The sequence below is a fragment of the Marmota monax genome, unplaced genomic scaffold (genome assembly GCF_021218885.2).
Source record: "Marmota monax isolate L192 unplaced genomic scaffold, Marmota_monax_Labrador192_F-V1.1 WCK01_AAM20220418_F8-fsc00007, whole genome shotgun sequence".
Taxonomy (NCBI): Eukaryota; Metazoa; Chordata; class Mammalia; order Rodentia; family Sciuridae; genus Marmota; species Marmota monax.
In genome coordinates, this window is record NW_026692781.1 from 31,567,249 (window position 1) to 31,639,337 (window position 72,089).

Consider the following 72,089-nt stretch of genomic DNA (forward strand, 5'->3'; position numbering starts at 1 on the left):
TTTTTTATAAATGGAACGGGTACACAAGAATATGCCCTGAAAGGTCAAGACTATGCTACACATAGCAATAGGGAACAAATGTTCTATAATCAGGTCTTCAGAGATGGAAACTTCCCCATAGTAGTTGTTATTACTAGTAGGGCAAGTAGACATCAACAATGCAATCTGGGCAGCACCCTTTGGCTTGACTTAAAAATAAATGTGTATTCTTGAGTAGTGGTAAGGGCGTGCTTCACACTCTGCAGCCAGACTTGGATGTGGAGAGAAAAGTCACAAAGGATGTAGGAAAACTATGGAAAATCTGAGGGACAGAGGGTTTCCAGAGCACTTCAGGAAAAGAAGAGGAGGAGAAGGCACCAGAGAAAGAATTCCGAGAATCCCAGATATGTTGTAGGATCAAGCAAGGAAATTGTTTCTCAGTTTCTAATAATTCAAGCTTTTCTGATTTTTCTCCAGACTTACAGCCTATTTTAAAATCTGTACTCTAGTACATAATAATCCTTTCCTACAACTTTTTAACAGTGCTTTCTAAAAGAATTTATTTTCTGGGTTTGGGGAATGTTGAGAAGTCCAGTGCACTAAGAAATAAATTCAACATGATTACTTAACCAAACTTCCTGCATGGCCAATATATGAATTTATCTCCAATTCAAGAATGAACAGAGCATTGTCTTACCAAATGTCATCATTTCCTGCCTTTGAGAAGGGACTAGAAAGATGAGCTGAACCAATTCATAACATTTTAGTTAGGTCTTCAGTTGAAACTTGGAAATCAAAACAAAGGAGAAAAAAAATAAGTTTATAGAAAAACAAAGTTTGTGAGCTTTGGGAAACAAATAGTTTGGGAGGAAAGCTAATTTCCAAAGGTCCCCATGGCCACTCCTTCTCTTCTAGGACCTTTCCGCCTCTCCTCATTTTAGTTTTGAGTTAGAAATACTGGAACTGATCACTTCTCAGGCTCAATAAGTCCTTGTTAATTATTTTAACATTTCAGGTTCAGGAAACCCAAATCCAGTGTTTGTGAAGTGTTCCTTTCCTTGATTTGTATGCCCTCTTATATTACAAGGGAAGTTGAGTCCATGTGTTTCTGATTCATTTTTACTTAACTCATCAAGACATTGTTTCATAAAGGCCATCTGATGTCCAAAGATTCTGCTGAATCTTTTGTTCGTTAAACCATAAAGCCAGCAGAGTAATATGCAATTTATAGCCCAAGAACAGAATTAGGAGACCCAGGAACTAACTATTCTCACTTCTGTCCCTGACTTGCTCTCATACCATCCTCTGTCACTTTTCCAGATGTAATCTGAACAGAAATAACAATATTTTACCTAAGGTTTACAGAATTTTATAGTAAAATATCAATTTGGAGCGTCTTTCTTAAGAGTAAGGCATGTTACACACTGACACCAAAATAGCCCTTAAGTTGAAAGAATGAGATTTTGTCTGGTTTTGAGGTTGTACAGTGGTTCCCCCAGCCTAGTACCACAACTCAAAATTAAAATTTCAAATGGTGATTATATTAAACAAGTTTCCACCTGAAAGCATAATCCTTGCATGCGTTTATACATAGAAATGCTATATTTTATTCTTGTTTCCTTTCTGATCTAAAAATTATATCATGGTGTTTTTAATAATTTTCAGAAAAATAGTGAGTATATAATCTGAGACAGAAAGACCTTTGTGTTTCTGGCTCAAAGGCAAAGATTCTCATTTTTACTTCATAACACAAATTTGAGAAGTGTCTCTAAATGGAATGACCATAAATTTTCCAGTTCAACAATGAATTTTTTAATTTACTATATTTCAGCTTCCCACTGGGCTCATTAACCTGTTGTCATTTGTTGGACTCTGGCTTTCCAGGAAGAAATCCTGATAGTTTTCCAGGCCTCCAGAAGGCAAAATAGGATGCAAGAATCAGTTTTGACTGATATTAATAGCAAAAATCAAGTGACTTACTCATCAAAACAACATGTTGCAGAAAATAAACTCAGGAAAAATAATATCTGTTTCTCTGATATTTTGCATCAGTAGGGCATCTAAGAACAGTGGCCACTGGGCTGAGGGAAACCTTTGGACATTTGCTTTCTTTAAAATCACTTGTTTCCTAAAGTGTACAAAGTCATGTGTGTGTATGTGTGTGTGTGTGTGTATACACACACATCTCTTGGTCTCTTGAATTCCAAGCATTTGCCTAATAAAAGGCATTGGGTCCAATCAAACACTACACTAGAGCCACCAGGACAGACTGAGATTCACTGGGCAGACTGAGGAGATGTGTAACTCCCTTTCCTCAGTATCCTGGTTGAACTGGGCTTGGCCAGATATACCATGGGTTTTGCAAAAGGTGGGCTGAGACTCCTCTTCTGTTTCATCTTTTTATAACTTTCTTATGAAAGTATCCTGTGCAGAACAGAACAAAACAACCCAAGTTTTGTTACCAGCTATGCAGGGGAAGCACACACCAGTGTTTAGTATACTAGCTATTCGGCACCAGTATCCCCTGGAGACCTTGAAGCAAATTGAGATCAGCCCATGTCTCTCCTACTGAGAATCATAACTTATCCACTGGTTCTTGCCAAGCACCCTAAAGAGATCCATTAAACAGCCCTTTTTGCACCTCCATAAATGGCAAGCTATTAAGACCTGTTAGGAGAGAGTCTATTGCTAGACCAGGGAATGGGGCAAAGAGATTAGGAAAGACATACCATCTTTATTGATCCATGGGAAGAAACCATAAAACCAAGGTCCCATCTTCTATGAGTTCACAGTGTAGCAAATGAGGTCAGAAAACAAATGGTGACCACACAACATGGAAAATTACCTCAGGGAGGCATGAGCACCATTAGTGACATCATAGTGATCAACCCTGGTGGTAAGAGGAAGGGTTCTTGGAACCATCCCAAGCATATGCCCATGATAGGAAGGCAGCCTATGGGGGTACAAGTTGAGAGAAGAGCATTCCAGCAGAGAGATCCACAGAGCGACAGGAGCTCTAATTCAAACAAAACAAAGAAAGTTTGAAAGAACCCCCACCCATTTTAAATGTTGTAAAAGAGTCAAAACATAAGAATCTGAAGTCCAACCAAATGCAACAGTTTCTCAAAATTCAACAAACAGCTAACAAATACCAGATCCTCGTCAAAAGTGAAAATTCCTTTAGAACCCTCTGTAGTCATGAACTGCCCCTCAAATGTCCACTGTCCCATTTTGGCTGAGTGAATTGGTCAATATCTTTATCTAGAATGATCACTGAGTTGAGCAATTATTTCTGTTTCACCTATAGTCCCTAAAAACCTGAGCACATATATTAATTTAGGAATACAGAATTTGTTTCCGGTCAGACCAAACAATACAGCTCCTTTTAAAAAACTCAGGATTCCATAGAAGGAATTTTGTATAATTTCATCTCCCAGATTTATATATCTCTTCCATGTTCTGGGTCACAGAAAAGATGACAGGCTATCTTCCTTAAAGGGTTACATGTTTTTGCCCTAAAAAATATATGAATTTGTACTAGTGATGCCCGTGCACTCAGACCATCTACAGATCAACTTTCATAGCTGCTTGGTACCCCTCTACCTCTCTCTCCCTGGCCAAGCATGTCAGTAGGTCTATAAGGCTCCAAATTCTAAAGCTGATGTTTGTAATTTCCAAACTGGCATGAGAAGTCCCTTGCTTCAGCTAATCAGGGATATATGTAAGAAATATAAATAAAATTAAAGAGCATGTTAATAGATTTATTACATGTAAATTTTAATATTTTGAAAAACATGTTAAACATAGAAAGATGAATCTGACTGATTTTAGGGATGACAATTTATCAAAAGTGTATATCTATTTGCTATATAGCAAATCATCCCAAAATTTAGTGGTATAAAATAACAAGAAGCATCTATTATCTTTCATGTTTCTGTGGTTCAGGAATATGGGAATGACTCAGCAGAGTGTAATGAGGGTATAGGCAGATAGTGGCTGGGTCTCGGTCATTTTGAAGACTTCTTCATTCACTTGCCTGATACACCACCTGGAAAAAATTCAGATGGAGGGTGGCTGGAACAACTGAGGCTCCTCTAGGTGTTCTCTTCACTTGTTTTCTGCATTGTGGCAGCTTTAAGTTATGTGGAATTCTTACATGGCAGTTCAGGCCCCCAAAGGCACATGTCCTAAATCATGAAGTCAGGCAGAAGCTGTATCACTGTACTAACCAGGTCTTAGAAGTATCCTAGGATTGTGTTTCCCTCATTCTAATTTGGTAGAATTTAGTCACTGAGTATTGAGCCCATGTTCAAGGAACAGGTAAGTTGACTCAACCTTTTTATTGCAGGAAGATTCCAGATAGTAGAATGTCAAAGAATTTGCAGATGCATTTCAGACAATGATGAAGGAAGTCAGGTAGAGGCAAATTGAACTGAAAGTGATAAATAACAAAGTATAAAAGCTAATTATAATTTCCACTGACATATCTTTAAAATTTGATGTGAATCAAATTCAGACCTTCAGAATCTTCTCGATGTTATTCTTACCCTTTGTCTAGTTTATAATTAATTATTTGTCACATAATTATATTTTTCTTAATTACATCATTTTTCATTTTTGTTTAATTTATCAATGTTTTTTGCATTTACCCTATACTAGGCATATGCTGAACAATAGATATTCAGAAGCAAATCTATATAATTTGTGTTTTCAAGAAATTCAGTCAAATGTACAGTTACATGTGACAACTACAACCTTAGAATTCGAAACAAGGCATAGACATGGAATAGATGTAAGAAAGAAAATAACCTGATGAAATCATACCATAATCTCCTCCTACTTCACCAACTTGCAAAATGAAACTTTCAATTGTATCTGTTTTAAATATGTCATAAAACATCTTGTTAGTATTAGTTTGGGAAAAATCTTCCTTAATGTATTTCCTCAGGGCTGATGCCAGACAGTGATTTTTCAAGTTAGCTTAGGGGTAAATTATTGAGATATCATTAGTTCACCCTCATGCATCCAGGCAGATTGCAGCCTAGCCAAAATCTATGAAAATCTATCCTGCTATTTTCAACAAAGTGCCCATAGGAACAGCTCTTACATTTTATATGGTGAGAAATGTTTATAATGCTTCAGAATGTCCTGATGTACCATTGGGTATAAAAACCCTAAGAGAAAGGTCATGAAGAAGGAGGGGGACACAGAGTGGCATTTTGGCAAAGGCTGTACCCAGAGGCTGGAGGAAAGAAGGAAACCACTCAGGAGACAAAATAATGGTCATCGGGGAGTTGGGTAAGGGAAAAGGAAGAGTCTAGACAGCACAATGCCATGGCAGCTCAAGAGAGGAGAATTTTATAAGGACAGGGGAAACACCTAGAATTGAGCTAAGTGGGGAAAGAAGAATGAAGACTGCCGTCTGTGCTCCAAAAATCACAATCTAGTACAGACAAGCATTGGTGATCTTCATGTGGCAGCTACGGCAGAGAAGCAGCTCAGCTTGTCCTGAATTATCCAGCACTCTATTACCAGACATGCAGCCCACAGTGCTACCTGGATTGCATCAAACTCTTCAATACAAATCAACAACCATGCATTTAAGTAGGTTCTGTGCTTACGGCCATCTTCAGTGGCTCCACATGTCCCACCAAGTAAATTAAATTCCTTTGCCCAGTATTCATCAATTTCCATATCATTTATCCTGATTTGTCACTATGCCCTCACAGGCACATTTTGTTTTGTCAAAATAAGTTTATGCTAGAAAACCTTTTTTTGACATATCTAAACATATCTAAGTTTTGATTTCTCTCGCAGCCAAGGAAGAGGACCAAAGAGGTTAAATCGTAGACTTATTCTGTAGAGATATGTTATAAGAAATTGTGTAGATAAAAATTTTACGCAGAACTCGGGAAAGATAATGTGTCTGGTTGAAGAACATCAGCGGAGGAGGTGAGGCACTGACTTCCCAGAAGAGATCTTAACTGCATTAAAGTTTATCAGAAAATTGTGCAATCAGGAATGCTGATTTCTTTCCAGAGAAAAGTTGGTTATGAACTGCCTCACACACAAAATGTTTCATCCTAGACCAAATTAAGGGCAATTTTCTTCCCCATCTATTTACCCCTCCTCATGTATGCGTCATATTTTCTCAATATTGGAATGTGCTTTTTGCCTACGTGACCATCCCCACCTGCCAATATCTTCCCCTTCTCATGGGTCAGGCCAAGATCAAATGTTTTCTTCTGGTACTGTTGTTCCCTTTCTATTTTAAACTCCAGTTCCTTTATTGTTCCACTCTTTTGTTTTTTGGTACTGGGAATTAAAGCCAGAGAGGCTTTACCACTGAGCCACATCCTCAGTCCTTTATTTATTTATTTATTTTATTAGCTTCACATGACATTACAATGATCTTGTCAATTCATACATTTGAATTAATTGGGGTATAACTTCTCATTTTTCTGATTGTACAGATTGCAGAATCACAGTGGTCATACAGTCCTTTTTATTTATTTATTTATTTATTTACTTTAAATTTTGAGACAGGGTCTTACTGTGTTACTGAGGCTGGTTTCAAACTTGCCATCCTTTTTCCTTAGCCTCCTGAGTTACTGGCATGTGCCACCACACCTGGCTTCACTCTTACTTTTCGATACCATTGATTGTGTTAATATCTCTTGTTTTAACTATAAGTAATATAATATTTTCTGTGTATGTAGTTATTAGTATTCAATAAAAGTTGGAATAATAAGTATATATAACTAAATCCATAGTATTTGAAGTATTTTATGGTATCATTTTTAACATATTGTACTTCGGGGAAATATTTCACTCAGTTATTGCATTAGACAGATTGATTCAGTGGCAAATAACTGAAAACTCAAAATTAAAATGTTTTCAGTGAGATAAAACCTTCTTTCTTTCTCTCATAAAGATAATCTAGAGCCGAGCAATCCAGGGCTGTCACAGTGACTCCGTGGTCCTTCTGTCTTTGTCTATCGCCCCTAATATGTGGATTTGTCCTTGTGGTTTAAGACACATACTTAATGGATCCTCAGCTACCACATTCCTTATTCCTTCCAGCAGTAAAGAAGAAGGGAAGCAAGGCATGACCTCCTTCCCTTTTTAAGGACACATTTCAGAAGCTGTGCACAACACACTCCATTATAACCTACCAACCATCACTTGGTCACATGCAGCACCCAGCAGTAAGGGAAATGAAGGAGTATGCACAGTTTTAAAAAATCATAGGCTCTGCTAGTGAAGAGGAAAAGAGAAGACATAAAGAGACAGCTAGAACTTTCTCCCAAGGTCTATTCCAATGTTTAACAAACTTTGCAATCCGGCAATTCCTATTTTTTACTAAAAATTTTTTTCATATTTGTTCCTATTGAGTTCTCAGTAAATACTTATAGATTTTACTTTTGATTGTAGCAAAACATTAGTTGTAAGCTCTGGAAGATAATACACACACAGACACACACACACACACACACATATATGTGTGTGTGTGTGTGTGTGTGTGTATATATATATATATATATAAAACAAAATTTTAAAAGCCGGGGCCCACTATTAGATGAATCATCATGGTTTCCCGACATTTTTTGGTTATGCTCCACAATCAAAACATTTTAATCCCACAGTATATTTACATTTATTTATTAATATATTCTATAAATGTAATATTGTATTATACCTTATAAAACATGCATAAAATTTAAATTGATGAGATAAGCAAAGAATACAAGTCAAAGTTCTAATATTTTCTCCCTTTACACCAGTGAACTTTCTTAGACAAACACCAATCTAACAGATGTTAAATATCCTGACGAGTGTTCTGCAGTTATCACATGTATCATTATTTCAATTGAGAATCCAACCAAAACCTAACAAAGAAGACTAGAACAAAATGCTAATGATATCATAAGTTGTTATATTGTTATGTCTCACATGGGAAAAAAAATAACAATTGTTGATACTCCCACATTTGGGGTCTGACAAACAAATTAAGTGTCTCGACAAAATGTCTGCATTGAAAAACCCATTTGGGCTTTCTTCACAACATAGCTGAATTTGCTAAAGAGTTCAATATCTTCTTGTTTATGAAGTTTTAATTTTACCACGATTGGGTTACACAGATGGAATAAACAAGGAACACCGCTTTTCTGCTCATTGTGGTCATGAATTACAGGGCCCTGGAGAAGCGTGTTGAGGTACTTTGGAGTCTCGATTTCAACGTGTTATGAGTATACTATGCTTCAATATAAAAATGTGTATGTAGATTTTCAAGCTTTTCAAGTGAAGCTATAGATGAAGTTGCTGGGCCAGTCATATTGCATTTCCCTAAGGGCCAAGTCCAAAATTGACAGCTCTCACTTTGTGTTACCAAATAAAATCAAGCAATCAGGAACCAGCAGACCCCTGCCACATAACTATTCACTGATATCAATTACTTAGGCTAATTATCCTGACAAAGTGTACTATTCATTTAGGTTTTCATTTTCTGGGACAGTAAATGCAACAGGAAGCATAGGAAAAAGTGACCATGCCATCTTGGAATTGCCAATACATAAGATGTGGACATTTGATCACAGTCAGGCATATACCCAAGGCCTTAAGAATAAAAAGTTTTGAAAAGCAGTTTAGAGAAAGTTCAAATATAGCTTTATGAAGAGAAAACCTGAAAGAATATGACTTTTGGGAGATAATGGGCTTTAAAAATGAAATTCCATCCACATTATGATGAATAAATGTGGAGATAAAGATGTTAGTAAGGCTGCCCAGAAATTCTCTGATGAGTTCAGGTTTTAAAACAGTACTTATATATTGGCAAGGAAGGTCATCTATCCAAGGACACAAATTGCACAATGTATAAGAAAATTGTCAATATCATAATACACTGTTAAGCCAAAGCTTACAAAAGTGACAAAGGCAATAAAATCTATCATTTCACCTCTGTTCAGACCACTGATGTGAACAAGAGAGCAAAATGTACAACACTGGAGATGACGATATAATGCCGGTAGATTTGAGAGGTATTTCAATCACAGAAAATTATCTTCAAAACTTAAAAGTCAAGCATGGGCTGAAAGGAGACACACAAATCTCCAGGAAACAATGGGCTAGTAAAAGGAATCCCACGCTCCATTTGCAGTGGACTTCATCCTGGGATTCTACAGGAATTTGTACGCATGATTGTGAGGTCACCATTGAATCAAGGGAAACCAGAGAGATGTTAGGAGACTGAACAAAACAGACTTGTTAGGATTCGCAGAACATGGGAAATTAGGGGGTTTGGGAGCAGATTCTAGAAATAGTAAATAAGCAGATAGGATGTTGACCTGCAAAATGTTGGAGGGGACTGTTAAACAGGTGGTTTGTAAATTTTACAAAGCAAAATCCTGGTTGGTAGAATCTAATGTATCTATATAAAGAAAGCCCATTCCAATGGGCTCTTCCTACATTAGGCAAACAAATGAGCAAGTAATATGTATAGGCCATAACCTTGGCTCAGAGGAATGCTTACAAGCAGTCTCTTTGTGAACTTGAGATGAAACTTTTAGAGGTATGCATTTCAACCAGGAACTTCTTTTTCTTTTTAAAAAATATCTTTTCAATTATATAAGCAACATATTTTTAAACATATGAATACAGCAACTCCTTGAATCGAAGATAAAATTCATTGTGAGATAACATCAATTTGAAATTAGTTTTTTGGGTTGAGGAAAAAATTTTATATTCCTAATTTCAGAAGCTCTAAAATATGAAAAAAACTACCTTAAAATTAAGAACACACACACACACATATACACACATGCACAGACTTACAGAATTAAAATCATATCTTTTGCATGCACTTAATTTTAGTCTTTGACCTCCATGTCTTTAAAAATACAAACATCATTTCTAATGACTCAGTAACAGTGTAATTCACATAGTTATTTCCTTATTGTTCTAAACTTTTAAATCATTTTTATAAACTTTTTTTATTTGCAATTTATTGCCCGGAAATATTTATCTGCATTTTTATTATTTCCTTGGGGTACATTTCTATAAAAGGAATTATCCAATAAAAAGATATATGTGTTTTTAAAAATCCTTGATACATAGTCCCAGACTACTTCTCAGAAAGCTTGTACTAATTCACATTACAGCCAGCAGCTATTTGGGAGAGGATCCATCTTTCCACCATTCAAAATGATCTTTCCTTTTCAGACTCATTGTTGATGTGATAGGAAAAAACTTTAATTTTTTTCAGTCTGGTTTGAATTTCATTAACTCCAAAGATAATGAATATTTTTCCTGGTGAATATTACTATTTGTGTTTCTTTGTGAATTTTATATTCTTGTATTTTATTCATTTTTCTAATGGAAATTTATTATTTTTCTTGTCAATTGCTATGTCATCTTTACATGTCAAAGATCCTACACATTTTTGGCCTATTTGTTGCAAATTTGGGGGGTACTAAACATTTGTATTATTTTGCTTTACATATGTTCTTGATCTTTCTTAGAAAAGCTTATCCCAAAGAATATGTGCCTTTTTATTGGAAAGTTTACAAGATTTACTTCAATAGTTATATCTGATATTTGACCTTGCCGCTAGCATTTTGTTTAATCCTTTTGTTTTGGGGTAAAGTTTTGCTGTTTATTTTGTGTGTGCCTGTGTTTTGCTCTATGATTGGTGTTTTGATTGCTTTTATCTTACCTAGTGATTTGAAATATAGACATCCTTTTTTTTTTTTAAATTTTGCTGGTGGTTGCTGCTAAGTTCTCAAATCATATGTGGACCTACATTTCATAAGGTATCAAATTCATGAATGAGATAAAGCCTTTGATTTTCATTATATGAGATTAGAAATTTGGTATATTTTTACTCCCATACATCTTTTCCCAAATTCACTGTCTGATCTTTAAATTTAGATCTAAATCATTACTACTAAATTATTACTTTTCCATTCTAAAACTTTTAGGATAATTTTATGTTCACTTCAAAGAAATTACATATCTTATATTTGCCTTCAACTTTGTATGAATATAATAATAGCTATTTTTGTTTAAATGTGTTTATCTGGTTTCATTGCTCATACTCACTAGCAGTCCTTTTACATTAGAGATTTCTGTTTCTGGTTCTTGCAAGTTTATGTGAGTCTCAGGCAGAGAGATTTGGAAAGACCAGAACAATAGATTGAGCAGATGAAATTTCCTGTAATAGAAGTACCAGGTCTGGTGAAGTGGAAGGAAAATGGAAATACTCTTAAAACTTGCTGGCTCAGTCTTTAGCGTCACTTTACATGGAGAATACAAGGAAAGTAAGAATAATTTATACTCACATTTAAAGGGTTGCTTAAAAGTTAAAAGGATGGGATGGTGGGGAAAAGAGAGAGAAAACCCAGGCTTTCTCTCTGGGTGTTCACAGGGGGTGGAAGAGTCTGCATGATATGGAAGAACAGAAGAGATGGAAAAAGGAACATGAACATGCTCAGAACTGAGCCCATCTTCAGTCCTTATTAAATAATATTCCTTGCCTACACTGGTTTGGGACAAAGGTGTCATAGGAAAAACAAAAGAGGATTAGGAGAACCTAGAAGAGTTTCTGGATCCCATTTATCCAAACAAAAATTCATAAGACTCTTAGTGATGAGGAACTAGAACTTTAAAAATCAGACACCTTCTCCCCCTTTAAATATCATGCTTACAGCTAGTGGTATTCATGTAGTGTCATCATTCTAAAGTATTCACTCACTTCCCATTAACCATTCTCTACTTTCATTAAGTCTAACTATGAGCTCTTTTGGGGTGTGTGTGTGTGTGAGTGTGTGTGTATGTGCATGTGTGCACATGCTTGCATAAGTATGTGTGTGTGTGCATGCATGCATGCGCATGTGTGCACATGCTTGTGTGTGTGTATGTGTGTATTTTACTTCCCTATTCCAATCAAAATACCGTTTCCCAAAGAGGGCAAAAATGGGAAAGTAATACCCCTTCCAAATGCTCTGTTTTGGGTTGTTGTTGGGTGTTGTGATGGTTAATTTTATGTGTCAACTTGGTTGGGCCACAGTGCCCAGACATGTGGACAAACATTCTGGATGTTTCTGTGAGGGAATTTTTGGATGAGAATGACATTTAAATCAGTGGAATTTGAGTAAAGTAAATTGCCCTCCATAATGTGGGTGGGCATCATTCAATCAGTTAAAGGCCTGAATACAACAACAAATTTTCCTCCCGCAGTGGGAAGGAATTTTACCAGCAGATGACCTTTGCACTTGAACTACAACATTTTTTCCCTGGTCTCCAGCCTTCTGGTCCACCCTACAGATTTTGGACTTGCCAACTTCCATAATCATGTGAGCCAATTCCTTAAAATAAACTCTCTCCATATATATACTCACACTCACTCTTGGTTCTGTTCCTCCGGAGAACCCTGAGTAATACATGTGCTATATATTGTGGGTATAAAAAGACACTCTGCATTTGAAAGAAAATCACACTACACGAACCCAAAACTCTGGCCCTACTCTAAGATTTTAACTGCTTCTTCCAGTCTTCAGATTCTATATGGAATTATCCTGTATTGTTTACCACAAATAGTTTTCAAATGTGCAGGGGTTGTAACTCACCAAAACTTTCAAAATATCTTAATTTGAGTGGTTCTCATCAAGGCATATATATTGTATTATGCCTATTAGCAAAAAATGTGTGTAAATGAATGAGTTACTGGGTAAAAGAAAAAAATCATACAATAGATTTCTCATTGTCCTATGCAAACCTTTCACTAAGAGAACTCCAACCTAAGATACACTATTCATCATAAAATGACCAAAAATTTCATTGTAGGAAGTGTTTGTAGGTTCTGTCGGGAAGGAATTCATATTCAAGACCAATTATTTAATGAGTGGTATCATTTGAGTAGCCTATTCTACAGTTTTAAAAAGGACATGGATTTTCTTTTTCTTTTTTTTTACCATATGATTTATTTTTATTTTTTTTAGTCATACATGACAGCAGAATGTATTTTGACATATAATACATACATGGAATGTACATACACCAATCATATTGTCTATTCTATTCTGCTGCCCTTCCTATCCCCCCTACTCCTCCCCTCCTCTCCCATCCTTTCTCTCTATCCAATCTAATGTGACACACTTTTTTTTCTTTTTCTCATCACAACGTCATATATGTATTCTGTATAACAATGAGGTTCTCTTTCTATATTCCGTGCAACTCCCCTTCTCCTTCTTTTTCCCTCCCACCTCTCTTCACTATTTAGTGGTAGTCTTCTTCTCATGCTCTTCCTCCCTATCCCATTTTTGAGAAGGACATGGTTTTTCAAAGCCTGAAGTCCATTTCATCTCTTCTTCCACAACACAATTTCATTTATGTCTTAAGTTCTGTACCTAGAACTGTATGAAATTTAAAGCCTTGGAGTTGATTCATCATCTTTTCATCATCATCTTTTCCAAGATGAATAATCTTCCATTTCTTTCAAGTTAAATCAGTAATAGAGGATGATTCCATATGACACGTGGCATTTGACATTATATCTATATTGGAGTTAATATATTAAAATGCAGTTTATATTTGGATGAAATTGCCAAAATAAAGAGTAGAGAGGACAAATCACTATGATGAGCCACAAAGCATGTGAAGGAGCTAGGTTTACTTCTTACACTTGCTAAAATAAATGTTGGAGTTCTTTTTTTTTTTTTTGTTACTCAGATATTCATCTTTCCAAGCAAATCCGATCTCATACCCAGGATATCACTTAGAGACACATTAAAATTTACATTCCCTGCAGATTAAATAAGCTTATTTTTAACACCGCCAGTGATAATCCCAGCTCACTGGGATTTCCCTCTAGGTAAAGAGTTGGCTAAGTGACCTGTAAGACCTCTGCCAAATCTGATTTTCTCAAGCTTTCTTCTAGGTGTCCACAGTTGGCAGGTGTAAAGATGCAGCAGCCCATTCACATTCCAGTCCATTTCCTTTGATTCTAAATGTATTCACAAACCCATTAGGTGGTACCTAGATGAGACATTAAAATTTTCATTTCCTGTAGAAATCATAATCCTATATCTTCTGTCCTAGAGCTCACATTATTTACAGCAGTTTGCTTGGGGACATGTAGTATTCAGCAAAGTCATGATATTTGAAAACCAGGACTAAGAGATGCTCGGTTTGTACATTCCATAATCTGTTAAATATTCTCTCTCATAGGCACCCAAAGGCCTATATGACCACTTAAATTCCTATAAAATCTATAATATTGTCAATAATTTATGGGTGCTTAATAAATACTATCAGGTAATTAGAGTGGTGATAGGTAACTTCCTCCAACGTTGTTACCACTTGTCAAAGAATTAAACACATTTACACTTTCAATTATTACAACCAGGCCAGACTGTTCCCATGTGAACCTAAACATTATGATTTATACCATAGCAGCAATTACTTAATTATTCTACTCTGAGCAAAGCCCAGTTTTCACAAATCATACAGAACTTCAGTCCACCATAGGTAATATTACCCAAATGAGCTGAGGGTTTGGTAGGGAGAGCAGGTAGGATTCAGAAATTTTTACTGAGGACAGATGGCACTATGGCTACCCAACTGTTCAGAGCAATGGCCTTTAAAAGTTCAACTTCTTTTAAATAAAGTAGTTATACTGCTAAGTCACCTCAAATACATAATGTTAAATAAGTTATACACATGAATGTATTACATTTAATAGTACTTTGGACCAAATTCTGTGCAGTTTCAAAGAAAAGAGCTAATGGATCAATTGGATAAGGCACGAGCCATCATGGACTCAGGCACTTGGGTGAACCAGGACTCTTCTTCTCCCTTTCCAGTTAATACTTGGAAATTCCAAAACCCCTGGACCAATCACCATGTTGAATAAAGATTTTTTACTTGTATTTCAGACTAGGTGTCAATTTTATTAGCAGGGGAGGGAGGATGTGGGTGGGGCCGTTTTCATAGTGTATCAAAGTCACTCATCATTTATGAGGCACATTTTACTTTTAAGCATGAGAATACATACAGTTTCTTTCTAGAAACTATTAATTCAGTAAAGAATTTCTCAACTTTTGAGAAAGCAAATGTACCTGTTGAATTGTGGCAGGAAGAATGTGGTGTACCTAGGAATAGATTTCAGCTGTACAGCATATCTGTAACATAAACTTTGCAAAAATTTCTGTGGTTGTCCTCTTTCCGCCAAGTCTATAATCTTTTCTGATAATCATTTCATTAAAATTCACGACATGCTCACTTGCATGTCCTCTGTGGATGGACTTCCTCCATGTTAATGGTACTTTTCATTTTTCTAGACAGATCTTGGATTGAAATAATGTAGAGTTGACATAATAGCCCCAAACTGTAAAATATTTACCTCCAGAATATGATACACTAAGCTGGAAGATACTACCATGGAACCAGCAAGTAATATAAGAAGAAACACCAAACTAAAGACCTGCTGGCAAAGGAAATATCGAGTCTACATGGACCACCACTCTTGTGCCTTTGGCACGAATGTGACTCAAGCGACAGGTTTTGGAATGAAGCCTAACACTGGATAACAATGCCTTTATCCAGACATTAATCCTACCTAAGATCCTCCCCTTTATACACATCACCTTTTTATCTTTACTTCAAGCCATCTATCTACTTAAAAAGTTCACAGCCCAGCACAGGTTCTTCTGGGTCAGAGTCTTTCAGAATTCATAGGGAGCCCCACTCTCACTGATTAGGGTTAGAACCTTGCTATAACTACAGTGTATTTACACATGCATATATAAGGGGAAAAGTGAAGGAATTCTCTAAGTTAGCCAGGTGAGTTGCAACCAATTCAAATGATTCAGTTAATATTTTTAAAAATACTAAGTCCCTTATTCAGTGTTGCAGAAATATAACCCCATGAGCCTGAAACAAACCACGTGCAAAAAAACAACTGCACAAATACAACTGTGACAACAAAGCAATTTACATGAGAATATGACATGCTAGAAGTCCATAGAAAGGTCTAGCACATCAAAGACCAAACCACTTTAGGCAATCTAGACTCTCTTGGACCTGAAAGTAAGGATTTCTATTCACTTCACATTTGAGAAAGATCTGATTGAAGTTTTAGTTTGCAGCATGAATAGTCACGGAACATAAATTTTACATTTTACTGTTGGGAAATGGGTAGGTCCATTGGGAAAATTTCAGCTAAAAACTGGGAACTGATCTAGGGCATGCCAGCAAAGCTGGGAAGTAGCCCAGACTTACTTCAAACCCCAGAATGAAGCTGGTGGGCTATCTCCACTGTTCATCAGGAGTGTGAACAGAGATGTGATCATGGTGGTAAAAACCAATTGGTTTTCTAAAAGGAAACCTCTGGTAGTCAAATTTATTTTTCTTTGTCATGCACTATGAATAAAATGATACTCACACTACTGCATAGTTTAAATTATTTCCTGGAGTGCTGTTGGGCTGTGGAACTCAGTGATCCCAATTTTAAACTAACTCTTGGGGTGGGAAGGAGTTGGCACCACACAGTAAAGCATTTCATCACCTAAGCTCCCTTACTCAAAAAAACTCTTTTTATTTTAGATACAAAAATTCCATTACTTTAGCCTGAGATCAAGTTTCATCATTCCATAGGTTCAGTTAACATACTCCAAATGAAAGAATTCAAACAGACATTTGATAAGCTATCTACCATGTATCAAGTTCATGCCAGTTGATTAGCAGAATATATTCAGAAATGACTGACAGTTCTTTGACAATAACAATTTATTACCTGTCAAGCTTCAAGGTATGTTTTTGATATAGAGAAGTGAAATAATATTGAAATAAATCTAACACTAAGTTAAAACAGGAGTTTTACTATTCCAAATAGATCCCAGATGACTATGAAAAACATATTTGTCTGGGTAATAACAATTAGTTAAGTGATACATGGTTATTACATACATGAAGAACTTCAATGCAATAAACTATATAAGGGCTCCTATCCTATTAAACTAAAAACAATATCAAACAGTAATTCAAATACAGTAGCAATGTGAAATTCTAAATTTGGAGGGCCAATAAACAGCAAACGTTTGGTAATTAGTATTAAGGATCTGACATTCCCTATAAGTCAGTGGGTTTACCTCAGAGTCTCAGACCCATACATTAGAGGAAATGTGTTATAATTGGTTCACTTTGGGTTGACTGTTGATATTTTTAACATCTGAAACCTGTTATTTTGTAGCTGAGGTTTATCCTGTTTTCCTATAGCTTCACAAACTTTCCATTTAAATTACAGAACTTCCATACTAATTATAAACTTTTATCTTTAAAAGTGGTGCTGCCTTTTAATCATTTGCTGTAGTTGTATTTTAGAAGATGGCACTGTTCTTAATTTTGACCAAGGAAGATTTCACTAATCTAGTAGAAGCTCAAGGTCTTATTAATACTCTGGGAATCCTTGGTCAGGGCAGATTCAATGCAAAGTGCTTAAACCTGAGAATTTACACTTACAATATGCAAGTACGTTTTATGGTCAGCAAAAGAAAAAGAATTCTCAGTTTTTTTTATTACCTATGGACTATATTAAATGCTATTCTGTCTGTATCAAAATTAGCCACAGCAGGTTTGGCTTAGGCACTGAGTAAAGCTGTGGTCGGCTCCTGAGTGAACCAGTTAGTATTATGCTTTTTCTCCATGGTCATTGGTTCTGTTCTCAACTTGACAATCTGTGCCTCTGGAGATCAAGATGGAGCTGTAAGTGCAAAGGTATCACTGGAAGGGACAAAACTGCTAAATAACCCTGCATAATATGCACAGAATTGGGCCCAATCATGGGAAACTACATTAACTCTGGTCAATAAAGTACAAGTAAAAATAATAACAACAACAACTGTTGCATATCTAGACATTTCTTCCCTCTTCAAATATAAGTGTTTTTATCTACATGTCACAGATGAGAAAACTGTGCCCAGAGAGTTTATCTTGTTTGCCTAATGTTGCATAGTAAGTAGGATGAAACCATAATTTGAAGCAGGCGTGTTTCATCCCAACCAAAGCCCCTGCTTGTGATCCAGAGGCTTTCAAACCTTGACCTGTAAACCACCAACACTAGAATTGCCTAAGAACATTTTCATGAGCATAGATAACCTGGCCCAGGAACCAGTGTATTTTTTCCATTGTGTGTGTGTGTGTGTGTGTGTGCACTGAGGATAAAACCTTGTGTGTGCTAGGTAAGTGATCTACTACTAAGCTGCACTCTCAGTCCTTTTCTCCTTTCTTTTTAAACAGCTGCCAAGTGATCATGACCCTAGGCTTAGAAATCACTCTTTGACATGCTGTTTCCCAACCTCATTCACATCAAGTCATATCAATAAAGATGCCATCTGTGCAGTTCAGTTGGGGAAGTGGACATTGCTGTTCCCAGGCAGCAATGACAGTCATGGAGATTTTGGCCACCCCTAGTCATCCCTAGGCCTGAGGAGTTAAGGTCCCAACACACAGATAAGACAGTCCATTGAATACCAGTTAAGATGCTCTAGTCAATACCCTAAGCTAGATTGTGAAAGCCCTGTGCCATTATATAGAGAAACATAAAAAAACAAAAGGCCAAACTTCTAAAGTAGCTTCACAGTCTCTAAGTCCCCAACCTATTGCCAGTATAGGCTCTGGCTCTGAGGGTCATCTTACTAATTAGTTCCAAACTTGGCTAAGAAGCAAATTGCCTTCCAGGTGGAACCTTAGGGGCTCAGGCTTAGGAATTTAGAAAGGAAAAGGGAGGAGATTTTTCATAACTTAGTCCATGAAGGACATTTTTCCAATCTTGGTCACAAAAAGAATTAGCCCATAGGTTAGCGAATTCTCAGCAGATGAAGAGGTTTCTTCGAAATTTTCTATAAGATCTGAGCAGGATGGGGCAAGGGTCTACCTACAGGCTCTCTCATGCAACTTTGCTTGCAAGTTTTTAACACGGATTTAAATTTTGATTCATCACTCACTTGGTCTTATGATCTTGAACAAAAGGTTTAGCATCTCTAAGACTCTAAGCATCTCCTATGGGGATTAAATGAGAAAATGTGGGACGTCACCTTCCCTGTTTTCGACTGACCGCAGCTCATTCAGCCATAGAACAGGTAATTTCAGGCTGCAATTCGCCTGCGGCTTGCAGACAGATTGCTAGGGTTCAGTGCCTGGGTGCTTCTTAGAATCTGATCTTATCGGAGCGAACACCGAGCGCGGGGCGGCCGAGTTCCGGCTCCCGGAACCGTCCCGGAACCGCCCTGGCCCAGGGCTGCGGAGCCTGCGGAGGCTGCTTCTTGGACCCTGCTCCTATCAGAGCATACACCAAGCACTAAGCAGCCGAATTCTGGCTCCCGGAACTGAGCCCGCGGGAACTGCTTCTTGGAGCTTACACTTATAGGAGCTTACACCGAGCACGGAAAGGCCGAGTTCCGGCTCCCGGAACTTCCCTGGACCGGGGCTAGGAGCCCGCGGAAACTGCGTCTCGGTCCGGGTCCTGCTGAGGGCCGGTCAGGACTCACCCGTTGCTTTGGTTGCCAGGCAAGGGGAACGAAATGCTGCCATTCGCATAGGATACCAACATGGCAGAGATCTGATGTCAGCAGAAAGCGGCGGAGGAGAGAACTTCATCAATACCAGCGGTGACATAAGCAGTTGGTCTCCTGGTAGGGGGGGTGAGGCACAGTCACCCGAGTCTCCTCAATTTGTCCTCGAGCCAGAGGGGAGGAGCCGGGCCGCTGCCAGTGCCCGGAGCAGGCCCAGCGGTTCGCCAGCGTGGTGACCGCGTGACCCCAATTGGAGAGGGGGCGGAGTGGAGCCGCCACCCGCACCCGCAAGGTGGGCAGACCCGCGACCCAGTGGTACATGGGCGTGGTAGGAGGGGCAGGGCAGAGCCGCCGTTCGCGCTTGCAAGGTAAACAGACCTGTGACAGCCTGGCGGGTCAGGCCCAGTGGCCTGCCATTGTGGTACACACGTCACCCCAACTGGAGTAGGGGCAGAGCAGATCCTTCTCCCACGCCCGGATCAGGCCCTGCCGGTGTGGTGGTCACGTGACCCCAATTGGAGTGGGGGCGGAGCGGAACCGCCACCCGTGCCCGCAGGGTGAGCAGACCTGTGACCAACCTGCAGATCAGGCCCAGGGGTCCGCAGGCGTGGTAGGAGGGGCAGGGCAGATCCGCCGCCCATGCCTCCAAGGTAGGCAGACCTACAACAGACCGGCAGATCAGGCCCAGGAGCCTGCCGGCGAGGTACAAACACAACCCTAATTGGAGTAGTGGCAGAGCAGAGTCGCCGCCCGTGCCAGGAACAGGCCCAGCGTCCTGCAGGCGGGGTAGTCACGACACCCCAATTGGAGTAGGGGCAGAGCAGAGCCTCCACCCGTGCCACAAAGGTGGGCAGATCTGCGACCGACCAGCGGGACAGGCCCAGTGGCCTGCCGGTAAGACAGACACGTCACCCCATTTGGAGTAGGGGCAGAGTAGAGCCGCCGCCCGTGCCTGCAGGGTAGGCAAACCTGCAACCGACCGGCGGATCAGGCCCGGTGGCCTGCCGGTGTGGTACACTCGTCACCCCAATTGGAGTAGGGGCAGAACAGAGCCGCCGCCAGATCCCAGAACAGGCCCAGTGACCTGCCAGCGTGGTAGCCACGACACCCCAATTGGAATAAGGAGAGAGCAGAGCTGCCGCCCGCACCTGCAGGAAAGATACGCAAGCAGTATGAAAAGACAAGGAAAGAAAGGACCACAAGCAATGCAGGTCAACGCAACTTTAGAAGAGGTAACAGCTGCAGCAGATGGAATGTCAGATAAAGAATTCAGGATATACATGCTTCAGATGATCTGGAGTATCAAGGAAGACATTAAACAGCAAAATCAGACAATGAAAGATCACTTCGACAACGAATTACGCAAACAAATCCAGGAAGCAAAGGATCAACTATACAGGGAGATAGAGGTTATAAAAAACAAGCAATCAGAAATCCTAGAAATGCAGGAAGCAATAAACCAACTTAAAAACTCAATGGAGAATACTACCAGCAGAGTAGAACACTTAGAAGATAGAACATCAGACAATGAAGACAAAGTATTTCAACTGGAAAAGAACATAGACAGCTCAGCAAGACTGTTAAGAAACCATGAGCAGAACATCCAAGAAATATGGGATAACATTAAGAGACCAAACTTAAGAGTCATTGGGATACAGGAAGGTACAGAGCTCCAAACCAAAGGAATGAGCAGTCTATTCAATGAAATAATACGAGAAAACTTCCCAGACTTGAAGAATGAGACAGAATCCCAAATCCTAGAAGCCTACAGGACGCCGAATGTGCAAAATCATAAGAGATCCACACCTAGACACATTATAATGAAGATGCCCAACATACAGAATAAGGAGAGAATTTTAAAAGCTACAAGAGAAAGGAAGCAGATTACATTTAGGGGTAAGCCAATCAGGATACAGCTGATCTTTCAACACAGACTCTGAAAGCTAGAAGATCCTGGAATAACATATTTCAAACACTGAAAGAAAATGGGTTCCAACCAAGAATTGTGTATCCAGCGAAATTAAGCTTCAGGATGGAGGATGAAATTAAAACCTTCCACGATAAACAAAAGTTTAAAGAATTCGCAGCTAGAAAACCATCTCTTCAAAACATCCTCGCCAAAGCATTACAGGAAGAGGAAATGGAAAATAACAATGAAAACCAACAGTGGGAGGTAGGACAGTAAAGGGGGGGAAATAATCAAAGAGGAAAACAAACCATGTTTAGTAACAGAAATAAACAAATATGGCTGGAAGAACAACCCATATCTCAATAATAACCCTAAATGTTAATGGCTTAAACTCACCAATTAAGAGACACAGGCTAGTAGAATGGATCACAAAACAAGACCCAACAATATGCTGCCTACAGGAGACGCATTTGATAGGAAAAGACATACATAGGCTGAAGGTGAAAGGTTGGGAAAAATCATATCACTCATATGGACTTCGGAAACAAGCAGGAGTGTCCATACTCATATCAAATAAAATAGATTTCAAGCCAAAGTTAATCAAAAGAGATAAAGAGGGACACTACATACTGCTTAAGGGAACCATACACCAACAAGACATAACAATCATAAATATTTATGCCCCAAACAATGGTGCAGCTATGTTCGTCAAACAAACTCTTCTCAAGTTCAAGAGTCTAATAGACCACCATACCATAATCATGGGAGACTTCAACACACCTCTCTCGCCACTGGACAGATCTTCCAAACAAAAGTTGAATAAGGAAACTATAGAACTCAATAACACTATTAATAACCTAGACCTAATTGACATATATAGAGTATACCACCCAACATCAAGCAGTTACACTTTTTTCTCAGCAGCACATGGATCCTTCTCAAAAATAGATCATATATTATGTCACAGGGCAACTCTTAGACAATATAAAGGAGTAGAGATAATACCATGCATCTTATCTGATCATAATGGAATGAAACTGAAAATCAACGATAAAAGAAGGAAGGAAAAAGCATACATCACTTGGAGAATGAACAATAGGTTACTGAATGATCAATGGGTTATAGAAGACATCAAGGAGGAAATTAAAAAATTCTTAGAGATAAATGAAAACACAGACACAACATATCGGAATCTATGGGACACATTGAAAGCAGTTCTAAGAGGAAAATTCATTGCTTGGAGTTCATTCCTTAAAAAAAGAAAAAACCAACAAATAAATGATCTCATACTTCATCTCAAAATCCTTGAAAAAGAAGAGCAAAACAACAGCAAAAGAAGTAGAAGGCAAGAAATAATTAAAATCAGAGCTGAAATTAATGAAATCGAAACAAAAGAAACAATTGAAAAAATTGACAAAACTAAAAGTTGGTTCTTTGAAAAAATAAACAAAATCGACAGACCCTTAGCCATACTAGCGAAGAGAAGAAGAGAGAGAACTCAAATTACTAGCATACGGGATGAAAAAGGCAATATCACAACAGACACTTCAGAAATACAGAAGATAATCAAAAACTATTTTGAATCCTTATACTCCAATAAATTAGAAGATAGTGAAGGCATAGATAAATTTCTTAAGTCCTATGATCTGCCCAGATTGAGTCAGGAGGATATAGAAAACCTAAACAGACCAATATCAATTGAGGAAATAGAAGAAACCATCAAAAGACTACCAACTAAGAAAAGCCCAGGACCGGATGGGTATACAGCAGAATTTTACAAAACCTTTAAAGAAGAACTAATACCAATACTTTTCAAGCTACTTCAGGAAATAGAAAAGGAGGGAGAACTTCCAAATTCATTCTATGAGGCCAACATCACCCTGATACCTAAACCAGACAAAGACACTTCAAAGAAAGAAAACTACAGACCAATATCTCTAATGAACCTAAATGCAAAAATCCTCAATAAAATTCTGGCGAATCGGATACAAAAACATATCAAAAAAATTGTACACCATGATCAAGTAGGATTCATCCCTGGGATGCAAGGCTGGTTCAATATACGGAAATCAATAAATGTTATTCACCACATCAATAGACTTAAAAATAAGAACCATATGATCATCTCGATACATGCGGAAAAAGCATTCGACAAAGTACAGCATCCCTTTATGTTCAAAACTCTAGAAAAACTAGGGATAACAGGAACATACCTCAGTATTGTAAAAGCAATCTATGCTAAGCCTCAGGCTAGCATCATTCTGAATGGAGAAAAACTGAAGGCATTCCCTCTAAAATCTGGAACAAGACAGGGATGCCCTCTCTCTCCACTTCTGTTCAACATAGTTCTCGAAACACTGGCCAGAGCAATTAGACAGACGAAAGAAATTAAAGGCATCAAAATAGGAAAAGAAGAACTTAAATTATCACTATTTGCAGATGATATGATTCTATACCTAGCAGACCCAAAAGGCTCTACAAAGAAACTATTAGAGCTAATAAATGAATTCAGCAAAGTGGCAGGATATAAAATCAACACGCATAAATCAAAGGCATTCCTGTATATCAGCGACAAATCCTCTGAAATGGAAATGACGACAACCACTCCATTCAAAATATCTTCAAAAAAAATAAAATACTTGGGAATCAACCTAACAAAAGAGGTGAAAGACTTATACAATGAAAACTACAGAACCCTAAAGAGAGAAATAGAAGAAGATCTTAGAAGATGGAAAAATATACCCTGTTCATGGATAGGCAGAACTAACATCATCAAAATGGCGATATTACCAAAAGTTCTCTATAGATTTAATGCAATGCCAATCAAAATCCCAACGGCATTTCTTGTAGAAATAGAGAAAGCAATCATGAAATTCATATGGAAAAATAAAAGACCCAGAATAGCAAAAACAATGCTAAGCAAGAAGTGTGAACCAGGCGGTATAGCGATACCAGACTTCAAACTATACTACAGAGCAATAGTAACAAAAACAGCATGGTACTGGTACCAAAACAGGCGGGTGGACCAATGGTACAGAATAGAGGACACAGAAACCAATCCACAAAACTACAACTATCTTATATTTGATAAAGGGGCTAAAAGCATGCAATGGAGGAAGGATAGCATCTTCAACAAATGGTGCTGGGAAAACTGGAAATCCATATGCAACAAAATGAAACTGAATCCCTTTCTCTCGCCATGCACAAAAGTGAATTCAAAATGGATCAAGGAGCTTGATATCAAATCAGAGACGCGCCGTCTGATAGAAGAAAAAGTTGGCTATGATCTACAGTCGGTGGGGTCGGGCTCCAAATTCCTCAATAGGACACCCATAGCACAAAAGTTAATAACTAGAATCAACAAATGGGACTTACTCAAACTAAAAGTTTTTTCTCAGCAAAAGAAACAATAAGAGAGGTAAATAGGGAGCCTACACCCTGGGAACAAATCTTTACTCCTCACACTTCAGATAGAGCCCTAATATCCAGAGTATACAAAGAACTCAAAAAAATTAGACAAGGGAGAACAAACAACCCAATCAACAAATGGGCCAAGGACCTGAACAGACACTTCTCAGAGGAGGACATACAGTCAATCAACAAGTACATGAAAAAATGCTCAACATCTCTAGCTGTCAGAGAAATGCAAATCCAAACCACCCTAAGATACCATCTCACTCCAGTAAGATTGGCAGCCATTAGGAAGTCAAACAACAACAAGTGCTGGCGAGGATGTGGGGAAAAGGGTACACTTGTACATTGCTGGTGGGACTGCAGATTGGTGCAGCCAATTTGGAAAGCAGTATGGAGATTTCTTGGAAAGCTGGGAATGGAGCCACCATTTGACCCAGCTGTTCCCCTTCTCGGTCTATTCCCTAAAGACCTAAAAAGAGCATGCTACAGGGACACTGCTACATCGATGTTCATAGCAGCACAGTTCACAATAGCAAGACTGTGGAACCAACCTAGATGCCCTTCAATAGACGAATGGATAAAAAAAATGTGGCATTTATACACAATGGAGTATTACTCTGCATTAAAAAATGACAAAATCATAGATTTTACAGGGAAATGGATGGCATTAGAGCAGATTATGCTAAGTGAAGCTAGCCAATCCCTAAAAAACAAATGCCAAATGTCTTCTTTGATATAAGGAGAGTAACTAAGAACAGAGTAGGGACGAAGAGCAGGAGAAGAAGATTAACATTTAACAGGGATGAGAGGTGGGAGGGAAAGGGAGAGAGAAGGGAAATTGCATGGAAATGGAAGGAGACCCTCAGGGTTATACAGTGGAGGGGGTAGAGAGAGAGGAGGGGAGGGGAGGGGAGAGGTGGGGAGGGGGGGAGGGTGGATGATGGGAAAGGCAGCGGAGCACAACAGACACTAGTATGGCAATTTGTAAATCAATGGATGTGTAACTGATGTGATTCTGCAATCTGTGTATGGGGTGAAGGTGGGAGTTCATAACCCACTTGAATCAAAGTGTGGAATATGATATGTCAAGAAATTTGTAATGTTTTGAACAACCCACAATAAAAAATTTAAAAAAAAAGTAAATGAGAAAATGTGTTGCATAGCAAGCATCCTTCAAATGCTAGCTGTTATTATCCCAGCCACATTTATTGAAAATGCTTACACAATGACACAGGCATGAGCTTTCCCCCAAATTCCTCTGTTGCTAGGATCCTGCCTTGAGCAAGGTCTGTGGCTGGCCGCTGCTATTCCGACAAAGGAGGGGCCACGCTGGTGCTGGCAGACACCCTAAGTATACGATCATTCAAGGGTGTCCCTGCTGGAAATCTGGAAGTCATCAGGACCCCTGCCCAGCCATGCTGGAAGTCTTTCAGTTCTAATAACACTTCTTTGTTCTCTCTCTCCATGTTCCTTCAGTCTAGAACACTCTCTAGTTTCCACGTACATCTTTTATTCTGGCTAACTTTCTCCCAGTGTTCAATTCTCCACAAAAGATATTGCTTCCTTCTTAAAGACTTCCCTGCAGCCCAAGTCTGCCTGCAGCTTTCATGGCACCCATTCCCCTGTGTCATAATTGGTTGTTTCTTTCCTACAGGAAACTTCTGGTACTGTAAGCACTGGGAAGCAGAAACCTTTTCTTTATATTTGTTATTTCCCAACTCAGAGGACAGTTCTTGGTACATGGTAGTGATCAATAATGATTTGTTGAATGAATGATTAAACTTCAGCATCCTTCCCTTTCTGAAACAAGAAATGCTGTATGTAATTAGAACTCCATTCTTTCTGCAATGAAGCTTATGGTTCTCTAAAGTCCTCACCGTTTTCTCCATAAGAAAGAGGTACTGTCTTTAAATTGTTGGTTCCCCATTCGAAGCTGCTCAGGATGGAACAGGCAGGGTGATGGAAGGGAAAGGATGAGGTGAGAGTCACAAGATCCGAGTTCTACTCACCTAAAGCACCATGCAAGACTTAGTTTTTCACTTCTAAGATAGGAACATTTATAAAACGGGTTTTCATGTATACTCTTTTAGCTCTGAAATTGTATTGAATATTAAAAGAAATCACATGCCAGGCTTGGAAACATCATTACAGTTACGCTTCCTTTAGGGCCATTGTGATCAATTGTATGCCCTTGGCCTTTCTGAGTCCATGTTCTCATTTTTCTTGCCCTCATGTTACACTCCATGTAAAGAGCTCCACATAAAGAAACTACTCTATACTATTCTCAGTTGAATAAGGCAGGGTCACTTTACTAATATTAATGGAAAGGCATTTTTCTTTTTTTTTTTTAATTTTTTATTGTGGGTTGTTCAAAACATTACAAATTTCTTGACATATCGTATTCCACACTTTGATTCAAGTGGGTTATGAACTCCCACCTTCACCCCATACACAGATTGCAGAATCACATCAGTTACACATCCATTGATTTACATATTGCCATACTAGTGTCTGTTGTGCTCCGCTGCCTTTCCCATCCTCCACCCTCCCCCCCTCCCCACCTCTCCCCTCCCCTCCCCTCCTCTCTCTCTACTCCCTCCACTGTATAACCCTGAGGGTCTCCTTCCATTTCCATGCAATTTCCCTTCTCTCTCCCTTTCCCTCCCACCTCTCATCCCTGTTAAATGTTAATCTTCTTCTCCTGCTCTTCGTCCCTACTCTGATCTTAGTTACTCTCCTTATATCAAAGAAGACATTTGGCATTTGTTTTTTAGGGATTGGCTAGCTTCACTTAGCATAATCTGCTCTAATGCCATCCATTTCCCTGCAAATTCTATGATTTTGTCATTTTTTAATGCAGAGTAATACTCCATTGTGTATAAATGCCACATTTTTTTTATCCATTCGTCTATTGAAGGGCATCTAGGTTGGTTCCACAGTCTTGCTATTGTGAATTGTGCTGCTATGAACATCGATGTAGCAGTGTCCCTGTAGCATGCTCTTTTTAGGTCTTTAGGGAATAGACCAAGAAGGGGAATAGCTGGGTCAAATGGTGGCTCCATTCCCAGCTTTCCAAGAAATCTCCATACTACTTTCCAAATTGGCTGCACCAATCTGCAGTCCCACCAGCAATGTACAAGCGTACCCTTTTCCCCACATCCTCGCCAGCACTTGTTGTTGTTTGACTTCCTAATGGCTGCCAATCTTACTGGAGTGAGATGGTATCTTAGGGTGGTTTGGATTTGCATTTCTCTGACAGCTAGAGATGTTGAGCATTTTTTCATGTACTTGTTGATTGACTGTATGTCCTCCTCTGAGAAGTGTCTGTTCAGGTCCTTGGCCCATTTGTTGATTGGGTTGTTTGTTCTCTTATTGTCTAATTTTTTGAGTTCTTTGTATACTCTGGATATTAGGGCTCTATCTGAAGTGTGAGGAATAAAGATTTGCTCCCAGGGTGTAGGCTCCCTATTTACCTCTCTTATTGTTTCTTTTGCTGAGAAAAAACTTTTTAGTTTGAGTAAGTCCCATTTGTTGATTCTAGTTATTAACTTTTGTGCTATGGGTGTCCTATTGAGGAATTTGGAGCCCGACCCCACCGACTGTAGATCATAGCCAACTTTTTCTTCTATCAGACGGCGTGTCTCTGATTTGATATCAAGCTCCTTGATCCATTTTGAATTCACTTTTGTGCATGGCGAGAGAAAGGGATTCCGTTTCATTTTGTTGCATATGGATTTCCAGTTTTCCCAGCACCATTTGTTGAAGATGCTATCCTTCCTCCATTGCATGCTTTTAGCCCCTTTATCAAATATAAGATAGTTGTAGTTTTGTGGATTGGTGTCTGTGTCCTCTATTCTGTACTTTTGGTCCACCCGGGAAAGGCATTTTTCTAATGGTTTGAGTCTAGGCATTTGGATCAAAGAATCTAAAAAGTTAGTGACATGAAGGGTAGGGAATGCAGTAGAATACTCATTCCTACGTAAACTTACAGTATATAATGAGGCATTTGAAAGGCCTCAAGTTATTCCTCCCATACATTCTTTCTTGGGTATATTCATGGGCCCCATCACCCATGACATGGAACTGGGTACCATCTCTGATGCTTTCTGTATTTAGTTCTACTACATTCAATGAGTTGCTGATCATTCTCACTTGATCTACAAAAATGGCTTCCTAGTGTCCTCTGGCCCATAATGTCACCCCTCTCCAGTACAATTCTCATATTTTCTGAAAGAAAATTGAGCAATATATGATAGTAATTGTAATTGTTCCTACTCCTTCAATAGCAATTAAACTTCTAGGATATACCTTAAGAACCTAATTAGTTGCGGGCACAGAGATTTAAATACAATATATTTCATGGAGCATTATTTATAATAGCAAAACATGGAAAAAATACAAATATCCAATAATTATTTCTTAACTGGCTCACTTCTACATAATGGAATATTAAAGTCATTAAAATAATTTTGTAGAAGAAAATTGCTAAGAGAAAATGTTTGAAACACACTGTGAAAAAGTAGTTTGTAGCAAGCACAACATTAAACTACTTCGAAGTACATATCCATATGCATATAGCTATATATAATTCACATGTAGATTGTACACCAAACAAGGTTTTTTGTTTTTGGCAGGGAACAGTGGGGATTAAACCCAGGGGTACTTTACACTGAGCTACACCCACAGTCCTTTTTATTTTTCCTTTATTTTGAGACAGGGTCTCACTAAGTTGCTGAGAATTGTGCTAGGTTGCCCAAGCTGGCCTTGAACTTGTCATCCTTTTGCCTCAGCGTCCCATGTTGCTGGGATTACAGGTGTGTGCCACTGCGCCTAGCATACACCAAAATGTTAACAGCCATTATCTTGAGTAGTTGGAAGTATAAGAATTTTAAGGTTTCCATTGTATTTAGAGTATTGGCAGTGCGGGGGTGAGGGGTAATAGAAAATACAGTCACATAATCAGTGCTTCCTTTGAGTTACTTTCAATTATCTCTTTATTTGTATGCACCCCACTTCACTATATGTTTATGCTGACTTTTCTAACTTTACTATACTTCTCTGAGAAATGGTGTACTGGTAAAACTGAGAGTAGGTTTTCCTTTTGCCTAAATCAGACCCTGAAGCAGGAACATTGTAGAGGTTCAAAAAATATGTGTCATATTAAAACAAATGTTAGGAATCTAAAGGAAAAATTTTGGCTTCCTGTACATTTTCAATAGTTACATTTCAGATTCATAATGTGAACATTTTGTCCATATTAATTTACTCCAAGAACTTTAGGACACAGTGAAATTTGTATGTCCAACTGTATCAACTTAAACATCTTTTAAACTAGCTCGTTTCCATTAGATAAGCTTATTAGAATAGTAAATGAACCACATATGCAAATATAGGCTAAAAGTCGAGAAAAATTTTAAATGAACAGTTTTATTGCTATGAGTACATTGGTTTTAAGGTCTAACAAAAAGAAGGAAAGTATAGAATGTGCCTTTGCTTTTGTTTAAAGGTTTTTATAAGAAATAAATCTGGCCAATTTTATCAACACTAAATAATTACAGTGTGATAAAAGCCACACATTTTAGGATTATATTTTTCTGGGTAAATACTTTCCTCCTAAATAATTAAAAATTGCTTTAACCATTCCAATAATACAGTGGTAAACCAGGTCCAAGAATATCATAAAACTAAGGAAGAAAATTTGTTTTCAGTTTGCTCCTTTTACCAGAATGTCTCAAATCAGAGTTGAAATATCATTAGCAATTAGAAAACTTATTTTACGTTGTGCTTTTGTCACATCATTATAAAAAGAGTGGCTCTTCCTGGAATTTGAGCCATATTTACAGTCATTCATGACCATTTTACCAAATATCACTGTTCCACGTGTGCTCATCTCTCTTCCTCTACAAAACGCATGTGCAGGACTTTATGAGATTGATACTGAATGGGCCTTTTCTTTGCTCTTCTTTAAAAGAGCAAATTATTAACCAATAAACCACAGATCAAGAGACACAAGTTGGTTTTACTAAACAGGATTCACAGAAATGGCATACTGGGCTGCCTCTCAAAAATTTCTTAACTCATGCATCTGTGTCCTTGAAATAGCTTATATTAAAATGTAGCAACACTTATAAGGTACATTCTCTGCTGTTACCTTAATGGTAGAGAAAACCAAAGAAGGCAGCAGAAGAGAATATGTGAGACTAAGAATGGTTAAAAAAAATGAAATTATCCAGACTTTTTAAAAAATGTACCATAGGTCAGGCTGGCTTCATTCTTCTAAGGCCTCAATGATACTCTGAGACCAGGCATTAATTCAAAGCCTCAAGCCACCTTGAGTCATTCAATAGAAACAAAAATCTAAGCAGGGGGCAGAGAAGACTAGCAATATTTTTTTAAAAAGAAATATAACTGGAGAAAATAAGATGTGTTTTGTTCCACCAGAAATATGATTCTTCACTTTCCCACTCTAACCAAGCCTTGCTCTTGTAATATGAATAATATGACTATAACTCATCAGAATTGTCTACATTTTAATTTGAAAAAATAGTTACTATGTTAATCTTTAATAGCCTGTCTTCTGGACCAACAGAAAGAGTTACAAAAGAAGTCGTTTTCAGTGGCATAATTAAAGCCTGGGAGAAGCGCATTTAGTAATGTGGTGCTGTTCTTTTTATCCAATGGCTTGCTGGTATATAGATCCACCATTTGATCAGTGCATCTGGCCCCAGGGGCTTCATGGTCTGCAAGCCACAACCTACTAATAAGCACCCTCCAGCTTGTTTGCTAAACAGATCAGTCCTGGCAGGCACCCAAAAACTCCAGTCCTTGAAACTTGGAGCTCTTTAACTTGCATGGCCTATTGTGTGGCAAGCAAGAGAATAAACTATGTACCTCATAAATGCAGAGCAATTACAGATCAGTTAGTAATACAGCTGTGGCTCAAAGGATTGCTTACCTAAACCAAATCGAGGCCTAATTTATTTTTGTATTGTCTTTGTTAAAAACCAAACAAACGGCTCTGAGAGCTTGTATACATAGTAAAGAAAATGGCTGTTTCCCTTATAAACAATATGGCAACTCTTGGCCCAAAGAAATCGTCCTCAGTAGCTGAAGGGTTTTGTTTTTATGGTCTGAATCAAGCCATTGCTTGTTGTAGCTTTGTTAGGTTGTAGAAGAAAACATGGTGCTATGCTTTCTCTGAAAGTAGTTCGCAGTATCAGGGGTTGCAAGGGTCTGTACAGTTCTGTTTTGTGTTATACATACCAAGAAAGATACTGTTGATTTCAAGCATAAGAATGTGAAGATGAAGTAGCCTTCATTTACAAAGAAATGGTCAAGTATCTTGGGTTTAGGTGCGTTAATCTACCAATGATTATGATAAATGGAGTTGAACTTCTTCTAGAAAGCACTTTTATATTCAGATTAATATTTGTCAATTTATGAATCCTTGCTCATACCAACACATATTAGGTTTATGGAGATATTAAGTATTAACTTATCTAGATATGGCTTAAGGAAGCAACAGCCTACAATTTTTACTAATGTTTTTTATACTATTTGAGTATCTATACTGTGATAAGTGCATTAAGTAATAAATCTTACACCCCTGAGAAAATGTTGTGAGAAGAGTTGGCGATCTTAATTTTAGGAAACCTAGAATAATTTTGAAAACATCTACACAGAAAATATCTGATAAAAACCATAATTCTGGTGTGAAGAAAGTTGTATCTAGACCAGTTTCTATTATTTATTAACCATATAACCTTAAGCAGATAACATACCTTCCTAAACCTCAGTTTCCTTATCTGTAAAGTGGAGTAGCCTATTCTGTCTGAGGATCTTGGGCAGGAGAAATAAGTTGATAAGAGATAAATATTTATAAATGTGCAGAAACCTACAAACATACACTCTTGTTGCTAAATAGAAACAAACTTGGAAAACTATTAGGTACGTATTTACATGGTTGTAAACCACTGGGCAGAGTTCTTTGGGATCCACTTTTAATTATACTAATCAGCTTGATTTGGGGATTTGGAGTGTTGGTTTGGAATGCACACAGAATTTTCTACAGTTCCCTCTTAACTTTTGGTTTGGTCACTGACCCCAACAACTGGTGCTTTGTAGAGTGACCTGGTAACAGGGAAACAAAAAGGTAGACAATAAAGATAAGGAGTTCAATGCCAAGATTTGTGAAAACTTCCGGGGCTACAGTCAGAAGCAAAGAAATGTAAGGGGGAAGGTTTAAAACTCAACTAAGAATAGAAGTTACCTTTATTCCCAAGAAGTCCTAGGAAATCTCAGCCTGGGACCCTGAACTGACAGGGAAGGTAATGCTCCTGCCTTGGCCTGTGCAGAGCAGCTTTTCCAATTGTGGTCAGGCCCACCCCAGATTTTGTTGTTGTGTTTTGTTTTGTTTTTCCAGGACTTGATTTTCCCCTTACAGGTGCAGATATCTGCAATAAAAAATGCTCTAGTTATTAGCCCTAATTTTTGAGGGTACTGATTTGATGTGCACCAGTAGGTATCAAGTAGACATTCTAGGACTTTTCCTTGAATGCTCCTTCCTGCTTCTACTTTAGGTAGTGCATTAGTCAGCTATTGCTGCAATAATACTACACAACACACCACTACCAAAAATTAGCTGACTTAATACAATAAGCATTGACTTCTCACTCATAGTCTAGAGGCTTGGCTGCCCCTTGGCCAGGCTAGACTGAGTTCCCTGCTCTGAAAACTGGGCTGCAGGCTGTGTGGAGGTTTGTTCCAGATTATCTTTTATCTTCTTGGGTCAGGATTACCCAGGGAATGTTCTTTTATTATTGAATGGCAGAGACTTAGGTATTGGCCCAGAATGCACACACAGACATTTCCATCCATGTTCCATTAGCCAAAGCAAGTCAAATGACCCATCCCCACATCAGTGGGGCAGGGAAGAACTTTACAATCAGAAGACAAAGGAACTTGTTGAGTTATTTGAATACAGGGAAGGAATGACAAATTGGAAAAATGGTTTATTCTACTAGAAATATGTTACAAAAAGGAACTTATATTTAAAAAAAACATATTTTAAATATAATTAATACCTTCTACTTGCATTCTTAAATCACCTATAAAAACCCATGTGTCTATTAAGCACTTGTAATATGATTAATTTGAGATATATTGTAAGTATAAAATTCATACCAGATTTTGATAATACTATAAAATAATGTAAAATACCTCTTAATAATCTTTGCATATAAAAATATTACCACTAACCTCTTAAACCAGAGTCTGAGCCCTGACATGCTCATGTGGGTAAAGAAAATACTCTCTCTCCTCCCTACAAAACTCCTGCTTCCTTCAAAGGAATAATATGACTTTATTTTATACCAGCTCTTAAGAATAAAAAATATCAGAATGGAAATTCTCATCATACTCAATAAACATTTTCCTAAATGTTTATATAAATTTTTGGTAAATTCATGTTTGTGAATCAAAAGAACTCTAATCTAAAAATATGATTCATTTCTTCCATTCAATAAATATTTATTGAGCTCCTTCTATGTGTTATATATTATTTTAGGTTTCAGGGATATAGGGATAATTAAGACAGATAAAAATCTGTGCCCTTGTGGAGGTCATAATAAATAAATGCATAAATAAATACATAACAAAATGATGAGTAGGGTAAAGGAAGACAAAACAGGGAATAGAAGGAAGTCAGGAAAGGCCTTTCTAAGGTGATATTGAAAGAGAAAGTGACATAAAGTGAGCATGGGATCCCTGGAAAAGCATCCATGGTGGAAGAGACAGCAGATATAAAGGCCCTGAGGTGAGAACAAGCAGGAAATCCATTGTGGCTCTGGCAGAATGTTTGAGTGGGAGAGAGAAAGGAGGCAGATCATATAAGACCTTCAAAGCCTTGTAGGACTTTGGATTTTATTCTACAGGGAAAGAGAAGGTGTCAGAACTGTACTGTCCAATAGGGTAGCCACCAACCCATGTAGCTACTGAGAACTTGGAAAATGGCTAAACCAAACTGAGATGTGCTGTAGATATGAAATTTCAATGGTTTAGTATGAGATTTTAATGGTTTAGTGTGAGAAAAAATGAATGGTAAATACCTCAGTAATATTTTTCTTTTATTAACATTGAAATTAATATTGTAGACATATTGGTCAAAATAAAACATTGAAAAACTTAATTTCACCTATTTTCATTTCTAAATATGACTAGTAGGAAATTTTAAATCACATATGTGGCTCACATTATATTTGTATTAGGGAGTATTGCATTTGGAGAGGTTTGAGCAAGAAAGGTAATGAAATTCTAAAAACTGCTCTTGGGAAGGGCCAGCAACAACAACAAAAAGTATGTATTTTATGAGTCTGTTGATGTAAAATACAAAAGCAGCCAGAACTAAGCAATAATATTAGTACTCTGTGATAGAGTTGACACTTGTGGAGAGACTGGAAGGGACTCTCAGAGGGGATTTCTGGGTTCTGGTAAGGTCTCATGTATGACCCAGGATCTGGTTAGTGTTTGAACACCCCATGAATTATACATTTATCATATGTGCACTTTTAATATGTATGTTATACTTAAGTTTTTAAAAGTTAAAGTGATATCCATACATATATAAACCAAATATTTAAAAGGAAAAAAATATACTTGAGTATTTAAATTGACACAGTTCAGATAATGCAACTTACTTGAGTGGGGATGGTGGGTGCTAAATGGCTTATCATCTTCAACAAAGGCTTTTCACCATCTACCCACTTAATATCCATATTCAATTGCTGTAAAGAGAAACTATAGACATGAGTTTCTGGTTTGCAGCAATGGGTAGATGAATAATATATAACACCTTTATGCATGTCAACATTTTCTGAAATGGATATATTAGATTCATACAATGGGATTGTTGAAGAAAATAAGCTGCCTTTAGAAAAAAAATGTGCTTAAATCATTTTAAAATTCTAATACTTTGCAGATTGCTTACTTTTGCAAATTCTAATGAAAATGACTTACTTAAATAAAGGAATTTTTTAAAAAAAATTCTTTGAGTAGATGTGGGTTATTAAACTACTTGTTTATTTTTGCATGCAGTTAAATTTTTCTACAACATAAAGCTAAATTTTCCTTTAGTATAAAACTTAAAAACATGAGAATGGACTAACATGTTAAGGACAACCTCTTTCTCCCTCACCAGCTTTTCAACAATGGGAAAAGATATACAGAGTCGCAATCACCTTCCCCTTTCCTAAGAGTGCTCCAGCCTGGATTCTGAAATGGTCCCGAATCAGTCCTGATTTCAGAGAACTGTTCTTCTGATAACTCATGAATCCTGCCTATGGGATACAGCTTCTTTATTATGTACAGTGTTGCTCAAATCCTAAAAGGTCAGGAACTAAGGAATTCTACAACAGAAGTAATTAATTACTATGTCAATTTTTGTCTACCAAAAATAATCCTCAAAAAAATCAGAATAAAATAAAGATAGCAATAATAACGAAAGCTATATAAAAACATGTACTCAGCATGAATAAAAGAGAACATGCAAACTTAAAATTCATATAAGTAAAAATAGAAATAAACAAACCTGGAATACCAGCAAGCTACCCTGTGCCCTGCTGCCCCAAGCACTATCTGAGGAAGACTGCATAAAGAGAGAAGAAAGGCAAAGGCCATAAATTGATCAAAAACTATAAAAGAGAAAGTCTGCTCCACATGCAAAAATACTGAAAAAGCAGTTTCATTGATCAGAGCAGAACATGCAAGAGATGTGAAAGTGTGTGTGGTCCTCAAGGTGACCGCTTTGGAAGGGAACACTTGTAGGAGGAGCTGAGTAATTGGAGGGGAGGTGCACCTTCGGGAAATTGCTCAGCAAAGGGGGAGAACAAGAGCAGAAAAGTGAGGATCCTTAAAGAAAAAGAATATCAAAAAGTCAAAGGCACAACTGTTCTTAACAATGTCCCCCATAGCCCACTACCCCCAGCGGTAAAGAAATTATCCACACCTTGCTACACTAACAGTAGAGGGAGCTCTTGAACTAGGAATCTTATAAACCACCTGGAATTACCATCCCTACCCACAGACATACAGAAATGCAGGCAATCTTAGTTTGGGAAAAAAAAATATATATATATATATATATATCATAAAATGAGAATTAAAATTTTCATTCTGATGACAAAAGTTACCCCCATGGCCCAGTCAGAATTGAGGTCCCCTGGAAGACTTCATTCAGGGGTCAGGGCTGTTCTGCTAAATCGCATTGCTAGAATAAATGTTTGCCCATGAGGTCATGGGCACAGAAACAGCAAATGAAAGCAAAGAGGCCAGTTAGAAGGCCAAGACAGGGAGATGGCTGTGGATTGCCCTAGTAGAAGTGGTGAAAATAGTCAAGGCACATTTTAAAGGTGCACTAAATTTATTGATGGACTGAATATATGTGGAGAATATGTCCTAGGGCTTTGATCTGGACAGCTAAAAGAATGTTAAATACTATGCAGTGAGATAGTACTGTGAGTATAGATGAGAATCAAGAATTTGGTAATGTTAAGTTTCAGGTGGCTTCCTTCAAATTGTGTGGATTTTTTAATGCTATCATAAGAGTATAAGATTATATTGTTCTTTTTAATATCGATTTCCAATTTTCTAGTCCTGGTATTTAGAATTATACTTTTTAAAAATATTAAGCTGGTGTACTGTTAACTTACTAAACTTACTTATTAGGCCTAGTACAATTTTGATAGATTCCTGAGAATTTTCTACCTAATTTTCTATGAGTAAAAAGCAGTTTTATTTGCCATGTCTAATCTGTATGACTTTTCTTTTTCTTGTCTTATTTCACTGGCTAGGACCTTCAATATAATATTGAACTAGAGTCCTAGAGGGTGTGTATGCATGCCTTGTTTCCCACCTTAAAGGGAAAACATTCACTACAATACTACCTGTAGATTTTGTGTAGATGTCCTTTATCGGGTTGCGCAAGTTTTCTTCTGTGTTAGTTTGGCTTCTCAAAGAAGCAGGTATGAAGTTGGGATTGAATATACAAGATGTACGGGGCAAATACCTGTGAAGGATAAAAGAGGGAGGAAGTGGAATGTTCAGAAGACATTTTACACCTGCTGCAGGTCTGATGGCTATGAAGGAGAGTAGGAAGTCATGGGTGGCTAACCTGCTGGTATAAACCAGACTTCACATGTCCACCTGCCAATTAGGATCCAAAGAATGATTTTTCTTGCTTGCTTGCTATTCTCTGGGCAACACAAGTCTAGAGTGCCCTAGGGACACTGTACATCTTAAATCAATGTGGCTTGGGCTGCATCCTTTGGTAAGAATATGCCATTTTTGCATTTTGCATGTAGGGATGGGAATCACAAAACCACAGTGGGGAAGTAGAGTTAGAAATTCAAAGGTGAGAGTAGGTATATTGGCTGTGGGAACAAGAGTTCATGCTGGTAAGAACATGCATGGCCTCTATCTCTGACACCATGATCATTCTGCTACTGTTTGAATCATGCAAGTTCAGGGGAGACCAATATTGAAGTTGATGTCAGTTAGTCAAGGCATTTTATCTACAAACTGAGGCTTTTAAAAATTAATGCTTCAGGTGTACTTTATTTCTTCAATATGCCATATTTAATAGATATATAGTGCTTTTAGTTGGCACCAGTTATGAGTTGGTTTTGAAATTCACTATTACATCAGCTGGCATGATGATTAATCTTTCCATTCCTTTGGGGTGATTCTGCCAACAGGTGACAGGTTCCATTCTTTTCCAATTTGTGTTGCTTTATATGTCCATACAGTAATATAGAAAGTGGCTCCACTAGTTAATACAGCATTACCATAGTTGTCATGGAAATCAGGTGCATGTTTCTCGTGTCTCTGCCTTGCCATTTTTTGCTGAATGCTTCAAACTTGGAGACAACTTAGTGCATTTTTGACAAGGGAAATATTGTGGAACTGAAAAGAGAGCTGCTGGTTTGGTACAAATTCAGTCCAGATACCTTTTGAACTGAGACTTTTTAACCAATCTATGATACAAAAATCTTCACCCTTCATGCGTATTCTCGTATGTTCATCCATATGTCTTTTTCCTAGATCTCTTATCTTCCAGCCTTTCCCTTACAGATCTCTGATCAAAAGGTCAGGCCATTGCCTGCTGGCCAGGGATATGGCTATTTTCTCATCTTGAGCCATGTCTCCATCCACAATGTGAATGGCCAGGAGCACCACTCAACAGCTCTGTCCACTTCTACTTCAGCTGATTAGGTGATCACCTGTTCCACATGACTATAATTGCAAGTTGAAAATGAGGAGCTCTATGTCAGTGTCTGGGTTATCTTCTCATGGCCAGCCTATTTATACCTTCTGGTCACACTTGAGTTTTATTCCAGATGCATCATTTCTATCTTATGATGGATTACTGTTGGAAATGTTGGACTTCATCACTTGGTATGTTCAATATAATACAGATGATAATAGATACTTGGTAACTTGATACTCCATGGAAAAGTGATTCTGCCATGTTGCCAGACCCTAGTATAGACAAAAATTTGACTATAAGGCATAAAGTTGGAATGTTCTCCCTCCTCCTTTGTTTCCTAGAAGAATTTATGTGGTCTTGGTAATTCTTCCTTTAGTGTCAATAGAATTCATCAGTGAAGACAACTAGACACAGCATTTCATTGTTAAAAAGTTTTCATTGTGAACTCAATGTTTTTAATATATATAAGATAGTTCATATTTTCTATTTCTTCTTGTAAGTTTTCATAATTAAGGTCTTTCAAGGAACTTGTCCACTTCTAAATCATTGGAGTTGCTGACAGAAAGTTGAGCATAATGTTTCCTTGTTTGCTTTCTAATGTCTGTAGGATCTATAGTGATGTTCTTTCTTTCAGTCTTGATATGGATAAGTTGGGTTTTCTCTTTTCTCTTTTACACATACTCACACATACATTGTGAGTGTGTGTGTGTGTGTGTGTGTGTGTGTGTGTTCATTTCTTCTGGTAAAGTTTTCTTTTGGCTTAATATATCCTATAGAGCAGGTGTATTGGTAAAATATCATCTCATCTTGATTGAAAATCTTCATTTCAAACAAATTTTCCAAAACAAGCATAGAATTCTATTTTCTTTTTGCACTTTAAAGATATCATCCTATTGTCTTTTGACTCACATAACTTGTGAAAAGTAGTCTTCAGTATTTTTTTATTCTTTCCTCTAAACACATTACAATTGCCCCTCAATGCTTTAAAAATTTTCTCTCTTTGTATTTTAGAAGTTTGATTATAATATGTTTTATCTGCTTTTCTTTGTGTTTATTCTTCTTGGAGTTAGTTGAATATCTTGGAACTATAGATTTATAGTTCTTTATCAAATTTCAAAATGTTTGAGCATTATTTTTTATTAAACAATCTTTTTATTTTTAGTAGTTTCTAGAAGCATTAAGCAAATAATTTATTGAACAGTCCATAACAAAAAATGTTTTTAAAAAGTGAAAATATTCCAAACATTTTGTCTGGGAATGATTTTTTGCATGTGATACGGGGGATAGAATTCAGGGGTGCTCTACCTCAGAGCTGCATCCTCAGCCCTTTTTATTTTTTGAGAGAGACAAGAATCTCAATAATTTGCTTAGACTGGACTCTAACTTGTGATCTTCCTGCCTCTGCCTACCTAGTCACTGGGATTACAGGGGTGTGCCACCATGCTTGGACCCCTGGTCACTTTAGTTTTTTTTTTTTAGTTCTTGGGCATTATTTATTTTTATTTTTAGTTATACATGACAGTATATTTTCAATATTTGTACGATCATGAAGTGTGTCTTATTCTAATTGGATCCAAGGGAGTTAAAATCAGCATATTACCATGACACAGCCACATCAATATTTATAGCAGTACAATTTACAAAAGCTAAGCTAGGTCTCCTTCAACAGATGAATGGATAAAGAAAAATGTGGTATGTATACACAATGGAATATTGCTCAGACATAAAAATGACTTTATGACATTTGCCAATGGATGGATCTGGAAACAATCATGCTAAGTGAAATAAGCCAATCTCAAAGAACCAAAGGTCAAATGTTCTCTCTGATATGTGCGTGCTAACACACAACAAGGGGTGCAGATGGAAAACAGAAGCTCAGTGTGTGTGTGTGTGTGTGTGTGTGTGTGTGTGTGTATTTAAACCTGAAGAACAAGTTATATTGAAAATCAAGTGAGAGAGATATTTCAAGAGGACCGAGGTGATCTCCTTCCCTTAAAGGCAGAAAGACCACTAACCCTGCGCGTAAGCAGAGTGGAAATAATTAGTAATCCAGAAAGCATATTTCCAATGAAATGTGAGGAAGTGGGGAGAAGTCATCAATTTTTGCCATGAAGCAGGAAAGATACCCAAAAAAGAATATAGCAAGTAGAATGAGTTTTTTAGACAGGTGTAAATTTTCCCATAGATTTTTGGACTTCATTTTCCAAAGACATTTGATCATCACTTTTCTTGAGTTCCATAATTGCAAATTTGCCCACAGTTTTCCCTCTATTCTTATCTTTCTGTTGACATCTATGTGAAATTCCTAAATCAATACTCATGACACTTTTGCAGAGACAAAAAAAAAAAAAAAAACAACTGAGTGACCTAATGCATACATTCCAAGCTGAGGTGAACAAGCAATGCTTTGCCTTCTTGTTTCAGTTCTGAGACTGTAAACTAATGTCTTTTTCATGGTCTATTTAGTGTCATGTTTCTCACATTTCTGTGCCTTTGTTGGTGATTTCACTGTTTCAAATGTCCCTCAAGTGTGGTGCTGAAGTGCTGTGTAGTTTTTCTAAAGATAAAAAGGCTGTGATGAATCTTATGGAGAAAATATGTTAGAGAAGCTTCATTCAGGTATGAGTTATAGTGCTGTGGGACACAGATTCGATGTTAATAAACCAATAATATATATTAAATAAAACGTCTTTAAACAGAAACACACAAAAAACAAAGTTACGTTTTGACTAGTTGACAAAAATATTGTGACCAGAGTGCTTGCAGGACCCTAAACCTGCATTCCCCACAGGAGAAATGGTTCAATTATTCATAACTCATTGTGCAAAACTTTATAGAACACAACTATTGCAAATCAACTGTATAAACATTTTATTTAAAAGAACGCATGATATAGTAGAAAAAACACTGGGCCAAAAATTTTGAAACCTTAGTTCTAGTTCTAATTCTTTTAGTAATTAGCCTTCTATCTTCCAGCAGGTATTCTGGCCTCACATGGTTTCTTCATCTATGAGTGTAGCTCTTTAAATCAGATTATTGCTAAGGCTCTTGAAGCCCTAGCATCCTATGACCTTGAATCATCAGTAATGGAAATTCCCAGTAATAGTTTCTTCCTAAGAAAGTCTCCTCTTTGCTTTATAGACAACCGCCCTGCTCCATCTGAGATTAAGCACCATGTTCTATAGAGTGCTACAAAGATGAAATAACATACACTGATTTAAATAAAAAAAACTGGGAAGTTTTCCCAGGAAAGAGTTGCTTACAACTTTGGAAGTCATATCAAAATAACCCCCACAAGTTAACAGTACATGTCACATTAAGAAATAGATATTAATGAGAGATTTTAAAAGAAAACAGCCACAGTAGGTTTAAACAGGGTGCAGTCTTCTGATGACAGCTTTGAATACAGAGTGCCAAAATGCAGCCAGACTGAGCGAGGTATGGGCGCATTACTAAAAATACAAGGAATAAAGAGAGTACGGTCAGGTGGCAACCTGAATTCACACTCAGGGTTTTTAATATCAGAAGCAAGAAAGTCATTTACAACTCTTAGCTAAAGGATGAGGCTCTCTGAAGTGTTAAGAATACAGGCCCATATGTGTAATGACAGAAGGTGACTATCTTATGTAGAGTGTGAGGGGGCAGGGAGGGGATTGAAACATGAAATGAATTCTCTGTATAATTTGGTTTTTTCTTTATTAGAAAAACATTTATTAATAGTAACTTGAAAATTGGGAGTAGAATTTTTTTTGGGGGAAAAAATCATTTTTCCCTCAGCAGTCTTTGGTATGGACTTTTAATATTGGGTTGTTGGGGGTCTACATTCCATCATGGTCTTTGTACAGGATAATGCTGTTTTGTAACTCTGAAAATGAGGGTTGCCAACTGGTTTGTATTAGTCATAGTCCTGACAGGAAATAGATGGCAAAAATAAAATTAAAATTATCCCCAGAGGGATATTAAAGGGACTTATGAAAATAGGGTATGGGAAATGACAAGGGATAGTGTGGTTCCCTGGGACTAGTAACAGTGGTGCTTTCACCACCCATGGATAGAAGGGACCTGAAAAGGGTTGGGTTTCCAGATTGTGGGTTTCTAGATCCCAGAATTAGAGTCACAATGATAAGGTGACCTTGAGAGGAGCAGTGATACTCGGTCTGAAGGAAGAGAACTAAATTAACCAATACCTCAATCATCTGATGGCTTGTCTGCATTCCTCATTGAACAACCAGAAGCTAGAGAGTAAGAGATCAGATAATGTAGCTCAATAGGAGGATCCAAAAAGATTCCAGGAAGAATCATCCTATTATATTCAGAGAAGAGGTATTACTGTATCCCCAGTAGATGCCTGAAACTGCAGATAGTCCCAAACCCTAGACAGACTGTTTTTCCTTTATGCCCTGGAGCACTGTTACCAAGTACTAGAGCTACTCTGTCCTTCCATTTTTTTTAAAAATACAATTATTTATTTATTATGTGGTGCTGAAGATGGAACCCAGTGCCTCACACATGCTAGGCAAGCACTCTACCATTGAGCCAAAGCCCCAGCCCCTATCCTTCCATGTTTTATGCTCTGGTGCCACCTTTGTATTACTACTCTTGCATTTTGGAGCCATTATTAAGAAAATAAGGATTACTTGAACCCAAGAACTACAGTACTAAGACAGTTAATCTGATAATTGAGATTGCTACTAAATGAATAATGAGCAGGTAGTGTAGGAAGTGTTGATTTGCTGGACCCAGAGACAATTCACATCCCAGGCAGGACAGTGAGACAGTACCCAGAATCCTCATAGTACTCAGATGGCATATCATTTAAAACTTGTGAATTGTGTATTTCTGAGATGTTCCATCTAAGATTTGCAGACCATGGTCGACCACAGGTGTTTTAGTCGACTTTTTTTTTTCTTTTTTTCCCACTGTGATCAAAAGACCTGACAAGAGGGAAAGTTTATTTGGGGCTCATGGTTTCAGAGTCTCAGTCCATAGACAGCCATTGTTTGTGGCCTGAGGTGAGGCAGAAAATTATGGCAGAAAGGTGTGGCGGAGGAAAGCAGCTTAGGAAATAGCAATCAGGAATCAGAGAGAGACTGTGCTCTTCAGGGACAAAATATATACCTCAAAGGCACGCCCCCTGAGACCAATGTCCTCCAGTCACACCCTATCTGCCTACAGTTAACCACCCACCCAGTTAATCCATTCAAGTGGATTAATGCACTAATTAGGCGAAGGCTCTCATAACCCAATCATTTCACCTCTTGCACTGTTCCACATATGAGCTTTCGGGGACACCTCATATCTAACCCTAACAATAGACAACTGAAAGAGTGGGAAGTAAAACCACAGGTAAGAAGGACTGTGTGTAGGTCAAAAAACAAATGGTCAAAGATAGAAATCAATATCTAGCCAAAGTTAAAAATTATTATCACAGAATAACTGTTTTAAAAAAGAAAAAATAAATCTGAAATTTTATTCCAAACTGCTTAATTTCTAATTAGTCAGATTTTAATGGGGTAAAATAAATAATTTTTTCAGAACTGTCAACTACTAACTTGTTCCTGCTGTCACTGCACCATTTGGGATATTAGACATCCACTTTAACTGGCACTTTTAATATATCACTAATCAGTTTATATGCAAAATAGAAATTCAGAAGAATATTTTTAGTGGCATGTCCTCTAGAAGAAACCTGAAACCTAGAACATACTGTTCTCTCTCAGCTTCAAAAACTGAAAATGGTTAACAGACTGTAGTCATCATTTCAATAATATTAAAAAATAGTCACTCTATTAGCTTCTCAGGGCTAATGCAACAAAGAACTATAAACTAGGTGACTTAAAACAATATAAATTTATTAACTCATATTTCTGGAGGCTAAAATCTGAAATCAAGGTGTTGGCAAAGCCACGTTCTAGTTAGCCTCTCCCTTGTTTCTTCCAAGCTTCTGGTGGTTGCTCTCCACCTTGGCATTACTTGGTTCACAGCCTCATTAGTCCAATCTCTGCCTCTATATTCATATGGCATTCTCCCTTTGTGTGTCTCTTAGAAGGACACCAAGTCAGATTAAATCATGAGTCTGCCCTACCTCAGTGTGGCCTCATCTAATCACATCTGCAAGGACATAGTTTTTCCAAACAAGGTCACATTCTGAAGCACTGGGAATTAAGATGTCAAAATCTTTTTTGGGTGGGGGAATACAATTCAACCTCTAAAAGTCTTCATAGACACAAAATAGCAGGCATTAATTGAAGCATTCTTTAATGTAGTTTTGTAGTCTAATGAGAATAGATGTGTTTGGAGTTCCTCATTTTTCCTCCTATTTGCCACATTCTTTAAATTCTGTGTTATGTCTGGGATCTTGAAGTTAACGTATCATGAGTGCTATTCTACATGATTTAAGAGATTTTCCTTCTTGTAAAAATTTAAGTTTACAATACTGTCACCTCTGGTCAAGACAGAATAACAGACACCATATTTACACTTCTGTTTGAAACACTTAGAACACCAAACAAAACATACAAAACACTGTTCATGCATCGGGCCTCAAAAAACAAAAGATCATTATCCTTAGAAGGTGGAACGCAAACCAGGCCAAGTCCTAACTGGCCCAGTTTACAACCTGGAGAGTTTCTAAGACATGGCAAGGAAAAAAGCAGCCAGACAAATCAAAGATATGCCTGAGGTGAGGAGAGAGAACTGAGAGTCATGTAGCTGAAACACACCCTCCCAATAGCCATACCAACTCTCCATCTATTTTTCTATTTATAATTATTTAAAAGTTCTTAATAATTGTTATTAATCTATAAAATTGATATTCTTATGATCTTCATTAATCATTAGTGTGCCATTTCAGTCTTTCATTTATACCTCAAGGTGTACATTTAAACCTCGACAGAATTTCAAAATGTAAGGAAATGTCTTTTCTCACTAAATGTTATACTTAAAATGCTTACCTATATTTGAAAGTAAGGATCTGGATATAAACAATAATCGGAATGACATGTCTTGTTTATAAGACCACTATGGGACTGATTTTATGTTAAAGAAACTTACTCAAGCACATGATTATTGATCATGAGCAAGTTCAGGGATGCCAGAAATGACATTGAAGTCTCACCTATTTTGACTTCCAATGGCTGAAATCAAAACTTATTAGGAAGACTTGGGCCAAATACCAAGATTCAAGCCAAACTTCTCATCTTTCAAAGCTGGAAACAAAAAAAAAATAGATATGGCTAAAATTGAAAAGGAAAGAAAAATATACACATTTCTTTTAGAATTATGACAGTAACAAGCAAAAAACTGAGAAAGAATTTTTTTTTAAAGTTACTTCCACAAGAGTTGAACTATGGGTTGGAGACACATTTGTTTTTCATTTTATATATTTCAGTGTCTGAATTTTCATGTCCATGAAAAGCAAATTAAATTGGAGACTTAGTCTGAAGGATTCCTGAGTAGACAAAGCCAACTAGGTCTCAGAAGTTATCTTAACCTTGCTTGATATGAAACCATAAGCAGAATTTCACTTGGGGCTATTTCTTACATGTGTCTACATTAAAGAAAAACAAAAACTTAAGCTCAAACCAATCAGAGGCCACCAACTAACTTCCTAGCAACTTTTTCACAGGATAGATCAAGTAAGGAAACTCTAATTGTAACCAACCAAATATTTTCCTTGCTTTACCTTTGAGTTTGTTCTGTAGTCTTCCCCTGATGTTCCTGCAAAGGTACCCAAACCACATCTGTCTTGAAGTTGCCTAATTCATGAGTCACTGTTTGCTCAAGTAAAGTTAAAAAAAAAATCTTATTGTGCTTCAGTTTACCTTTTAACATTATATTTTCCTTTTATCATACTTTTCAAAGCAGGAATTTTTAAAACATCTTCATGAGAAAGATGCATAAGATAGATGTCAGACTGTATGTAATATCAAGCTTATCAAAACAAAATATGAACTTTTTTTTGCTTTTCTTTAATACTCATTTACAGTGATATTACATTATGTTTATAATCAGAAGGAAAAACACTATCTTGAAAATATGTTCTTTTCTCTGATTAGAGCACGTAATTTATAGAACCTGGTTCCCTATGCTGAGGAGAGCTCCTCATCTTCCTCTTTTCCTCAAAGCATCTACCATCTGTCTATGTGCCACACTGCCACAACCAGGCAGGCTTTGAAAACTCAGCTCATCCCTCAGTGGTACCTGGGACCAAACCGTAACATGATTCAGTAACTTCATCAGCAAAAAAATTCCTGAATCATTTTCACCTAAGATAATCTGTCTTGAGATGATAAGCAATCTCAAGTAGGCATTTAACTATTAAATTATTTCTTATTCCCAGACCTCACATTTCCTACATGGAAAATATGAACAGCACCTTCTAAAAATGCATGCTAACAATGTAGATTATGGAAAAGATTTTGAAAATCACCTGAATCTCCATTTTTGTGCCCCTCATTTGAACTTCAATTTTTAAAATATTTGACACTGATTGTCTAAAATAGAGATCCTTTATAAAAATGTACAAGCAAACTTTGCTAAGCAGTTTGACTGTCACTTATAGACAGCCTTTATATCATAGCACTGAGGGGGTAAGAATGATTCTCTTTTCTTTTTTTTTTTTTTTTAATTTTTTATTGTGGGTTGTTCAAAACATTACAAATTTCTTGACATATCGTATTCCACACTTTGATTCAAGTGGGTTATGAACTCCCACCTTCACCCCATACACAGATTGCAGAATCACATCAGTTACACATCCATTGATTTACATATTGCCATACTAGTGTCTGTTGTGCTCCGCTGCCTTTCCCATCCTCCACCCTCCCCCCTCCCCACCTCTCCCCTCCCCTCCCCTCCTCTCTCTCTACCCCCTCCACTGTATAACCCTGAGGGTCTCCTTCCATTTCCATGCAATTTCCCTTCTCTCTCCCTTTCCCTCCCACCTCTCATCCCTGTTAAATGTTAATCTTCTTCTCCTGCTCTTCGTCCCTACTCTGATCTTAGTTACTCTCCTTATATCAAAGAAGACATTTGGCATTTGTTTTTTAGGGATTGGCTAGCTTCACTTAGCATAATCTGCTCTAATGCCATCCATTTCCCTGTAAAATCTACGATTTTGTCATTTTTTAATGCAGAGTAATACTCCATTGTGTATAAATGCCACATTTTTTTTTATCCATTCGTCTATTGAAGGGCATCTAGGTTGGTTCCACAGTCTTGTTATTGTGAACTGTGCTGCTATGAACATCGATGTAGCAGTGTCCCTGTAGCATGCTCTTTTTAGGTCTTTAGGGAATAGACCAAGAAGGGCAATAGCTGGGTCAAATGGTGGCTCCATTCCCAGCTTTCCAAGAAATCTCCATACTGCTTTCCAAATTGGCTGCACCAATCTGCAGTCCCACCAGCAATGTACAAGTGTACCCTTTTCCCCACATCCTCGCCAGCACTTGCTGTTGTTTGACTTCATAATGGCTGCCAATCTTACTGGAGTGAGATGGTGTCTTAGGGTGGTTTTGATTTGCATTTCTCTGACAGCTAGAGATGTTGAGCATTTTTTCATGTACTTGTTGATTGACTGTATGTCCTCCTCTGAGAAGTGTCTGTTCAGGTCCTTGGCCCATTTGTTGATTGGGTTGTTTGTTCTCTTATTGTCTAATTTTTTGAGTTCTTTGTATACTCTGGATATTAGGGCTCTATCTGAAGTGTGAGGAGTAAAGATTTGTTCCCAGGGTGTAGGCTCCCTATTTACCTCTCTTATTGTTTCTTTTGCTGAGAAAAAACTTTTTAGTTTGAGTAAGTCCCATTTGTTGATTCTAGTTATTAACTTTTGTGCTATGGGTGTCCTATTGAGGAATTTGGAGCCCGACCCCACCGACTGTAGATCATAGCCAACTTTTTCTTCTATCAGACGGCGCGTCTCTGATTTGATATCAAGCTCCTTGATCCATTTTGAATTCACTTTTGTGCATGGCGAGAGAAAGGGATTCAGTTTCATTTTGTTGCATATGGATTTCCAGTTTTCCCAGCACCATTTGTTGAAGATGCTATCCTTCCTCCATTGCATGCTTTTAGCCCCTTTATCAAATATAAGATAGTTGTAGTTTTGTGGATTGGTTTCTGTGTCCTCTATTCTGTACCATTGGTCCACCCGCCTGTTTTGGTACCAGTACCATGCTGTTTTTGTTACTATTGCTCTGTAGTATAGTTTGAAGTCTGGTATTGCTATACCGCCTGATTCACACTTCCTGCTTAGCATTGTTTTTGCTATTCTGGGTCTTTTATTTTTCCATATGAATTTCATGATTGCTTTCTCTATTTCTACAAGAAATGCCGTTGGGATTTTGATTGGCATTGCATTAAACCTATAGAGAACTTTTGGTAATATCGCCATTTTGATGATGTTAGTTCTGCCTATCCATGAACAGGGTATATTTTTCCATCTTCTAAGATCTTCTTCTATTTCTCTCTTTAGGGTTCTGTAGTTTTCATTGTATAAGTCTTTCACCTCTTTTGTTAGGTTGATTCCCAAGTATTTTATTTTTTTTGAAGATATTTTGAATGGAGTGGTTGTCCTCATTTCCATTTCAGAGGATTTGTCGCTGATATACAGGAATGCCTTTGATTTATGCGTGTTGATTTTATATCCTGCCACTTTGCTGAATTCATTTATTAGCTCTAATAGTTTCTTTGTAGAGCCTTTTGGGTCTGCTAGGTATAGAATCATGTCATCTGCAAATAGTGATAATTTAAGTTCTTCTTTTCCTATTTCGATGCCTTTAATTTCTTTCGTCTGTCTAATTGCTCTGGCCAGTGTTTCGAGAACTATGTTGAACAGAAGTGGAGAGAGAGGGCATCCCTGTCTTGTTCCAGATTTTAGAGGGAATGCCTTCAGTTTTTCTCCATTCAGAATGATGCTAGCCTGAGGCTTAGCATAGATTGCTTTTACAATATTGAGGTATGTTCCTGTTATCCCTAGTTTTTCTAGAGTTTTGAACATAAAGGGATGCTGTACTTTGTCGAATGCTTTTTCCTCATGTATCGAGATGATCATATGGTTCTTATTTTTAAGTCTATTGATGTGGTGAATAACATTTATTGATTTCCGTATATTGAACCAGCCTTGCATCCCAGGGATGAATCCTACTTGATCATGGTGTACAATTTTTTTGATATGTTTTTGTATCCGATTCGCCAGAATTTTATATGGATTTTTGCATCTAGGTTCATTAGAGATATTGGTCTGTAGTTTTCTTTCTTTGAAGTGTCTTTGTCTGGTTTAGGTATCAGGGTGATGTTGGCCTCATAGAATGAATTTGGAAGTTCTCCCTCCTTTTCTATTTCCTGAAGTAGCTTGAAAAGTATTGGTATTAGTTCTTCTTTAAAGGTTTTGTAAAATTCTGCTGTATACCCATCCGGTCCTGGGCTTTTCTTAGTTGGTAGTCTTTTGATGGTTTCTTCTATTTCCTCAATTGATATTGGTCTGTTTAGGTTTTCTATATCCTCCTGACTCAATCTGGGCAGATCATAGGACTTAAGAAATTTATCTATGCCTTCACTATCTTCTAATTTATTGGAGTATAAGGATTCAAAATAGTTTTTGATTATCTTCTGTATTTCTGAAGTGTCTGTTGTGATATTGCCTTTTTCATCCCGTATGCTAGTAATTTGAGTTCTCTCTCTTCTTCTCTTCGCTAGTATGGCTAAGGGTCTGTCGATTTTGTTTATTTTTTCAAAGAACCAACTTTTAGTTTTGTCAATTTTTTCAATTGTTTCTTTTGTTTCGATTTCATTAATTTCAGCTCTGATTTTCATTATTTCTTGCCTTCTACTTCTTTTGCTGTTGTTTTGCTCTTCTTTTTCAAGGATTTTGAGATGAAGTATGAGATCATTTATTTGTTGGTTTTTTCTTTTTTTAAGGAATGAACTCCAAGCAATGAATTTTCCTCTTAGAACTGCTTTCAATGTGTCCCATAGATTCCGATATGTTGTGTCTGTGTTTTCATTTATCTCTAAGAATTTTTTAATTTCCTCCTTGATGTCTTCTATAACCCATTGATCATTCAGTAACCTATTGTTCATTCTCCAAGTGATGTATGCTTTTTCCTTCCTTCTTTTATCGTTGATTTTCAGTTTCATTCCATTATGATCAGATAAGATGCATGGTATTATCTCTACTCCTTTATATTGTCTAAGAGTTGCCCTGTGACATAATATATGATCTATTTTTGAGAAGGATCCATGTGCTGCTGAGAAAAAAGTGTAACTGCTTGATGTTGGGTGGTATACTCTATATATGTCAATTAGGTCTAGGTTATTAATAGTGTTATTGAGTTCTATAGTTTCCTTATTCAACTTTTGTTTGGAAGATCTGTCCAGTGGCGAGAGAGGTGTGTTGAAGTCTCCCATGATTATGGTATGGTGGTCTATTAGACTCTTGAACTTGAGAAGAGTTTGTTTGACGAACATAGCTGCACCATTGTTTGGGGCATAAATATTTATGATTGTTATGTCTTGTTGGTGTATGGTTCCCTTAAGCAGTATGTAGTGTCCCTCTTTATCTCTTTTGATTAACTTTGGCTTGAAATCTATTTTATTTGATATGAGTATGGACACTCCTGCTTGTTTCCGAAGTCCATATGAGTGATATGATTTTTCCCAACCTTTCACCTTCAGCCTATGTATGTCTTTTCCTATCAAATGCGTCTCCTGTAGGCAGCATATTGTTGGGTCTTGTTTTGTGATCCATTCTACTAGCCTGTGTCTCTTAATTGGTGAGTTTAAGCCATTAACATTTAGGGTTATTATTGAGATATGGGTTGTTCTTCCAGCCATATTTGTTTATTTCTGTTACTAAACATAGTTTGTTTTCCTCTTTGATTATTTCCCCCCCTTTACTGTCCTACCTCCCACTGTTGGTTTTCATTGTTATTTTCCATTTCCTCTTCCTGTAATGCTTTGGCGAGGATGTTTTGAAGAGATGGTTTTCTAGCTGCGAATTCTTTAAACTTTTGTTTATCGTGGAAGGTTTTAATTTCATCCTCCATCCTGAAGCTTAATTTCGCTGGATACACAATTCTTGGTTGGAACCCATTTTCTTTCAGTGTTTGAAATATGTTATTCCAGGATCTTCTAGCTTTCAGAGTCTGTGTTGAAAGATCAGCTGTTATCCTGATTGGCTTACCCCTAAATGTAATCTGCTTCCTTTCTCTTGTAGCTTTTAAAATTCTCTCCTTATTCTGTATGTTGGGCATCTTCATTATAATGTGTCTAGGTGTGGATCTCTTATGATTTTGCACATTCGGCGTCCTGTAGGCTTCTAGGATTTGGGATTCTGTCTCATTCTTCAAGTCTGGGAAGTTTTCTCGTATTATTTCATTGAATAGACTGCTCATTCCTTTGGTTTGGAGCTCTGTACCTTCCTGTATCCCAATGACTCTTAAGTTTGGTCTCTTAATGTTATCCCATATTTCTTGGATGTTCTGCTCATGGTTTCTTAACAGTCTTGCTGAGCTGTCTATGTTCTTTTCCAGTTGAAATACTTTGTCTTCATTGTCTGATGTTCTATCTTCTAAGTGTTCTACTCTGCTGGTAGTATTCTCCATTGAGTTTTTAAGTTGGTTTATTGCTTCCTGCATTTCTAGGATTTGTGTTTGTTTGTTTTTTATAACCTCTATCTCCCTGTATAGTTGATCCTTTGCTTCCTGGATTTGTTTGCGTAATTCATTGTCGAAGTGATCTTTCATTGTCTGATTTTGCTGTTTAATGTCTTCCTTGATACTCCAGATCATCTGAAGCATGTATATCCTGAATTCTTTATCTGACATTCCATCTGCTGCAGCTGTTACCTCTTCTAAAGTTGCGTTGACCTGCATTGCTTGTGGTCCTTTCTTTCCTTGTCTTTTCATACTGCTTGCGTATCTTTCCTGCAGGTGTGGGCGGCGGCTCTGCTCTCTCCTTATTCCAATTGGGGTGTCGTGGCTACCACGCTGGCAGGTCACTGGGCCTGTTCTGGGCGCTGGCGGTGGCTCTGTTCTGCCCCTACTCCAATTGGGGTGACGAGTGTACCACGCCGGCAGGCCACCGGGCCTGATCCGCCGGTCGGTTGCAGGTTTGCCTACCCTGCAGGCACGGGCGGCGGCTCTACTCTGCCCCTACTCCAAATGGGGTGACGTGTCTGTCTTACCGGCAGGCCACTGGGCCTGTCCTTTGGTCGGTCGCAGATCTGCCCACCTTTCGGGCACGGGTGGAGGCTCTGCTCTGCCCCTACTCCAATTGGGGTGTCGTGACTACCCCGCCTGCAGGTCGCTGGGCCTGTTCCTGGCATGGGCGGCGACTCTGCTCTGCCCCTACTCCAATTAGGGTGGTGTGTGTACCACGCCGGCAGGCTCCTGGGCCTGATCCGCCGGTCTGTTGCAGGTCTGCCTACCTTGGAGGCGCGGGCGGCAGATCTGCCCTGCCCCTCCTACCACGCCTGCGGACCCCTGGGCCTGATCTGCAGGTTGGTCACAGGTCTGCTCACCCTGCGGGCACGGGTGGCGGTTCCGCTCCGTCCCCACTCCAATTTGGGTCATGTGACCACCACACCGGCAGGGCCTGATCCGGGCATGGGAGAAGGATCTGCTCTGCCCCTACTGCAGTTGGGGTGACGTGTGTACCACACTGGCAGGCCACTGGGCCTGACCCGCCAGGCCGTCACAGGTCTGTTTACCTTGCAAGCGCGAACAGCGGCTCTGCCCTGCCCCTCCTACCACGCCCATGTACCGCTGGGTCGCGGGTCTGCCCACCTTGCGGGTGTGGGTGACGGCTCCGCTCCGCCCCCTCTCCAATTGGGGTCACGCGGTCACCACGCTGGCGAGCCGCTGGGCCTGCTCCCGGCGCTGGCGGCGGCCCGGCTCCCCCCCTCTGGCTCGATGACAAATTGAGGAGACTCGGGTGTCTGTGCCTCACCCTCCCTACCAGGAGACCAACTGTTTATGTCGCTGCTGGTATTGATCAATGATTCTCTTTTCTAAGACACTCACTGTTGACTCTCAAATCTTACTGATGCAGCAATATTCTTGAGAACTGAGCAGTGAAAATGTGAATCCATTGTTTATCAATCACCAATACCTAAGTGTAAATCACATTCTATTTCTTTCCAAATGCACTCTCCAAAGTTGACAATGGAAAGAAATTCTAAATGTGAAAGAAAGCTTAGCTGAGGAATGCTGGGTCCCACTTGACACAGGAATACCAGAGGCCTGCAGAGGATATGACCACCCAGGCAAAGGCCATAGATGTCAAGATGTATAGGCTTTGCTTGCATAGGGACAGCAGAGCAGAAACACAGACACCCATCATACCAGCCTGGATGCCTGCCTTTAAACTTTGAAAAATCTTGCTGAATGTGGTGGCACACACCTGTGATCCCAGCAGCTCAGGAGGCTATGACAGGAAGATTGTGAGTTCAAAGCCAACCTCAGCAACTTAGCAAGGCCCTAAGCAACTTAGTGAGACCCTGTCTCTAAATAAAAGATAAAAAAGGCTGGGGATGTGGCTCAATGGTTAAGCACCCCTGTGTTCGATCCCTGGTAACCAAAAAACAAAACAAAACAAGAAATACATAGCTACCTTGCTTGAGCCACTGTTATTTCATTTTGTATCACATATGCAGGCAAACTAATCCTATATGATAATAAGTTATCTCATTTAATCACCTCTATAAAGGTCAGCCATCATATGAGGTAGAGTATGGTTACCTTTAGAGATGCAGAAATTGAGGCACAGAGAAGTTATTTGCCCAAGACAACATTGCTGTAAGAGAGAGAGCCAATGGGACAAGGATAATGGAAAAAAGTCAAGAAGGGCTGGCATGTTATGTGGTGAGGGCACAGGAATGGGCCCCTAAAGCAGCAGAAAATCCTCTCACGAAATGTTCTGTCTTCACTTCACATTTTGTCCAATAGGAATATTGATCCTGAATTAAATAAAGTCTATAGAAACTTATCCCATATTTAAAATTCAGGATCCTAAACCATACAACTTGTACTTTTTATTTTTTGAAAGGCAGTAAATAAAAATTAGAAACCAAAAAAAAGCCAATAGGAAATTTTAGATCAGAGAAGCACTGGTTCTAGTATATGCTGGAAATTGACAATTCTCTTTAATTCAAGATTGAGCAAAAAAAAAAAAAAATGTTCTGTGGTTTTTCTTACTTTTTGAAAATTGACGAATTTTCCTAATATAATGAAGATGGTGGAAGTTTTATTTAACAAAGGATGATCTAGAAATTGCTCCAAGACATTACACTGGATTAAAGAGTCAACTTGGGAATTGAGAAGCTGTATTCTAGGTCCAGCTTGGCCACCGATGAGCCTGAGATGTCAGACATTGCAATTTACACCCTGGCTCCCTGTTTCCTCAATTATTAAGAAACAACTGGATAACATATTCTAGGGCCCTCGTTGTCAATGATTCTGATTCTGGTTACATTATGTATGAGTGAAGAAACTATAGACGATATATCCTGAAACTTCACTCCCTGGGTGAGGTTGTTTAATTGATTCTGACTCCCACCCACTTCCAGTGGAGAATAGTAAAAATGCTGCAGATGAATACAGGCTCCTGATTATTTAAGAGCTGCTTAAAAGGTCTTTACTGTAATACTATTTACCATGAGGCCTGAGAAAATTGGAGGGATTAGAGTTATAGTCCTAATAATTTGCCTTTATAGATTTAACCTGAAATAACAGGCACAAAGGACAAATAAAATTAGCAGTTTCCTGGATAATTCCTGGATAAATGCAAGTATTAAATCCAGTTGAAAAAAAAGCAACAAGTTGGTAGCTATGGTTCTAAAGAGACATAGAGGGAAATGGCTAAGGTTACCCTGACCCTAATTAAAGACTTGGCAAAGTTCTGATTCCCGTAGTTGGCCTTGCCTCTGAGCCGTTCTGCTTCGTTTCTCGGAGTGTTAGGTGTCAGAGTGACTAATGTCTTTCTTTGTGGGCAATCTCCCCCATTTGGAACTTTGCCAGGAATCCAGAAATAAGCAAAATGGAAATTTTTTCTTCTTTTTTTCTCTCAGGAGCCCAAAGAGCAACAGAGAATGGGAACCTAGCTTGTGTCCTTAACACAATCTGATTCATTCTTCCAGGGCCTCTTTTCCGCCAGCATCTGTGTGTGGAACACAAAAAGATTCAGAAGCTATAGAGCTTGCCGTCTCGGGTCACTGAAGAAATGAGTCTGTTTCACTGATATTTCAGCATCCTACCAATAGCAGGGCGTTTTTTATAAAGGAGCAGTTGGATGCTGCGTCAGTCCTTATTTCAATCATCATAATGGTCATCCTTATTTTGTATCTTTGCTTCCCAAACTTCCAATCTTGCGCTTCTGTGTTGCTGTCGTTTCACTTTCTCCAATGTTTCTTGAGAATTGCTCAGAAACAATAGACTTTCCCTGTAGCAAATGTCCCTATCAGAAGGGAGAGAGGTTTTGCATCCTTAGGCCTGGCAAGGCTTCTGATACTTTTGTTTCATAGAAAAAAAATGAATAAATATAATCAACAAGAGCCATTTGCAAGCCTTCACAAAAGCACCCTTCCTCTAAGAGGAAACTTCAGACTTCAGTGGTAATAGAAGCCCCAACTAATTAGCAGAGCTCCTTCTAGGGAATAATGAGGATGGGGACACAGCAAGACTTGAGGAATCGGCACTTCGAGGGGACTGATTAAACCCACAAAACCACTCCCAGCTCTTATCATCTGGCAGACCATAAATATCCTTACCCAGTCACTTCCAAAAAACAAGATCCCAAAGACAAATCCACATGAAGATCCACACGTGGCTTTCCCTTGTGCCATTTCTCCAAACCTGCCACAGGAAATAGGCAGGGTGATGCAGGCACAGCCACACCATTACCCTGGATCCGTCACTAAAATTATCCAATTGTCTTGCATAGATGGCTTAAGATTTTGAATTCTATGAGCCCACTGAGGCTGCTGTTCAGTTCTTGATATGAGACAGATGACAACCTCCCAGTATGATAGGCAAGTGGACCTGGTGGGGGCTTCCTGCATGGCTTAGTTTCCCAGGGCTACTGCAACAATTTGTCACAAACCAGGAGACTTAAAATAGCAGAAATTTATTCTCTTACTGTTCTGGAGGCCAAAAGCCCCAAATTGAGGTGTCACAGGGCCATGGTTCCTATAAAGTTTCAAGGGATGATCCCCTTCACCTCTTCTGAGGCTAGGGTGTTCCCTGGCCTGTGGCAGCAGCAACACTCCAGCTGCTGTCTGCACCTTCACATGGCCTTCTCGGTGTCTGCTCTCCTTGTCTTCTCATATAAAGATGCTGGTCATTGGATTTGAGCCTCAACCTAATTCAAGATGCTCTCATAGCAAAATCCCTACCTAAATACATCTGCAAAAGCCTTTCTTCAAATAAGGTCACACAGGTTCCAAGAGGACATATCTTTTTCCCCCCTTGGAGGAGGTACAATTCAATCCATATTTCTATATTATTTCTTTAATTAGGTCTTATCCACTTCATAAACTGGATGTCATTGAAAATCTTCCTTCTCTTAAAGATACAGATATGATTTACTAGAAACCCAATTCCATAACCTGGAAAAGTCAATTGCTCTCCAGGGTTTCTGCACATTCCAGAGTGTGGCAAAGGGACAAGAAGTTCTACTGAATTAGTTCAGTTCATGAGCTGCTGTACTCTATGCCTATAGTCTTGTTCCTTTATCTTGATACAGAAACAGAATTTGGTCTATTTCTTCAATTAAAAATAACTACTCTCACAAAGCACTGACATAAATAACAGATTGTATTGAATTATTGGTAATATGGGAGTTAAACATAGGAAGGCAAATCTCTTTAAATTAAAAAAAGAAATTCCTGCTTCAATTCTTCAGCCATACTCCTAGGTGGCTTGGCCATTATCTCTCAGTTGCATTAACTATTTTTTTTTCCTTTTCCGCAAGCTCTGTTCTTAAGGGCTCACTTTTTACCCTGGTATCTTATTAAACTAGTTTTCCTAGTTTCTGAGAAGAATCCTGGTGTCAGTTAAGACCCTACCCTCCTTATTGGAAATCATTTACAGTCTATTAGAAAAAGCGTTCAAGGTTTTTTGTTGTTGCTGTTTGTTTTGTTTTGTTTTATTTTTCCCCAAGTTGTGTTTCAAATAGGAATCAGAACTTCTGTGGTGATATTATTTCTAGGGGAAATTTCAGAATGAACTTCACCATATCTACTTATAAAATTTATTCCAGAGCCGCTATTGAGACAATAAAAAGGGGAACAGCGGAAAGGGCAAAAGAAGGAGTAGGTGTTAGACCAGAGAGAAGGTGCTGCCATGATCACAGCTGAATCTGATCTGTGATTTGATAACATCCAGGGTGCACCAATCCCCCCATGTAACAATATGGAGCCACAAGTCACTTTCTTCCTGCAAACCATGAGCTTCCATACTGACAACAAATGAACAGCAGGGCAAGCTTGACTCATATGCACTGATACCCAGGTTTCCAACAGCCCCAGACTGAGTGCTAAAAACACAAACCTCAGCACGCAGTTGTTTCTCCAGATAATCACGAAAGGACTAAAAAAAAGCATGAAGAAGCAGCTGTTGCCCAAAACGTGAGTAAATCATACAATACCAAGGGCTAAGGCAAACAGGGCCACCGAGGAAATGAGCTTCACTTCCACTTAGTCAACTATTCTGGGATGAGATGATGGAATAAATGGTGTCTGGAAATGAAAAACCTGAATATATAGATGGCATAACTTAATCTTTGAAAAGATACAGATCTGACTCATGAATATATTTTGAACATCATGCGTCTATTTAAAATTCATCCATGACTCAAGCCACTGATGTGGATGGAACTATAGACCAAGTAAAGATGGAAGAATCAAGTGGCAGACTTCAATGACCAACCTCATTTCCAGAGAAAGTTGGTAAAAAGTTGAAGCAGACATTACAACCAATGCCATTAAATAGATACTGTGAGCTCACATTTTACCCATTAATTAACATAACAATCATGACCCCTAGGAACTTCCAGTTTGCCAAACCAATTACAATAGCACAAACTAAGCCTTTAAAGAGAAAATTCAGAATAAGTTCTCCATCAGCAAAACACTCAGAGAAGCCCTGTATTCTAGCTTTTTGCAATTAGATAAAGACTACATTACACTGCTTCCTAAAGAAGAGGTTCAAGCTTTTAGAAGTCTCCAGGAAGGGGAACCCATGATTACCCTGGGTCTAACAATCCTCATGTTGAATCCAAATTAACATGTGCCCAGGCCTTCCCTGCTGCATCTGTCTCTGTAGAGGGAGAGCAATGATCTTCGTTCAGGAAGAGTAAACTCTCAACCTTACCCTTAGCCTTTCTTCCTGGACCTTCTTCTCTAATCTTCATTAGCCTCCTGGGAACCCTCTTTTATGTTCTTTACATTTCATTCCTTGAATCGAAATATGAGTATACTCCAAGAAATTTCTATAGGACACCTCAGTTAGTTATCATTCCTCGTGTCTTCAGCAAAAGGTTAAGAAGTCAGAATTCAGGAACTCCTGGGTTTGGTAAATTCCCTAAATATTTATCAAGTGCTCATGTGTTTAAGGCATAGGTTCTAGAAATGAGAGACACTGATACTTGTAATGATAAAAAAGTAGAAACAATCCTGATGTCCATCCATAGGACAACAGTTAAAAGAACTTAGGTACATCTAGACCTATACTGTCACAGACAGGTGTAAAAGGAAGGAGATCTGTGGTATGCTATGAAGAGATTTCCAAGACACATTGCTGGAATGAAAAGAACAAGTTGCAGAATAAAAGTAACACAGCTAACATTTATAAGCTCTTGGTGTGTGCACACAAAACAAGGACATTCCAACAGTTAAATGTGTAAAGAAACAAAAAGAGAAAAGACTCAAATAATGCACCCAAACTGCCAAATATATGATCCTGGTTACCCAAGAGACTGAGACAGACTTCTGTGACAGACAATTAACTTTCTCTGTGTTGCTGAAAATTTTTGTGTGTGTGTGGCAAAGGCAATACATGCGTTATTCAGTAATTAGTAATAACTCTTTGCTATTTAAAGATTAGTAGGACCCCACACTTCAAATTATTCACACAACTGAGCTGAGTCGGGATGGGAGCAACGTAGAGGGAAGCTGTTATACCTACTCCAGAGACGGTAGTACTGCACAGAGGAGCATCTTTGTCAGGGCAGGGACACAGATCCTTATGCGATAGAACAGAGCATGTCCCTTAAAAAAGGCTTCACAGGGAAGACAGTGTTTGGCATGAGCTTGGAAAAATGAAGAGGAGGCAAATGTCTGGGTATTGAGGATGGAGAATATCGTAAACTGAGAGGATAGCATGAGAAGAGGCTAAAATGCTGGGAGAGATTAAGACAAATAACACTTAATAAGGCAATAGGTAGCATTAGAAGGTTTGTAAGAAAGAGAGTGATACAATTAGGGTTACAGCTGAGCAATGTTAAATTCAGCATGAAGAGTACCTTAGACTGAGCACAGGCTGGTCATGGTCCAAGCAAGAAGAACTTCCCAGAAGGGTGGCAACAGGAATAGAGAAAAAAGAGATGTCTACAGAGTTAAGTTATAGGAATTAGGTAAGGGATCTTGCAGAATCAGGGGAGCCAATGTAGGATGCCCCAAAGAATATTACTGAAAATTTAAATATGAAATACTTTGAAATATGTCTCCTGAATAGAGCCACAATATCTGAGAAAGTCAGGAAGAGATGGCAGTTCAAAATGACAGCATGACAGGAACCATCAACATCAAGTGGCTCAGGACGATAATGAGAGGAAGGTTCTCCCAGCTCTGCTTGCCAATCAGCTTCTCGGTGTGGTCTACAGATCAGCATTTGTTCATAAGCTGTTACACACACATGAGGAGATGGGATTCAAAATTAAGCAAAAGGCAGCTAGAATTTTGAACACTCATTAAGAAAGCAGTTTTATGTTTTAAGGAGCAGTTGAATAATAGTTTAAATTGCACTTACATTTTTGCATGCCTTTTTTGATCTCATTTTCTAGCAATTTAGTTTCATTGTATTTTATAAAGGTCCCAACCCACAATGGATAAAAGGGGGGGGGGGCTGTTTTTTCTTTTTTTGGCCAAAAAATAATTTGAAAAGTACCATTGTGGAGTATGCTTCACACTTATAGATTTGAAAGTTATTTTTATGTATTATTTTATCCTGAAAAAATACCTTCAAATAAGCATCAAATCCTGGTTTTCTTAATTTTAGTCAAGGTAAAATTTAGACTTAAATTATCCCCAAAAGCCCAGCACAGTGGCACATACCTGTAATCCCAGTGACTTGGGAGGCTGAGGCAGGAGTACTGCAAGTTCAAAGCCAGCCTCAGCAATTAAGCGAGGCCCTAAGCAACTCAGCAAGACCCTGTCTCTAAATACAATACAAAACAGGGGTAGGGATGTGGCTCAGTGGTGGAGTGCCTCTGGGTTCAATCCCCAGTATGTGTGTGGGTGTGTGTCCCCAAGTCATACAAATATTAAGGAATAGGAAGTGGGTCCAGATACTTGGGTTTCTGACTCTGAGCCTAAGAGTCTAGTAGCTCATGTGGTATTGCTGTGTGTGCTATGAAATGTGAATTGAAATTGTTCTTAGAAGCAAAGTTAAGGTACCATTAGACAGAGGGTAAAAGAGCTTCCAACTTTTTTACTTTAGGATCTCAAATGAATTTCAGATGAATCTCAACTTGATTCAACTAATATTTTGAATCAATTACTAATGACTTTTATAGTAGGCAGTATATTTGGAAATTATCAAACTCCCCCCAAATCTCCCATTTTCAGAAGATCTTTCTTTCAGAGTTTATAGCTAATATCTTTAAGTCAAATTATTTTTCTTACCCTTACTCCAGGCCCAACAAATTTGGATGACATGTCATTATCAAAGACTGTGAACCCTTACGTGTTTCCAACTGCAAACAGAATGGTCAGTTCCTAAGAATACAGAATGATGATGTTCAAATTCTGTTTATTGTCAGAAATTGTGACAGGAAAAAAAAATTGGATTTTCTAGAGGACTCACCAAGCCTCCTGGTCAATGAAAGAACTCAAATAACATTTTGATGAGCTAAATGTAAATGAAATAGAAACATGTAAATTAAGTTTCTCTTGAAACACAGGAGTCAAAAAAAGGTTGGAGAAAGTACTTGACAAAATGTGCTGAAGGGATCTGTCAAACCCCAAATGTCTGACAGACAGCTGGAGAAATTTGAGGACAATACAAAAACAGGTACCAACCACAAAGCTGCTTAGAACCCATAACAAGGCTACAGAAAACTAGAATGTTCTTATGCCCCTTAAATATTCAAACAAGCCAAACCATTAACTTTTGAAAAACTGATTATCTTTCAAGGAAATCAGTCCTAAGTATAAGCTTATCCTAATGGTTACCAAGACAGAACTCTACAAAAAAAAGGCTTTTGGGCTGGGGATGTGGCTCAAGCGGTAGCGCGCTCTCCTGGCATGCGTGCGGCCTGGGTTCGATCCTCAGCACCACATACAAACAAAAATGTTGTGTCTGCCGAGAACTAAAAAAGAAATAAATATTTTTTTAAAAAACGGCTTTATTTTTTAAAGTGCAATTGAGTATACAGCTGACAAACATGACCCTAATTTTGACTACTCAATTGCCAAAATGTTGGAAAAGGTAAGCAAAAATCCTTACATGTCACACCTCTATGCTATTTGTTGGTAGAAGAACAAGAACATTAGTGCAAAAGACTTAAGTATTCAACTTTATGAGATCCATCAGACGTTAAAATATTTTATAGAGTGAACGGTTGGTTTGATTTATACAATAGTGAATTTCACTCTTTTTTTTTACATGTATATAACAAATTAAAGTTTACAGCTTAAATTATTATAGAGTCTTATTCCATGCTTCCTTGGTTTTTCCCTAGACATATCTTTAGTGGTGGGCAGGAAAAATTTGCATCTGCCCTTCAGGTGAAAATGTCTTTTATAGAAATGAGCAAAGAAAATAGAAAAGGCACAAACAGAATTCATTTGCCTTTTCATATAGGTGGTGGTGAATGTGCATGTATGTAGATGCTGTAGATGTGTGTTTTTCTGTGTGTCCTTTGAAGGCAGGGCTCCTATCTGGCATAGTCTCTGCATAGCATTAAGCAAAAAAGAAGGACCTCACTAAACACCCATTGACTATTTATGAAAGAGTAAAGCAGACCCAGCATAACTCCTATCTATGTTTCTATCCAACAGAGACAGATATAAGAGTGGGCAAATCTGTCATGTGATTGGACACTACCCTTAGCAGCCTTTCCTCTCTTAATTCTGAATTCATTCAGAATGTTCCAAGATTTTCTTTCCAGCAAAGTCATTAGAATGTCCAGTGCCAACCCCCATCAGCTTTGTGGCTGTGAGGAAGAAAATGGGACAGACAGCATTTTCATCCATTCACCAGTGTTAACTGCCTTTTAAAAGGGGCTTTCTGATAAGTAAAGCTCCCCAAGCTCACAAGTGCTTAAGCATTTATTTGTAAATATTTAACAATGATAAGGAGATACGTGCAGGTAAGTGGAATCATCCTTCAGATCTTTATGGAGCAAAGAGACGGTCCACCTGACTCTTAAAAACATTCCTCAGGTTTTCGTCTTCTGCCCCTCAGTGTTTCCATGAGCCTCCTTGGATCATTTACCTGCTTTAGTCAACCTTAAACAAATACCAGTTTGCACTCTGGCCTCCAACTTGTTCTTCCAGAATCGTGGCGGGGGGGGTGGGGTGGTGCCTGACTTGCTTGCTGGTTTTAGAACTCACACATGGGGACACTAACTTTGGCTTTCTGGAAAAAAGAAATCTTTGCAAGTACTATGAGCAGCTTTCTCCCTTAAAGCTGTATATAACAGTGTGTGTCTTTTGTCCCTTGTTTTGTCTTTATCTCGGTATTGCTGATTTAATCCATGTATCTGTTGTCACAGAGGAACAATATTAGATTCAATTAGAGAAGAAGCAAATCTCCCTCCCACAGAGTCAAGCCTGGTGATGTCGATTTTCAGGGTAAAAACTTGACTAGTGCCATTGAGCATCTAAGTGGTGGAACTGCTTCCATCTAGAGCTGTGTCTACACTGCTCAAAAAGGCTTAGCTGCCCATTCTCTGGGTTCAGACAACCAAGCATTGAAGTCAAACCTACAGTCAGTTGAACTGATTATGTGACTTAAGCTGAATGGTTGTTTGATTGAGCTGATTAATTCAGTCCAAAGCTGTCGTCCTAGGGGCTCTATGTTATTCGTGGACTCGGGGAAACAGGACAGACTTGCAGAAGGTGCTCAGCTGTCAGAATGCTGAACCATAGTGCCTGAATGACCCAAGGATACATTTCCAAAACAGCGACTTCGTTCTGAGCACCCCGAGTCCTTTGAGATCGCTAATCACTGAACTTTGAATACAAGACTACCAGGAACCAAACCCCATCACTGTCACCACCTTTGTGACCTTGAGTGAGAGTGACCTACCTAACTACTCTCTGCCTCCAATCAATAATTTGGAACCAGTACTACCTATTATAAGAGGTTGGGCTGTTTGATGGATTGATGAGTTAATATATATAGCACTTGGTAAACAATGAATGTTAGCCATTGTTTTTCTTATTATCATCTAACAATAGGAAACTTCAGATAGCAGCCTTTATAGTATAACTAGAATTTCCCAGTGACTTAGATGCTTTTAAATTTGAAATTACATATTTCCCAGCAAGACCATTTTAATTTGTCAATAAATATCTTGTTTTTCCATTGTTCTCCAAACACTTAGAGATATACTAGATATAATATCAACAGATAGCTTATCTGGGATTATCCTATTGTGAATTTTCATATTGGCTCCAAAATGAAAAGAACTCTTCTTGTGCTGACTAAAACCAGTAATATTTTTAGTGAGATGAAATACATAGGAAAATAAATATTTTTGTGGGGCAAGCCTGGGGCCGCTGGGGCCTCAGAGCAGAAGTGGCTTCCTGGGCTTGTGCCCTGTGCCGTCTCAAAGGGCCCTGTACTTGGTTTCAGGCTCTGCTATCACCATCTTGAAATTCTTAACTTTTGAACAAAGGGCCCCGCATTTTCATATTGCAGAGGTCCCCGCAAATTACATAGCTGGTCCTGCCTGGGTGTGGCCTAGCACTGGGAGCTCAAATAACATACATTCCACAAATAGAAGATTTTCTGTGAGAAGATATTCATCAAACATTAACTCAGCTTCTACAATACTTGCAGCCACAACTAAAGTTTCCCTGTAGAGACTGTCCCTGCAGGAGCTGCCTCAGATGCCCACAAATGTACCACAGCACAGCACCACACAGCATCTTCAACAATTGCTCCCCTGGGTTCTCTCAGGTGGTGGGAGGTGATGAGCAAGAAGTACTTGGAGTCATTTCCCTGTGATGCACTGATGTTACCTCTTTATTCAAAAATGTATTTTGGATCCTTGTAAGAGCCTACAGGTTTCTTGATACCAAACATTGAATTAACAACTTGGATTTCTTTCCTCCATCCTGGCTTACTCTAGTTCCTGTCTCACTCTGAGGCTCATGACATGGTCTCTGTATTGTTTCTCTACAACACAAGATAAAAACCACTGTTTTAGTTGTCTGATTTTTACTGGGTGATTAGTCTAGGCATGATAAGGAGAGGAGCACGTAAAGCATTATTTTATTTGAAAGCCAGAAGCACATAATGTTTATTAATAAAGAGCCTGGTTTACATAGATTTTATTATTATTGAGCATAAAATGGTTTATATTACAAGCAAGGGTAAAATTACTAACTAATTAGCCTGTGAAGATCATGTTTAATGGAATATATAAATCTAGGGTGTTACTTTTTTTTTCAAACCTTAAGGGTCTTATTCATTAAACATGTACATATGTAGTCTTTATGCTGAAACAGGGGATTGTGATATACAATTCAAGGTCGAATGACTAATTTTGTGTTTCCCCAAGTCCAAAATCTCAGTGCTTTAAATTCCTTAACTCTTAAGGAAGGCAGTTCCAATGCCACTTTAATGTGAACCCTGAATTCAACTAAAAATGATGAAAATTAAGGAAAGCAAAGGTGGAAGCATTTATGTGCTAAATTTTCCCCTCTCCCTTTCCCCATTACTACAACTTCAGACTCACTTAACTCTTCCAGCGGAACTTTGTTTCTATTAACTTAGAGGATTGCACAATCTTTGCAAACACACCATTCTCATATATTTCAGTTAAATTTTGTAATAGCACCATAAAATGTGTCAGGCATTGCAATAAACTATCAGTCACAGGAAGCACAAATTGTATGGGAAATTACTAGAAGCCATGTCTTAGAAGAAAGGAAAAAAAAAGGAAAAGTCTTCAAAAATTTGGAGAAATCCTAAATGTTGTCTTAAAACGTGTTTGTCATTGAAATAAAATCAGGATTGTGGGTTTGAAGTAAGATATCAGTCTGAAGCAGTGTAGCCACTTCTTTCCCCTGGAGGAGAGATAACCTTCCTTCTTTCCCCAGCCTTTCCACTTCCCAGCAGGGTGCTGTTTTTAACAAGGGGCTGACACTGAAGGGATGTGGGCAAATGTGCACTGCCACGTTTGACTTTCAGAAAGGTTCTTTTTGCGTAAAACCTGGAGTAATGTGGGTTTAATGTCTGTTACTCAGTTGATTAAAAGTTGACTTGCACTATATCATGATTCTAGCCTTTTGCCCAATGCTTCTGGAATATGCTTATTTGAAAGAATAAAGAGGCCTCAGGTGAGGTAGGTTCCCTGAATGGTCTCAAGTTGTTTCATCTGTCCCTTGTTTATTCAAACAGCCTCAGAGTGGCTATAACAAGCAAGCAAGACCAAACCCAAACAGACAAAAAAAAAAAAAAAGTTTAGCTGCTCTGATAACACTGGGGTGGTTTTCAGTTACTCGGTGACCATCCACCATCACACCAGCCATACAAGATTTAAACATTATTCACAATGCAGATAACCCCGCATGCTGCCATAAAGTCCCTGTTGCTCCGTTTTATGGAAGTGCTTTTGTTTTAATATCAGAACTCAGAGCAAATCTAGATTTATCAAACCATAAGATTTGTATTCAGGAAATTTGTGTTTGTGAAAATCTCCAGTGTGTGCTCTGGAGGGCCTGGGATCCTTCCTTGGACTTGGTGTTTGCGGGATCCGGAGTCCGCCTGCCAGGCTCACATTATTTAAAGATTAACACTGCCCCCTGCTGTCCATAGGACGTATTACCACCAGAAGAACTTCGTTTGAAGGTGGGAAACCAGCACGGTACAACAGAGAAATTAATTTTGACTATTTCAGTTCTTAGCTGTCAGTTTGTAAGAATTCTAACTGCAAAGAATTACTATTGCATGGCAAGACGAGTGGTTTGTTTTGTTATTAACTTTTATGAACAGTCATTACTGGCATAGATCCACTTAAATGAAAGGCCAAAAGAGACAAAGAGCCACTGTGGTGACTGGGGCTTAGGACAGAGCAAGGCATGGAGAAGAGAAAACTCTGCAAAGGTTGTTGATAGCTTAGAGTTTGACTGTAGCTGGTCACACCACCAAAATCTAGTGAGGACTCCAGCCAAATTACAGTATCCAGAGAGCTCTCAACAGCATCTGACTCACCCATTTTCTGTCTTATCTGCTATTGCCCCTAATCTGAGCATTAGGGCAGAGCTTCCCAGGGACATGGGTGGGGATTAGTTCTAAGCAGGTGTTAGAACACTAGAAGAACACTCTGCCTTCAATATGCCCTCCCACCAACTCCCTTTCTGCTTCCTGTGTGAACTGCAATTAAGGTGAGCTCCAAGAGCAAGACTCTATGGAAGAGTCTTTGTAAAAAGAACTAATCCAGTATTTTATTATTTAATTAGCAGTCCCTTTGGATAAGATGGTATATGGCAGTCCTCCCTTATCTGTGGTTTTGCTATGAGGGCCACTGTAATCTGAAAATATTAAGGAAATTTTCAGAAATAGTCCTTAACCATTCATAAGTTTCAAAGTGGGCACATTCTGAGCAACAAGGTGAACTCTCTTACATAGTTCTGCTCTGTTGCACCTGGCACAAGAGTCCTGCCTAGCTCCAGTGTATCCATGATGTACAAGCCTTACCCATTTAGTCACTTGGTAGCCTTCTCAGTGGTCAGATCAGCTGTTGTATGGGAGTGTTTTTGTTCTAGTGACCTTCACATAGACTAAAGCTACACCACAGTGCCTACCCATTCACCTCACCTTCTTTCATCACATGGACCTGTATCATCTCACAAGCCTACAAGAGTGAGCACAGTTAGAGAGTTTGAGAGATCATGTTCATATAATGTTTATTATAGTACATTGTTATAATTGTCACATTTTATTAGTTATTGTTAATCTCTACTTGTCTGATTTATAAAATAAACTTTATCATACATATTTATAAAAAATATAGAATATATAGAGCTTGGTGCTACCCATGGTTTCAGACACCTGTGGAACATCTTGGAACAGTCCCCTACCCCCACACAGATAAGGGGGAATTACTGTCAAGTTTATCTCTATTCCCCAGGCCTAACCATAATACCCAGTGCATTCACAGATCAATACCTGGAGAATTTAGTTCTGAGATTTCTTTCTTTATTTTATTTCCATCTTTATTCAAAGTCGTCCTCAATTTCATCTCCTCTTAAAAGTCTTGATAATGAAGATGGTGATGACAATAATAATAGTGATAACAATAGCTAATCCTTATTTAGCACTTACAGTGTGCTGAGCAGCACACTAAGCGTTTTTCGTGGACTAGCTGGCATAACGATAACAACCATACTATAGTCAGATATGATCACCTCCATTTTATAGACAAGGAAATAGGCACACAAAAGTGAAGTCATTTCCTCAAGGTCACACTGGGTGGATACAGAACTGGAATTTACACTTAAAGATTCTCTTGGTTCCTGTATTATAAAATAACCATTTGTTTATTGAAACACTGGAAGAGTTCACTACAATATAAGTAAAAAAAAAAAATCAAACGAACAAAAAGTGCGAGTTTTCTTCCGATTTGAGGAGTGGAAAGAAATAAAGAATCATACTTGTGTGTGGCATAGGAGGAACACAGAGGAACTACAAATGGGTCTGCAAAAAACCTACCTGTCAGGATCTTGGAGAAAATAAGAGAGCATTATGGAAATGTTAGTCATTCCACAAAAATTAAACAGCCTTCACAGGTTACCTCGAGGGCCAGCTGGGGGCTAAATTCCTGTCAACATTCTGCTGTCTGTCACTGGGGGCAGAGGCATTGTCAATGTCAGCTGTTTCTGATAGCAGCTGGGGGTGCAGTATGTGGTAACAATAACCACACACCTCAACAGCCAGATGCATCTGTCCCCAGCTCTGCGGTCTCCTCCTCATAAATGGGGAAACTGAGGCTCAGCGAGCCCAGAGGCTGCTGCAGGTCACCCAGGTAAAAACAAAGTTGAACTCAAGTCCAGATCTGACCCCAAACCCCCTTAAAAGACTCCAAAGTGACTAGTAGTCTCTAGAAGCCCATTTGGATCTTAGCTGCTTCTGTGAAATTGAATATGCTCTTGTATTCTTTTCTCCATTGTGAGTCTGACCATTCAAAACCAGACTTTATAACTCTGGAAACGATGTCATGTGCTTTTCTGTGTTGTTGTTGAGTGCAGAATACAGATTCATCAAACACTTGCCCACTGGTTGATTAAATAAGAATTAAAGCAAATGGAGGCCAAGTGGTGGAAGCCCTCCTGGCCATCCAGGTAAAGTCAGCCCAGCAGAAGGCTCTGGGCATTTTTAAAAAGACCAGGTGCCCGTGGGACCTCAGGTGCTCCTCCTGCCTCTGCCCTGACTAGCTAGAAGATATTAATTAAATTTCAACTCCCCTGGTTCTGTGGAGCCTTGTTAATAAAATGTGGATATAGATTTCTCTGAGAGTCCTTCTAACCCTAAATTTCTAGATTGTTCTTCTCAATATTAAAGGGAATAGAAATTCCTCCCAGGAATGCTGACATACTGGTCAATAATTTGCTTTGCATTTCAGTGGTCTGCATGAGGATTTGAAATCCTGAGTACTACATTTCCAGTATATAGCTTGCTTTTAAAAATAAATGGATAAAGAAATAGGCTGGCTCTCTTCCTACGGAACATGCCTGTTGCCAGGCTTTTCAACCACAAAGCAGGCCTTGGGCTTTATATATATCTTGTGGCATGACTGATGCCGCAATCCCATAGTCACACTGGTGCTTTAAATAGGAGCCAGAGATCAGAGAACATGCCGCCCCCTTGACACATGAGAAGATCCTTAATTTTCAATAACTTTATCTGCTTCTCGAAAACTGTTGGCAAGGCCTCTGAAGTGCCCCTCGGTGTTGGCATCTCCACTTTAACCTGACAGCAGACCCTATTATGGACTAAGCTGTGTCTCTTCCGAAATTCTTCTGTTGAATCTTAGCCCCCCATGTGACTCTATTTGGAGATGGAGTCCTTTAGGGAGGTAGTTAAGGTTAAATGAGGTGATGAGGGTAGAACCCCAATCAAATAGGACTGCTGTTCTTATAAAAAGAGAAGGAGATACCAGCACCCCCACAAGCCCACACAGGGAAGAGGTCATGTGAGGACACAGCCGGAAGGTCCCATCTGCCAGCCAGGAAGGGAGGCCTCGGGAGAGCCCAAACCTGCCAACATTTTGGTCTTGAACTTCCAGCTTCCAGAATTGAGAGAAAATAAATTTCTGCTGCCGAAGCCACCCAGCCTGTGGTATTTTGTCATGGCAGCCAGAGACTAATACACCCCTAAAACCAACATGGTGATAGTCTCTAAAGTAACTTCCATATTTCTTAACTCACTTAAATTGGGACATTGAGTTTGCATTCCTCCAGAACGCAAGAAAAATTGATGCAAACTTTCTAAATTCTCCCCATATTACTTCTTCAGCACCCCTACCTTTTAGGAATAGAAGGCTTGATGATCTGAGAGCTACCACTGATGTCATGACCTCTGGCCCTGGGTCTCAGGCCAAGAGACAGGAAAGTGCTCCTTCTGCATGAGGGCCTGTTTTGTCCTTAGAGAACCTTCATGCTTGCCCCTCAGCCAGCAGCAACCTCAGATACATTGTAAAAGCAGGACCACACAGGGGACCAGGCTCCGGATCTGGTGCTACCCTGCAGGCGCCCTCCTACCTGCCCTCTTCCCTACACGCCAGTCCAGTGCTTTGCCTGAGGAGAGATAAAGCAGATCACCACTCCACCACTGCACCCCGTTTATCCATGGATTCGCTCATTTAACAAATATTTACTGAATGCCTATTATGGGCTGGGCACTGTTCCAGGAGCTAGAACAAAATAAGCCAACATCCCCATCTTCATGGGGCTTACATTCGATTGAAAGTCCTTCTAAGTAAATAACCTTTAATTAAACAAGATTTCTGTTTCATTGTATCTTATTTTAACACTGCTTTTATTTTTCACAATCAACCTTTTCTTACTAGATGACAGTTTCTATTTTCTTATCTGTAACCTTACCAGTAGTGCATTGTACCAGTGGAGACAATGAAGGACAAAGGACACTGGAAGCTACGTTTTCCCATTGCACTCACACACATCCTATCAAGGCAAGGGGTAGAAACTAGGATTTTTAAAGTCTGGAGTACAGATTAACTGTCAGAAAGCAAAGCACAAGTGCTTCCTATTCTTAGTTTCCACTTAAGCCCTGAACTGGCAGTAAAAATACAAACACAATTCCCCATAACTTCTCCATGGGGACCCTTCTTGGCTGATTTCTTATAACTCAATTGCACCGGTTCAGACAAAAATCAACCAAGGTCATGACAGTGAAATGCATATTGCACGCTGATCAGAGACCTTGGATAGGAGTTACAAGCATGAACTCAAAGCCAGAACACTGAATTTACCCTGTAATTATTTTATTTT

At 38.6% G+C, this 72,089-nt stretch overlaps 1 pseudogene; it reads right to left on the reverse strand.

Moving 5' to 3' along the window:
- Positions 1 to 38,577: 38,577 nt before the first annotated feature.
- On the reverse strand, positions 38,578 to 38,990 carry LOC124094655 (cytochrome c oxidase subunit 7B, mitochondrial-like; annotated as a pseudogene).
- Positions 38,991 to 72,089: the final 33,099 nt, after the last annotated feature.